At 36.4% G+C, this 72,089-nt stretch overlaps 3 protein-coding genes across 9 annotated transcripts; all 3 read right to left on the bottom strand.

Annotated features, from left to right (window-relative positions):
- Positions 1-18,153: 18,153 nt before the first annotated feature.
- LOC135075602 (UNC93-like protein) lies at positions 18,154-36,483 on the bottom strand. Its single transcript, XM_063970018.1, has 12 exons — positions 36,038-36,483; positions 27,086-27,314; positions 25,722-25,884; positions 25,001-25,124; positions 23,217-23,359; positions 22,208-22,326; positions 21,626-21,709; positions 21,179-21,254; positions 20,369-20,509; positions 19,746-19,872; positions 18,975-19,095; positions 18,154-18,374 (listed from the first exon to the last, which is right to left on the bottom strand). Exons 2-12 carry the CDS (start codon positions 27,304-27,306, stop codon positions 18,236-18,238), a joined length of 1,458 nt encoding a protein of 485 aa, XP_063826088.1. The 5' UTR covers positions 27,307-27,314; positions 36,038-36,483; the 3' UTR covers positions 18,154-18,235.
- A 1,725-nt stretch (positions 36,484-38,208) lies between these two features.
- On the bottom strand, positions 38,209-58,608 carry LOC135075279 (UNC93-like protein). 6 transcript variants are annotated; one of them, XM_063969664.1, is made up of 11 exons: positions 57,049-58,608; positions 55,411-55,546; positions 43,518-43,636; positions 42,931-43,093; positions 42,443-42,566; positions 41,951-42,097; positions 41,066-41,132; positions 40,691-40,850; positions 40,212-40,316; positions 39,581-39,743; positions 38,209-39,147 (listed from the first exon to the last, which is right to left on the bottom strand). In XM_063969664.1, exons 2-11 carry the CDS (start codon positions 55,522-55,524, stop codon positions 38,882-38,884), a joined length of 1,428 nt encoding a protein of 475 aa, XP_063825734.1. In that variant the 5' UTR covers positions 55,525-55,546; positions 57,049-58,608; the 3' UTR covers positions 38,209-38,881. The 6 variants fall into 6 exon arrangements, with proteins under 6 accessions (XP_063825734.1, XP_063825735.1, XP_063825733.1 ...); XM_063969665.1 differs by having other exon boundaries at positions 55,411-55,535; XM_063969663.1 differs by having other exon boundaries at positions 55,411-55,617; positions 57,231-58,608.
- A 3-nt stretch (positions 58,609-58,611) lies between these two features.
- LOC135075278 (UNC93-like protein) lies at positions 58,612-71,862 on the bottom strand. 2 transcript variants are annotated; one of them, XM_063969660.1, is made up of 11 exons: positions 71,746-71,862; positions 64,767-65,063; positions 64,257-64,375; positions 63,560-63,722; positions 62,897-63,020; positions 62,388-62,534; positions 61,248-61,314; positions 60,855-61,014; positions 60,314-60,418; positions 59,779-59,941; positions 58,612-59,292 (listed from the first exon to the last, which is right to left on the bottom strand). In XM_063969660.1, the coding sequence occupies exons 2-11, from the start codon at positions 64,884-64,886 to the stop codon at positions 59,015-59,017; spliced, it is 1,446 nt and encodes a 481-aa protein (XP_063825730.1). In that variant the 5' UTR covers positions 64,887-65,063; positions 71,746-71,862; the 3' UTR covers positions 58,612-59,014. The 2 variants fall into 2 exon arrangements, with proteins under 2 accessions (XP_063825730.1, XP_063825731.1); XM_063969661.1 differs by having other exon boundaries at positions 64,767-64,983.
- Between the last annotated feature and the right edge of the window lie 227 nt (positions 71,863-72,089).

The following is a 72,089-nucleotide window of genomic DNA, read 5'->3' as shown; positions in this document are numbered from 1 at the left end:
CTATTTTCAGTGTAATTTAACCGCACCATCGTCGCAAGCGCACCACACAAAGGCGAGTCAAATTAATGTACTCCACGCATATTTCATATCACGCGCTACCCCGTGCGCGTATAATTATAATTTATTAGGTCGCGAGTGCGCGCCGGGACAGCAGTAATGCAAATGCGCTCATGTATATTCAGCAACAAACAAACAAACAAACGCGCAGATAGCTTGTCGCGCCGCGGGCTGATACTGTCTCTGGAGTGACCAAACGGGTTGGCCAGAAAATACTGTGTAGGACGGTAAATTGATCGCCCATTACATACAATGTACGCTGGTTTTCACGCCTTGAGGTAGACCGAGGTGCTGTGGTGACCAAATGCACGCGAGGTGGTTTTTAAACTTTTAAAGGTTATCTTTTGAATTTGAAAAACGTGCGTCTCAAATTTTTGGAGAGAGATAGAGTAGGTATATTTTCTTTTGAAAAGATACTCCATATTGCCATTATTAGATCATCAAACTAAATTATTACCAACATAATTAAATCTATAAAATCCTTTTGGATTTTATAGATTTAATTATCGTTTACGTTTGATCTCCATTTTCAGCTACTTATTACTTATTCACTGGAGGTTAATTATCAAAGGTAGTGTTCACTAATCACTAATCCTAGGCCCTACGAAACCATCGTCACCCCAGACCCAGTATATCCGCGTGGTGGCCATATAAGGGCCATGAATTCTGCCACCGGTCCAGTTGTGGGACGAAAGTAGCCCTGTTCGGCTAATAACCACAGGTTATAATGCCCCCGGTGTCCGACTCCGACGCTTATTACACATAATTTATAAGGTTACTTCAATCTTCTACTACACGATTTTAGAACGCTATAATAGAATATGGATTTGTTTTGTTTATGGTCTGATCTACGAGAATAAGACACTTTATTTGATCATTTTCTTCAGCCATATCAAAGCTTCCATTTTGGAACAATATTTTTGTAACCTGAAACGACAGATAATTTTTTTTTCTTACTAGCTATTTTTTTTTTCATTTTTTTTTTTTTTTTTATTGTACCTATTAATTCTAGTTCCCTACATTTTGTTAATCTTTTAAATATTGATATTACTTACCTAGACACGTCTAGCATGCCGTAAATAATTCAATCTAGTTTCATAATTTGAATCCCTAATAAGGTGCTACCTAGCCCCACTTACGAGATAAGATCGACCTTTCCCGATCACAGCCAGGTGTCCCATTTAGGGCACAGCACAGATATTGGCGCGAGTTATTATGCTCTAAGTCACGCTACATTAAGACGTAATTGACAAAAATATCGCTGTTATTTTTTTTTAGTTGGTTGCGGCTCTATGTTACTGCTAATTGTTACTGGTCAGTTTTGAAACATAATTAATATGAAAAAAACATTGTGGTCAGAAAGATTCAGTGCGTATTGGAACAGGTTGACAACATTTAAACGTTAACAACTCTACTTTTAACTTAAAAACGGGTAATCGCAAGCCATTAGAAAAGAAAAATAGTGATAGGTACAATAGTTATCCTCACGGAAAATTCACGTTTTATTTTTCTTTTAATGATTTAGTTAGTAGACATGACCGTTCTCATTACACAGTTCTTATAGCTATAGTCTAGAACTCTAGACTAGATACATGGGTATTTAAAAACAGATCTCAGACAAAAGAACTGTCTGAAAGTGTACTAAAATCGTTATCTAAGTACGTCCTAGCCCTACTTGGGCGATAAGATCGACCTTTCCGGATCAGACCAGGTGTCCTGTTTAGGGCACGGAGATTATCGCGAGTTACTACGCTCCGGGTCACGTGCCGGCTACCTTAGTAATCCCTGCTTGGGTGTACTTGTGGATTACAATATGAATGTACAGGTAATCTAGTAGGCTAGTTTTGCTGAGAAGTAACACCTATTAGCATTGTACTGTGGTATCATCATAGACGGAATTTTCCTTTTAGATTTTCATCAACACAAGTTCAACATTTTTCAAATAATTTAAAAAATGCAACCATTAATATGTCTGTAAACAAAAGCTTATTCATTATACCGATTTGTTTTGGGTCCTTTCGTTTGGTTAAGATTTTTTTCAAATGAAAGCTACTTTTTGAAATCAAACGTCACTTAACTAGTGGTCGTCAACTTTTGAAATAAGAAAACAGCATGGCGTGTTTTCGAATTTCGAAAAGCAATTTTGAAGCAGCTTCTTTTACGCAAATTATTCTTATGTTCACTTACGATGCATTTCCGGTGGCGCAAATAAATATGCGCCTGAACATCTGTTCATATCATCCTAAGCTTAATAAATATGCCTACTTGGAAGGAATCCTTAATGTATACAGCCTGAGGTATTTGCCTAATCTCAGGTAATGATGGATAAGTCCTGGCTTTATTGGTATTAGACGTATTGATCGCTATTTTCAATCAAAAGAAACTTTCGTAAGCCGTGCATTGGCTTATCCTGATAATCTTTGTAATTACGATAACTTGCCTCCGCCAAGAAATGGCAGATGTCGTTAGTTAGGTATTTTTAAGTCGTTTAGAAAGTCTACAAAAGAGTTTTTGGATTTAAAAAAATATTTTTACAAGATTTTTATGTTACTACTACATACAAACAGATTTGTGTACTAACTATTTTTATTCCTTAGCTTCAAATTATAGAAATTCGTTGTATTTTTTTAGAAATGTGACTATTAAAAAGACCTCCAAGTGAGCATCAATTTGCTAGAACTTGAAGCGGAAAATCCCTTAGGTTTTCAAGCAATTATTTGAAAGCGTTTTGCATGTTAAGTGAGTACTAACTTGTTTCCTACCCACAATACAAGCTTCTTTTATCTCCGCCGATATTTTTCGCTTCGCGGAAGTTGCTCTACTTCGCCGCTAGATTAGCAAAGTGCGCTTATCTGGTTTATATAACTTGGCGAATGCATATGTATTCATGCTGCACCCTCACCGAGAGCATTTGAATACGTGGGTGGTGAAGAGACGAATACATTGTGAATTCAATTATAAAATAATATTAATGAACGAGATAATTTATTACTACAGTACGGTAGGTATTTTTATAATTCCTCAGACCTGGCCGTAAACAAAAGAAGATGAATAGGATATGGCATCTTTTTGATTGAAACTTTCTCATTGTTTTTTTTTAGAGCTAAGTCTCTAACATTGCGAAGTGAATAAATGAATATGTATTATGAATATGAATATCTCCAAAAAAAATTGACTAGTTTTATTTGTTGATTATGAAAATTGAAGTTTTATTCTTGGTTTTTCGCGCCCAGTGTGAACGCATCCTTAGCCTAAAGGACAATTTGACACTTTTTGTTGCTTTACTGTGGACTTTTAATATCTATAGATTTATACGCTTTTTTGCGCGCCCAGTGTGAACGCACCCTCAGCCTAATGCATATTTTGTAAACGGCGTTTAGTTAACACGCGGCTGCGGACTCGGGATTCGCATTAGCGGAGCAAGAACACGCGTGCTTAATGCCCGCTACCATAACAAGAGCTTTTAATGAAATTCACTGTATTTATTGCTTTTTGAAAATCGCTGCGTATTTTGAACTTACGCCTCTGTATTGGAGGGAAGTTCTTGAAAAATGAACAATTTATTTTTGAAATTTCAATTCTGTAGAATTTACTTTTAAGCCTTACGAGGATTGTTATGTAATTGTGATCGTTTCGTACCCAATACATTGATCAATATAAAATTGATAAATGAACCAATATCCTTATTAAACGAAAGGCAAAATGAAACATACTGAAATTATTGGTATATCTACGATACAATACATTAATGTTATTGTTTGTTTAGTAACTCGATTCTCATTTTCTCTTTTCTCTCTAACTAAAATGCTATTTAACAGTCAAATAGCTTACTTCGCTTTGACATGGATCCCGTGTAAAAACGTCTAATAAAGTAATAAAAAGTGATCGGAATAAGGAAAGTCGATTAAAAGCGTCCGATTACGGATAATAACAATCGGGTAATAGTTCTGGGTACGCGCGGCTCGGCGAAACAATCTGCTTGTATCATCGCCAGATACTATCGCGCTCGTGCCACTTGTAAACTGCTAGGGATGGGATGTGGAATATCGATATTTTTTAACCCAAATCAATATGGCGCTAAAATAATGGTATCAAATGTCTTGATAGTATTCAATTGTGTATTTAAGTATTTTGGTAAGTAGCACGTAAGTAAAAAATGTTCACGAAAGCTTCTTAATTTGAAAAAAATGCCATCCACAGTTCTCATAACTTGTGTAAAATAGAAAAAACCGACTTAAACTTTTCCAAAGATACAATGAAAATAAGAAAATATTGATAGTTCCATATTATATTCTAAGCATGTTAGCATACATAATAATAATGACGTTATTTCGCGCCCTTGCAAGAATAATTGATTTAATTTGCTCTAATTTTTATGTGGTTTTGTTTCTATCGACATCGATAGTACCCCATGCTTAGCAGGCGGCGAGTAGCGGTCGCGTGCCGCGCCCTCAACCTGAGAAAGTGCGCCCACGTCAGTTATAGGTTATAGACTTAGATATTTATTACGCTCTATGCTTATTAAGGCTTATACTTGTCTAAGTGTAAGCCCGTTTAATATTACGGTTAGTAGTTAGGAACAGTTGGTAGATTACAGTATTGCAGACGTATCTCATGTTTGTACTTTACGTTTATTACTTGATATTTTACAAATATTATATGAGTATTGCGAGAAACAATGACGAAGGAACATCGTCTTACTAAGAGATGACTTTAAGTTAATGACAAATTGTTTTTTGCAAATATTTTTATTTAATTTTAATGTCTGTGAATCATACTTATTAATCCTGAGGTGTGGTATTAGCACAAGTTGACACGAACTTTATTACCAGATTAATTCAGATTATACTAATAAATTTAAATTGTAATGGATAGCACCCACGTCTATTAATTCTAGTTTTGGCTGTTGAATTAATCACCATCGATAATATCGACATCGATGCTCGCCCGTGCCTGCCGCATCGTCAAACGCGGCGGCTGGACGATCGATTACCGAGGCTCATTCCTATTATACTAAAGTTCATAGCCACTATAGATACGGGTCTTTTTATCGACATATCTGCTTCGTGCTTTGGCCTTTATAAAGACGCGTGCCGCAGCTTAGTCAGTGTTCGCGGAGTCGCGTCTATCGCTCGTGTGGTTGTATTTTTTATCGATATCGATGCTCGCTCGTGGCTAGTGCGGTCGCGTGCCGTCTGCGCAGATATAACAGCGAGATCGCAATCGCAGGCTTGATTCAAGCGTACCATTGTTGGTTTTATGCTTTTCAAGAAAACACCAATCACGTCCGAGTAGAATTTTGTAGGATCATCTCAAATTATGTTGGACTTAAGATGGATAAGACATTTTAAAAACCTATACAAAACTAAATGTGTCATTTTTGTGCGACGTTAGAGTACTCCAAAGTATTTCTCTAAATTTCAATACCAATCAATATTGGTTTTGGTTTGATAAGAATATTTCTAAGGCAAATAGAAATTTAATAAAGTACGCAACCTATGGATAATGATAATTAGAATTAAAGGGTATTTCTCATCGCCACGGTTCTCATCGTCACCTTCGTGGCAAATTTTATTTCTAACTTATTTCAACTTTTTGTAAACAAAAATTGTAGCGCTTGATGTGAAGAGTGTATTCTCAGTAAATCAGTCCAATAGCGAGTCTCGTTTGGAAGCTTTAACGTTTTGAATTTTTTAATGCCACGAAAGTGATTCTGTACTTCACAGCAATAATTTTTTCAAACTTTACTACTTAACAACTTACTCTTAAGTGTTTATAAAACATATATTTTGTCTTATTTTCATAGATAAATAGCAATAACATAATATAAATATGTACCTACTTAAATACAAGATAAAATTTTACCGATTACGTCACCTACTAAGTTACAAGATTCTACGCAATTGGTTTTAAGGGTGATACTGAAATGCTAAAGAAGCAAAAAAAGGATATCAGTACCTCAATAAAAAAGAACTCTAACTGATTATCAGTCCCTCAACAAAAATATTTTTTTATTGAGGCCAGATGGCCTTGTATTTTTATTGTACAACTTTTAACTCAAACTTCAGATTAAAATCTTACAAACAGATATACAGTCACATATACAGACATACAAACAACAAAAATACGAGGCTCTTATTTTTTTATTGATGTACTGAACTCTACTTACCACGTATAATTTATTAGTTATTAAAATATTGTAAAAACGTAAACACCAGTCACTATATTTTAAAATAAACCAAAGCAAGAAATCACTTTCGTGGCCTAAAATCACCTTCGTGTATAAAACAAGGTTCAACAAACAAACGAAGGTGACGAAAATTTTAGTTTTTTACGAATTATCCTTAAATTTGAATTTAACGGTTCAAGTCGAATACTACACAAATAAGTCTAACATGTTAAGTTTTCAATGGCCTAAGTTTCAATTAAATTGTTTAAATTTTAGAGGTAGAAAATATTGTTCAAGCAAGCGACGGTATTTCTGTGGATAATCACAAAAAGTTACGTATTTTTTTCGCGGAGCGACGATCGACCTATCTCACCTCCGCAATGGCCGGAGGGCGACTGACGTTAACCGAATAGAACGCTGTGGTTGGTTGCTGGTGTTCGGTTTAACGGCAATCTTGTATTATTACTCAAAATTTTAGGTACCTAAAATCGTGTGACCAACGTATTTCGCTTTCTCAATTCGAAATAATTATAAGAAGATATTTTTTTGACTATTGTGTGGAAAGTATATTTAATAACGATGATTTTAGTATATGCTACACAGAAATTGAATAAAAATTGTGGATGCAGTAACCAAATGTTTCATTGCAACCGAAGGTGTGACACGATGAGAACGCGAAAAATGACCCCGTTTTTTATCGTTTCATGAGATGTTTTCGTATTATTTTTGCTTCTATTACGATAAAATTTATTTTGTATGTAGCTAAATAGATATTTTATCATCTGATTCCAAAGTTATTGTTCTAACTTATACCGTTTATGAACTATTATCGAGTGACCATCAAATTTGAGTGTAAATGAGAAGTACCCTAAACAGCTTTGAGAATACAAGAACGTTGGTTTTCCTGTATGGTCGCTATAGTTTCACAGAGACATTGGTAGATATTATTATTATTAAATATACTTGGATATTTATGCCTACGCCTCTGGCCTGGAACTAAGCAAAGCTTATACTATGGGTACTAGACAACGGAATAAACTAATAAGTACCTGAACAAGTCCATACTCGACCTTGCTTTAAAATCTAGCTCACTACACTTCCTTTTTACAATATTTTACGAGTGCATATACCTCTCGTGGTAGTAACGTAAGCACACACTATAAAGAAAATCCGTGGGTTAACGGCGCGACGCGTGCGTATATTTGCTTAACGGGAGTCCACTCGGAGGTCGCTGCCTCAGTGGCCACCATCAGAGAGGTAGGAGCAGCAGGCCCGCATACAATGGAGGGCATAACATACTATACATGTATGCCTATCGCCCGTATTTACAAACGATGCTTGCTTAAGTGAAGCAGCAAATCGAACGCACAGCGTTGAATAGAGCTCTGTGATTGGTTCGTGTGTCACCATGCGACCTCATAGTAATGTTTGTAAATACAGGCGTATATGTTGTAGGAATATAGCGTCTATTACAACTTTAATAAATTCCGCAGAGTTTAACTTCATTATTACATTATTCCAACCCGCCTGCCAAGCTTGCCTCCACTAAAGTGGAGGAGGCTCATAGTCCAGCAGTGGACTGTAAAGGGCTGTTGATGATGATTGATGATGACATTATTCATCATTACTTGAACATTATTCATCATTACTTGAACATAATTAATATAAACAATGGAAAACAATCACACTTCGAATAATTTGGTTATTCTTCCTGTCTTGACACTGGGAACACCCTAGAATTCTTTGAAAAAATCGCTGCACATTTCCATGTTCTATGATGGTGTTAATTAAATGACAAGATTAACACTTCTTGAATAAAGAACAGCATACCTAATTTATAATAATTACCAATCATCTCGTAACGAGAGAACTGTCAATATAACTTAGTGGGAAGAGAATCTACTCAGTCTACTTTAACTGTTGTATAATGTGAGAGCTTTTTGTGTTTAACTAATGTCCGATTTATTAGTAGGATAACTAACGTTATGCTTAAGACTGTAATGACAAATTATTTATTTAACTAATTACTTTACTTGAAATCGATCATATTTTATATGTATTTGCATAAGGCTGAGTTGCACCACCTAACTTTGACGATAGCCGGTGTTTTTTGTATGGAATTTGACAGATTTTTCACGTTTGTTAAAGTTAAAGTAAGATAGTGCAACCCAGCCTATGAGTATTCTTCAGTTCTGGCCATGAAAAATACCAATATTTTATTAACAAAACAATATTTTGGCACGTTTAAACTAACTATCTCTGATTCCGAGCAGCCTTTTTGACTTTCAAGGTGTAATTTTGTGTATAAAATATCTATTGATACTTTTTGTAAGGCCATAGAGTCAACTAAACAGTTAACGCATAGTTTAAAATTAACTACTGCAATTATTTGACCTTATTTAACCTCAACCTCTGCGCCTTGGGGCTCTGACTAGCTAATCAATTATAAACATTATACAGGGTGTACAGTAAGTGTCAGCAACCATCAATCTAAAAGCCTAGTACGATATCATCTACAAGAAAAATCGTGTCCTAATCGAATGTTTCTAGAAAATCGATTACGCAAAAAAAGACCTAAAATAGGTTAGATAGGAAGGTTACACTCAGGATGAAAATTATCATATTTCATTTTAATGAATATGACTGTCCAATGGTTCTACTTATATGAAATAACAATTACCTAAGTAGGAATGAATAAGTAGAAGTGCCTCTATATTTCTTACGTGTATTCTCTAACTTACATACCTACTCTTGTAACCTAAAATAAACTAAACCGATTACTGCCCACCAACGAGTTTAAAAACAATTTAACCTCTACGTTAGCACCAACACAATTACAATTTTAATACACCACATTGCTAATTAATCACTGTAATTAAAACACACCACAACATCCTGTATAGTAACAAAATAGAATTTCAATGTAATGTTCAGCAAGGCTAAAGGTGATAGGTAAACTCGGGGCTGGCCTGTAGATCGCTGCTTAGATACGAAAAATACTATTCAACATAATTGAATAATGGACACAATTAACTTTAACGAAACAATCAACGTTTATTGCTAAAATAAAATACTTTGTGTTGTAAGACTATTATACTAAAACTGTCAGGTCCTCAAAAGATGGCATCTAGAGATACCTGCAATTTGTCCCCTAAACATATCAACACGCACCATAAAATGCGAACATACAAGCAATACAACACGATAACAAAGAACTCCGCGTAATCGCACAATCTCCAGCAATCATTAACTAAGCGAAATACCTCACAAATCTACAAGGAGATCGCTGTTGCGCAAATCTCCACCCCACTAATTACAAAAGGGATATCGTAATCCCGGGATACCGTTGTCCATTACCGCGACCACATATTACGCCGATATCAAACTATAATGGAGCTGCGTTGCTCAAACATTGTTAACATTGTCTCAGTCGACCGCACCAGCGTAAGTTGACCCCTAAAATTACTTTCCGTGGAAAGCGCCGCTGAAAAGCTGGCGGGTCAACTTAAGTAGCCACGCGAACGCGCCAACATCGCCGACTGGGCGGTTTCCGTTCGGCTACCTTCGGCAGTAATCGACCACATTCGTTTAGCGTAACCCCGCCCATGCGGACGCTGTCTCTATCGTGCATAAAGACGAACGTTCTCTGTCTCGCTCGCCGCTCGCGCCGGGCCACTCCCCCTGGCCATCGCTAGGCTATTTTCCAATTATTATGTAGAAGCTTTTTGCGCCCGCGCCGATGCCAGATGATAAGTTTTCTAACAAAATGAGTGAGGTAATCTGTATTGTTATTGTTGGTACGTTTTACAACGGTCGCTTCAGTTGTCCGTTCTCTATTTCTTGAGATCGTCGTAGATATAGTTAATATATTTTGATACATCAAATTCACTGTTATAATTTACCTTACAATAAAAACGAAAATTAAAATAACTCATCGAAAGTACCACTCTAACGGCATCGTACCTAAGAAACTAATAACAACGTTACCGCCCAAGTTCTAATGGATTCCATTACAAAGTAAAAGTTAGAAAGTAGCTGCACCACGCCAAAACGACAATTGGTAAAAAAACTTAAACAGAGGCAGTCGAGCTCCGTCCCATGACCCCTTACCTCTTGAAAAAAGTAAAAAACCAGAGAGAAATGGCGATGGTCCCGAATATAATTACACCGCATACCGTCAGCTAAATATAAGCCGTGCGCCCGATGCTTTAAACTTAATAGCAATCTTTATAGAGTAATGCGGACGAATAGTGATGCTATCTCCACGATTATCGATGTCGATACTCTGATATTAGTCGGTAGTGAAATTGCGTTGCGTGACCCCTATTGTGAAGCTTTGTTCGTTTGATTATTTTGTTTTAATGACTAACGGTTCAGGTAGCGGTAGCACGTAACTACTAAAGATCAGTCAGTTTACATTATACAATTGATAGATTTACAAACGCAACATTGCCTAATTATTGTTTAGACTCGTTATCAATTGGTATCAAATTAAAGTGGAACGCACATCTGAAAATATTTACGCACAAGCACTATGGAAGTGTTTTCCAGAGATAAACAATTATAGTTAGCAGCTTTCCGCAAACTTTATTCATGCAAATCATATTTCAGTGTTTGCCAAGCACCGGCATTACGACATTAACGACGCTACGCCTATCCCGCGGTGCTGCCTATAAATTGAGCGTGAACCTTGCGTCGTGCCACCACACTTACCGGATTGCACCTGCTGATAAGCGAACTATAACTCTCTATTCCGCGTGCTTGCTGTCACTTTATCGAGTGCGCACATCACTAGCCAGGAGCAAAGGTTCGGAGAGGGCGCAGGCATCAATTTGCGCGCGGTAGCCGCCGCGGGCGCCGCCGCCCCTGTCATTAGGCCCCGGCCCCCTCCCGTGGGTCCAGCGCCCCGCACGGGGCATACTTTGAACCATAGGTTGCTAAACTTCTTGTAGAACAAAAAGTTAATAGTCCAGCTTGGAGAGCTTCTAATATGAAAATAGGTGGCATGTCAACTGAACGACTTTCTCCCCCTTATTACAAAAAAGTTAAACCTGAGACGAACCCTGGTTTAAAATGACATTTCCATACTAAATGTCAATTGGAATCTAAGTTTAGCATGCTAGAAGTTGATTAACTGAAGAAAGAGAAGAAAATTTCTAAGACGTCATTTCACAAATTACTTTGTACTTAATATGCATTAACATTACACTTATAAGGGTGGATTCACGGTAATAAGTGGATTCGACCAAACAAGAGTAAATATTAATCTCAGAATAAACTTGTCATTTTGACATATTACTGAAACTGGAGTTAAGTATTCTCGGATAAAAGTTTGGTCGAATCGGGCCTAAGTCTTCTTCTTCTACAACAAACCTACACAGTGTCAGCCCAAAACTCAGTGCAGTTGCTTGGGCACTCAGGGCATGACATCAGGGCCTAAGTCATCTTGCTTTAAATCTGGAATACTTTATTTAGGTACATAATAACACAGTCGTTTATAGGCTGGTGAACGAGTGAAGTGGCCAGTATGCCACCCTTTTTACCCCTTCAGGTCGCAACCCGCACTTTGAGAAGCGGTGTATTAACCTTTTTTGCTCTACAACCTGTTCAGGATACGGCTGCTGTGGCCGGCCGCAATTTAAGAGCGGTTCATGGCCACGGGCGATACGCAGTATCTGTGTGCTGGCCACGATTTATGGAGGGCGCGGACGTTTATAAATATTCTATGCGCGGATACTTTCGCTGAAGGTTAGGGATGGGGCGACGCGGCCGGCATTTTTACAAGCTTTTGTTTCTTGCCTTGTTTGTATGGCGGCTAACTAGCTGTCTGGTGCATATTGGCGCACGCATTTCCATTGTTATCTACGCATCGGTGTTTTACACTGTCTGTTGGTCCTGTTAGGTAAACTTTCTGTCAAGAATAATGAATGAATTTCTAATTAGAAGTAAATGAGAAGATACTTAGGTTACCATAGTTTTCTACATATGGATCGATTTTCCTGTATTCATGAACTTGAAACTTCTAAATCAATTCAAAACTAGATCTCATTCTCCAAACCAAATATCTGACTAAAGCATTTTAAGAATTAAGAGAACATATAAGAGCGTTACATCTCTTTTGTAGCTCTACTTCGTACAAGGTCTATTTATTCTCAAAGATCAAAAGTAATTTAGATATTCATTGATACAATCCCTGGCTGCGTGTGCTCATCGCTAACTACCCGCCCCCGTAAGTGCGGCTGACCGATCGCCAGCGCCGGCCGATTACCGCTGCCCTTTACTTTCAAAATAAAATAACGCTAAAATAACAACACTTATACCTCTTCCATCGAACGCCCCGAGGCCAAAGATGGCTGATAGGTCTTAGTTCTGTATAGGTGTCAAGTTATTTTTTACGTTTTTATTGGATGGGAAACTCAGCAATAATGCCTGTTAAGAAACACAGGACATTTTGGAAAAACAATTTATTATCTTAGCCATTTAGAGAATGTGCCTTTGCCTTTGGGATGAGGCTGTTACTTTTAATGACTCTACATTTCAGCCAGTGAGAAACAGTTTATGAAATAACAAAACCAACCGACACTTAAGCCGAAACATCAAACTCGGTTGACTCAGCCACAAAAAGTTCAAGCCCGAGGAACTGGTCTGATCCTTCTTTGAACCCGTAATTCGAGCCCCAATTAAACAATTTTCTCAAATATCATTCCGTTTCATTTGGCCGGTCGCCTGACCCGCGGGCACGCGCATTAGAGTCCCGAATCGATCCCGTTCGTAACCTCCATTATACTAAACATGCCCTCCAACCACAAACCACATCCGAAGGTTAACCGCGTCGACCCTTCGCTCTAAATCTAATTCAGCCCTGTCTCACAACGTGAAATGCGCTAATTTCGTTATTTATTACTCCCCCATTTGCATAAAGAATCGGCCTCAGAACAGTAATCTTAAAAAGACGAGCCCTGCAAATTGACCTGTCCTTCAACGCGAGCGCGGGCGCCGCCGACCTGTCGCCGCTCCGTAATTCCGTTCCCATGATCTAGCCAGTAGCTATCTCACTTTAATTATTCATAGAGTTTTTTATACGCTATCGCTTTTTACTGGCTAGCGGCCGGCCGCTTCGAAGCCTTATAAAATTAAAAAATAAAATAATCGAGCGCCGGCGCAATTTAAAAAAGGAATACGTCGCATGACACGGATCGAACTCCGGGCAAATGTCGCGGTGTAAAAAGTGGTCGGACGCGGAGGGGGGCGCGGGGAGGCAGGACGTCACGTAGGCGGCGCGCTTTTTGTCAACGTTCCCGCGGAGATGACAGGTCGCTGGACGCTGCGCCCGCGCCGCGACCCGCCGCGAATCGTCTTGATGCTTTCTATTTTATTCCCAACTTTCTGTGCTACTTGTTGTTTGACTATTTCTAAGTTTTAACGCAGAACTATACAGTGAAGCTCATGATTCTTGAAAAACTTTTCAGCTAATGAATGATGAGCACTTGGTTACAATGGTAGATTGTAATATTCCAGTACCTGAATACTGGAATATTACAATCTACCATTTACTTATCGCACATATGTTTCTGCAAATTAAGATATTATTTACTTACTGTAACTATTCGTATATTTTAACAGTTAAAGAATCTCACTTAATTGCTTTTACTGAATCGAACTCATAAAATTAATTCAGTCGGTTGCCTTTGCTACTTTAAATGCTTAATTTTATCACATGGACACATTAATAAAATTAGCTATGCCGTATTATTTGTGTCCAAATTGATATTTTATCTTAAATATTCAAAGTACCTAAACGGTTTGACCGCGGTACACGGGATGACATCGCGACAGGTGCGCGCGCGCCGGACACTTAGCTGTTTATTAAACTCTTTAAAGACGGAGGCTGTAATTATTTGGACCTCGGTTTTTCAGGTTCATTGTCATTGCGTACGATAAAATCTCTCTGACATGTCGAAAGTTTTTCTTCACTTTTCATGGAATCTCGATGGTTCCAAATTCATGTATACCTATTTTTTATAAATATCTATTTTTTAAATAAATAACTTGAAAAAATCGAATTGCCTAAGGTGGGACTCGAAACCACGATGGTTCGTTTGAGTTAAATTTAGTTTGAGAAACGACTCTATTCGCTAAGAAATTTTAATATCTATTTTATCTAACATAGTTTTTCCTTCTTTCCAGAATTTCCGAGAGCAAAGAATCGACGGTGCCGGCCTGCCACTCCTGACTGAAGACCACCTAACCGGTATGCTTCAGATGAAGTTAGGGCCGGCCCTCAAGCTGCGGGCCGTGCTCGCCCGCCGCCTGGACCCCTGCGCCCAGTGCCAAGCCCTGGCCCCGGCGGCCCCGGCCACACCGGCCCCCGGCCCCCGGATAAACGGCACAGCACTAAAATCTGAACCGAGGAGCAACACTACCAGTCCTAGTTAAGACATTCTCGTATTCTTTAGACTTACTTTTACGTCTCTACTTCACTGTAGCGCTTTGTTGGCAGAGAAAATCTGATGTTATCTACTTACTACTTAAAAATCTGTGGAACTCATATTTTCTTTGAAATCAAAGCTATGCACGGTATCGCATCACAAAATCTAATCACAATATTTCGGAATAAGGTAAACGTACCGATTGCGGTCACGAAACCAATTACGAGCCATGCGTTTTCACAAATATCAAAAATCTTATTTAATTACCACGATAACCTTTATGGGAATTTCAGATGATGCGTAGTTTGTGATCAAACGTAGATAAGGTTAACGTTTATCTCCGAGATAACCGGGAATTCGTCGTAATAAAGACTGGTTGTTTGCCTTTCGAATAAGCAGCTTCCCATGTTAGACATAATAATTCTAGTTAAATTTTAACTACGTTTAGTCAGAGTTCATGAGTGTAAAGTCTTCCTGTTTTATAGATTTTTGCATTTAGTTACGTTTTAAGACGCTTTAGGATTAATAGTTAAGTTTTGCAGAATATTTTCTGTATATAAATACATTGAATGTTGTGTATTGCCGTCCAAATGTGTTAAAGTTATAAGGAACGTTTTTGTATGTTGGTGTACGTTAAAATCTGACATCAATAGTTTGATGAGTAATAATAATAATAAATAATAGCTTATGTAAGTTTTGTAATAATGTTACAATGTTTTAATCAAATAAGATAAAATTACACATATTGACTACATCTTCAGCTGAAATCTAAACGGTAGCTTATAAAAGACAGTCGAGCTTTACTAAAGCTTCGATCGGCCAAACTGTAACATACAAAAATAATCCTGCTATTGTATAAAAGCATATCTTTCGGTGCTAAAGGACCCTGACTTAAAGTTAAAATGTTAAAAATGTAGAATTTATATTTGTACATAAAGCCGTATAGTAGTTTTACGTACTATGTTGAGGCTACTACGTCTACATCTTATACAGGGTCACAAAGTTATAAACTGTATAGTTAAACATATAAAGATATAGTTGTATGTACGTTGCTAATTCTTAGCATTTATTTATACCACACCTGAAGAAAGCTCAGTAAACCGACTACAGTAATCGTATAGCTAACGAGTGTATAATTTAGTTTTACTTGTATAGTATCATTTGATGCATCCACGATTTGCAATTAGTATATTTGTAAATAAGTTTGAAAATAAATTCAAAATCATTCCTCTTCAGTTATAGATATAAATAGATTCACACACAAGGTTCTGTAAAAAAATGTTTTACCTGTGGTAATCTCCTTAATTGCCAAAATAGCGTAAAGGAAATCAAGCATACTTAGTAGTTAATGGTATATTATAGATTCAGACATACGAAAGGAAAATGTAAGGTGCTATTGTTGGTGTGTACATAGAGTTTTAGTCTCAGTGCCTGGATCCTGGTCTTCCTTATATTATATAAGAAAATATTTTTATAATAACGTTTTCAAAAGTATTACGGTTCTACGCTTTAAATCTGAAGTTAAATAATACATATTAATACTTACATAGATTATAATGAAGAGACGAATTTTTGTAGGTGTCTTAAATTAGCATAGAGTCCAGACCCCTGCTTTTATTTTTAACTAATGTTATTATATGGACCAGTGACTTACGAACTTGTACATTTGTATGTATAGAATATTTTTGATTGTCAAGTGTATTGTGTAAATTGACAATAATAATGTGTGTGTGGGATTTACAGTCCAGGTTTAAATAGCTAACAGATTAATAAAACAGTAATACAAAACTAAATACTAAACAACTGCTATTGGGAAAGGCTTAACACTGCAGTTGTTGAATCATGGTAAGACAAACGATTTAGGATCTATTCAAGATCTTATTGTAAAATATTTTTAATAGCAGCAAACTACTACTTTGTCTTACCATGATTTTTCCACTGATGTCGTTCATTATGCAAGGTAAAAATCAACAAATTCACTGAAGATATTGAAATTTTGGTCAGTTAATTAACTAAGATAATGCCAATGATTGGTGCTTTTACCTTGATTAGAATGCGATACCTTTAACAAAGCAGTCTAGCGCATTTTACACTGTATCAGTTAACCCAAAGCAAATATAACATAATAAAAAGTTTGGTAACCGACACTAAAGTGAACATTTAACCTGCGACTCATACATACAAACAAGACTATGTTTTTGTTATATGTTAGTGTTAATGATTGTGTATAACGAAGGTTTAGTCACTTTGTTAATCCTTGCGAACATGTACTTAGATAATGTAGCTTGTTTAGCGTTAATCGCGGATTAAGTTTAATCCAAGTTTAAGTATTTATGTGGAGAGAATAAAAACAATGATTTTATTGAAACTATTTTTGTTGTTTTATTTGTACAAACCATCTTAAAATAGATTGCAATTAAAAAGACATAATATTAACCTAATATAGGTAATTCTTAAGATAGAAAATTATGTTTATTGTTAAAACTGATACATGAGTACTGACTACAATGAATGATACTGAAACAATGATTTTATTGAAACTAATTTAATTGAGTGTTAAAAACAAAAATTCTTGATTTCATATGTAGGTACTTAATCGTCATCTTCATATCCATATATTTTGTAGATCACTTTATCTTTGCAGCACTAGCCATGCGCGATCTTCACTATTAACTTATTATTCATAGCAATAATCGATGAAATCATAAAATTACTTTGCAACAATACTTTATTACGCTCCGTTATTTGATTACTGGCGTTGTTAGCATCCTCGTGAATTACAGCGGCGTATATCCCAATGATTACGCGGTAATTAATAATTTGCCGTAATAACCGAGGAATATTTTACGCCGCGGGTTATAACGTATAGGATTTACAAACGGTCATAAATATATTGATGGCCATAATAAAGTTGGCTCACTCAATTAGTTTTCTCCCTTTATACATCTATAAATTAAAAATATACGCAACTAATGCATATTTATTTGGATAATTTCAATAATGGTACGTTTGGATACTGTCATATATCACGCTGGTTATGTTTTAATTACAACGTGTTCCTGGATTATTTTATACAAAATATGTATTTTATGAAGCAATTTATTGCTATTTATAGCAGTGATTTTACACATTTTAATATGCACATAAAGTATAAATGTTTCCGCGGTCCAGCTTTAAAAGTTCGATTAGAATTTGATTATTACTACATTCCTAGAGAACACAATCCATAGTTGACGTCAAATCAAGATTACAATTTTATGTGTGGCACTTAAATGTAATTGTAACAATTGCAATTATTATTCAACTATAACAATATAATATTATGGTGTGACGTCCATGGTAGGGCAAGTTTAGTGGTTAGTCCCATGACCCTTTCGTTCCATTGGGACAAAGTAGCACTTTACTAACTTTATTGCACATTCTATCAAACTAAAAACACATCTAGTAAACTACTTTTTTATTTAGCTACTGAAATTTTTAAGTTTACTCTTTAACTCAAAAAATTGCCAACTCAATCGCCCTCAAAATCTTGAGTAGTGAAGAGGCAAATCCTTGGAACTAACTTGGAGAATATTCTTCTTCAATCGCGTTCGTTCTTCTCTGCTACGAGTTCGAAGTTCCTCTCAAGGTGGTGCTTGCGCTTGGCCTTGAATTCCATCAGCTCGATCGTGGTATAACCGGAGAAACCCACCAGGAGGAGTCCGAGGAGTATCAGTAATCTAGACAAAATAATGTATCACAAAGATTATACTTTACTTATTACAAGGGTTGAATTTACTCAAATATAAGCGTATTGGAGTACAAAAAATCCTTTCCATTTTATCATGAAAACTCTCCCAGTCAAACAACTGGTGTTTAAATTAAAATTAATTAACATAATTATAACTATAAATAATAAAAGTAGAATAGCCATAGTCGGCTAAGAAACGCCCTGATGCGTGGGAACGTCAAGAGCTTTTTGACGCTGCTTTCAACTTTAAATAGGTATGTGCCTTTTTGTTAAAATTTAATATTTTGCTAGATGTTTGTTTTTCATTTATAATAAGTAAAGGTCGCCGTAAAATACCTAAATAAGGTAGTGTGAAAAAGCTCTTATACCGGCTCCAGACATTGGTTGGTCCCAACGCTAGTTGTCAATGCAACCGGCCTCATACGTTAACCCCAACATTGGCCATACGTCCAATGTGTGTCAACGTTGGTGCCAATACTATTTCCTAGATCCATAATTTGGGCCTTGGACGAGTGTCATTGGGACCAATATTGGATCCAACGGTAGCCGGCTTAAGTAAACCTTACGTGCATACAGTTGAGACACTCACCTAGTCCTCACACAAAGATACGGAGCTGTAGCATAAGACAGAACGCTACCAGTCGCTTCCCACAGCCTGAAGTTGGAGTACGCAGCCTCTTCGTCGCCCGGGAACAGAATGCCGGATAACGCTGCAATGGACAGCATTCGTAAAAAAGATTGAAAAAGCCACAGTTCCGTCAACGTGATCACTTAGTTCAGTCACGGATTGGCAATCTCTGTGTACTGAGCACTGACAAGTTTGAATTGAATCACTACACGTTGACGGAACTGTGGCTTCACAGACTACCATAAGGGTGAATCGATCATTATTCTGTTTTATCTATAAAACTGGGTACCCAATTGACACCGTATTTTAACGACACTAAACTTTAGTTAGAGCTTTTAAAAAGCTTTTTTTTATCCAAAACGAGGAAGCTCTTGGCCTGTATCTCACCTGATGGTAAGTAAGTGACGATCAAGCCGAAGGTGGAAGCGAGTTTCACCCGGAATCCTCAACCACAGAGGAACTGACTATCTTACCTCTAGCTGTCGGAACACAACAATGCTGTTAACATTGTTGTTATGGCGACAGACTTAGGTAAGATGGTGGTAGCTAGACAGGCGGGCTTAGAACAAGCCCAACCAAACCGAACAGAAAAATCTGCCCCCACTGGGAATCGAACCCGGGACCTCTGCGTCTGAAGCAGGTGGTCTTACCACAGAGGCGGTTTTAAATAACCCCTCCTATTCATAAAAAATAAAGGGTACAGTTAAGATCCAGTATGAGTAAAGTCCTCACCATTAACTTGCACGAGCCATACAGCATCAGCGGTGCCCCATACAGCTGCTAGCGCAAAGAATACCAGCCATTGGTCAGGGCTTGGACGCCACAGCAGTAAAGCGGTGATGAGGCATAGGTTCAGGATCTATGGACACAGTTTTATGTCATTTTGAGTAAGTAACAATCAAATGTCTGCAAGTATCTGAAAATGCTACCACAAACCTGTTATGTTCTTATCAATCTGGGAGTGGGTTTGTTCTTTTAAGTGATTTAAAAGTGTGAAATCCCACTTGGCAATCGAACTTATAAAATAATAATCAGTACAAGAGAATCTCACTCACATACACTTAACGTTTATTTGATACGAAATAGCCATTAGGAAAGCCATTTCACAAAAGATGTTTGCAAACAGATCACTATGGTGTTCATATAGGAACAAATATGTGATTGTAATTACTGAGGCCCTAAGTGTCTGAACAACTATGATCTCACTAGGTTGTCTGAAAAATATTACTACCTAGCGATAAGACCACCTAAATTATGCCGTTTCAATCTTATATTGTTTTAATTGATCAGTGTTGCGTGGTGTGAACTAAAAAGTATCTAATCTTTCTACCTGACCCTTTATTCTCTGCACTTACCAAAGCCGTGATCATGACCGGGTACCGGCCGGTCAGCTTGACGACGGCGCCGGCGACGGGCGCGGCCAGCGCGTTGAACACGCCGAAGCAGATCATCACGTAGCCGATGTTGTTGATGCCGTACGCGCAGCCTACGAACGCCTGCGAGAATTATTATACTGATAATATTATCAAACCTATTACCCCGATATATTTTTATGCTGGATCTAACCCTGTTCCTAACTTAACTCGTTGTGCTGTTTTAGCTACTGAAAAACTTTACTCTTTCAAAGCAGATCACCAAGTAACCGAATGCTATTGATGATAATTAATAACGTACGCCCAGCCCACAAACGCCTATAGCAAAACTGTGAGCTTTTTCACAGCGCTACAAAATTCAAATTTGTCGAGAGCGTAGGAATAGTGAAAATAGTGTACTAGACACTAATATCAGCAGGTGGATATACTAAACCGAGATTATTGCCATAAAATATGTCCGATAAACGAAATAACTGATTTTTAGTGTTTTTACACGGACATAAAAAGACAGAAAATAGTGTTATCATAAGAAATTAGTACTGACGTGTTTGTGTCTTTTGTATGGGACATAGTAGCTACGAAGACATGCAACAACGTAAGATTGGGGAATATCATTTATAACGTTACAAATCGGGTCTCATATGAAGTTGTCTTACGAATTATAGCAATAATCTAATTGCTATAAATTTTATCTAAAAGAAATATGCTTTTAATACAATTTTAAGATGTTAAAGTAGATACCAATTTAGTACATAAAATCACAAAAATAAAAATCGAATGAAAATAAATTACCTGAGTAAAATCGGCAGCCATGAACGCCTGTTCAGCTCCAATATACCCTATAACGGGCAGCAAGAGCAGCTGATACCTGTAGTAAATGTCGTCAATCATTTTAATGTTTATTCCTGCGATTTTTTGTCAGATTTTAATCATATTTTATGATTCAGACAAACGCGAACGCTTGGAACTTCACGTGATATGGATATTATTTTTATTTAGAATTGTACTCGGTTGCAGAAAGTGTTTAGTGTGGAATTTATAATATTTTTTATCGAATATCCTCAATTCTCGTACCTACCAGTACGTAAGGTCAAACTTGTCCCAAGGGAAAGGTAGACTTTCATGAAAGCCGCAATGTAACTATGTACTAAGATACCACAAGACTATTATTTTTTCTACAAACGAGAATAGTAAAAAATATATTTTCACATACAAATCCTATATTAAGTAGTTATGTACCTATGTCGCAGTTGCCGTAGCGTCACCGCCAGTAACCGCAGTCCGGATTTTCCGTTGCACGTGGCTTGGCGGCCTGCGGTGTACCTGGAAGCAGTTTCGATTTTAATGGCTTCATTAAGCTTGTAAATATAATAAATAAATAAGTATCCTTAAACATTTGGGACTGGTCCTAAACTAAAACTACAAAGCTTGTACCTACTATGGTTTAACTATGGAACAAAAGATAAAATATAGAAGTAAACATACTTAATTTTTTTTAAACCTGGAAATAGTTTCCATTTAATGGCTTCATTGTGCATGTAATATGTATTATGAATCCGTCCCATGGGGTTACCTACGTGAGTGCGTTCATAGATTTTTATCCGACTTAAAAATGAGTAGGTTTCAATTCAGTTGCTTTTCGCGAGATCAATCCTGGCACAACAAGAAAATTTGTATACGATCAGGATAATATTTGCATCATACATTCGTAACAAAAAAGCTATTAAGTAGGGTCCATTCATTGACATAGGTACCGTATAAGCTTTACTTAGTGTTAGATTTCTGCTTTATATTCAAAGATATGCATTTATTTACTAATACCTGGTGAGCGAATCAACCCCAAGAGCGACCATAATGACCGCAGTGGCCATGCACAGGAGATAGATCCCCGCTATGACCTGGATCTTGAGCGGAGAAGGAGGTGCCAAGTTTGTGTTTCCCTGTAATTAAGAAATAATAGGGATATTTCCTGGGTAAAAAAGCAAGAGTTTTAATTAGTCCGTCAGTTAGCTTATCAAAAAATACTCGACACCTATTTTGCACTTTTCAAAACTAATAAAAATGTAAAGAGAGCGTGCCAAAGTTCTAAAGAAAAGGCCCGTGACGTCAGTGAGTGCGTAAAAGTGCTGCACTTTGTGACGTCGCGCGGAACTTCAACGCACTATAACTTTGTAATTATTTGTATGATTGACAATTAAAAATACACGTGTCCAATATATTTTTATATTGAAAATTTTTTTTTTTAGGAAACCAGCCTATTATGTAATTAGAAACATACTTACAATCACAAGAGCAATGCGTAGGTTTAAGTACCTCAAAAGCCTTGAGATTGTTATTCAATTGCATTCGAATTCAATGCACTAAAACATACAATAATATGGATTCACATTCGCTAACAGAAATTGGTATTAACAAATAAGGTCGATGTCTTGTCTTGAAGGTCGAAATATTTTTTTTCCTTTTTTACGTAGGTCAAACTAATAATTTGAATAAACCAGTCTTTGGTTGCAAAATAAAAAAAATATTGTGTCTATTTCAATCTTAGAATGTTAATCCAACATACCTATGCGTCGTAATACTCAGATTCGGATACAAAACACTTTATAGAAGAATAAAGCCCGTATTCACAAACATTCTCACAGTGCGCGCGCACAGGGTGACACACGAACCAATCACAGAACTCTATTCAACACTGTGCGTTTGATTTGCTGCTTCACTTAAGCAAGCATCGTTTGTGAATTCGTAAAGTGACAAATAATATGTACCTAATGTATTCGTGAAGGGCCAAAATACGTGATAGCTACAACACAAGAAGAAGAATAAAACATACATGTCCAGCACTCCCACTGCAGAAGTTAACCCCACAGGTGGCCCCAAAGTCCACTAATGGCGCTGTGACGTTCGATACCAGGTCTTCAGGTATCAGGGTCTCGTTGAACATTGACGCTGTTTCTCCCAGAGATGATGAGAGAACTGTGTAAGAAAAAACAGAAGAAAATCATGAATGGTTATTTTGTTATTGATGATGAGGCATCTTATGTCATATGCAGGAGATATACTAAAAAGGTAGAACGTCTCAAAATGTGTAAGAAAAACAGAAGATGATGATGATGTTATATATTAATTTGAAGATAAGCAAGCACTTCAAGTCAAGTCATATCCTACAGGAAATACTTGTAGCAAACAATGTTGGTTAAGAGATTAACCATGTCATGGGTCCTTAGTAGAGACTTAATTTTGCTTTACTTAGGTATTAAAAGCAACTGATAATCGTCAATATGCGCTATTTTTGGCACACATATCAATCAATTAAACACGTGTATAAACCAAACCCATTCACGTGTAATAATTAAATATGGCGTTAAGTAAATAAATATCGAATATTTCAATTGCTATGTGACCGACATCTATAATTAAGACAGATCAAAGCAACATACCAAGGTCCATTTACTGGATAAATAGCATTAAAATCGTAAACGGTACTTCTGTGGAGTGGAGTTATTAATACTATTGCTTCCGTTTCCTTGTATAACAGAACCACTATCAATGATTTAATTTGTGTGATTGTCGTATCTAATTAACGCTAAAACAAACATTTAGTCTTCCGTCAACCTGGACCCACAGCATACCCACGGTTCAAATCGCCAGATTAACTTTTAACTTTTTTCTCTTCCGGCAACTGGACCAACCAATATGTCAATAAGAGTTCCTTGTCAGGACTACGGAATGCTAAAAACAATATTTTAACGCATATTTATGAAATAGTAATAGGTAGGCACATGTATATAGGTAATCTAAAACTTTAAAGTTAGAAATGTTTACTAGTACTTTGAGATTTATTCTGTTGGACCTTCAGATTGAGGCTACTCAAAACTCGATTCAAACTTAAGCGTAGATTCAATGCTTTTATCATACTAAAAAATATTTAAAAACAACCAATCACTGGGTAATAATCCACCTGCTTGACACACAATTAGAATTACCTTGCCCAAGTAAACCGACCTCAGTCTTCATACAGCAAAACAAGTACAATAATCAAATTTAAAAAGATGTTAACACGTCGGCTCATGCCATGATCTCATTAAAGTTATTCGATAATAACTTATAATTGCGATCATCGATATTACGTGACAAGATGCCAAGCGACCTTCGAATTCCCAAGTTAAGTCAAGTATTTTTAATATTGTATATTCTAATCGCATTCTTATCTTCATTCAGATCCGTTTGTTAACTGCATATTTTTCAATTAAGTATTTAAACAGCATGGTAACACAAATGCATGTAGATGGCATGGGTAAATCTTTCAATGAATGCTTGAGATTACATTATTCCATAGAACGTTTATACCTACTGACACTCGTATTCACAAGCGATGCTTACATAAGTGAAGCACCAAATCGAACGCACAGTGTTGAATAGAGCTCTGTGACAGGGTGACACTGTGCGTCCACGCGCACTGTGAGACCTCATAGTAATGTTTGTGAATTCTGGCGTTAGTTATAAGCTATTTGTTATTGAGATCATTTTGATGAGCTCGATTTTTTAAGCAGTATAAATAAGTACTAGTCGGTTCCTACTTACAGAAAACCATGACTTTAGTACTGAGAAACTTACTGGCAGATGAGATCAGGTTTCCCCAAATTTGGGCCATTTGGTAGAACATGAAGAAGAGCCCGAAGAACCGCACCACCAGCACCTCAACCGACACCCCAGATAGTTTGGAATACGGCTCTGCCACCTGTAATTTGAAAGAGAGCCATTTGTAACCCAATTAATTTTCATAAAATTAGCTGCGACCTGTAACTAAAGAACTACTAATTGAAAACTAATTTATCTATTCAGTTAAAACGTTAGCTGTGTGGTTCCGGCAGTAGAATGGGAACACTTCTACTCTGCCCATCGATGTCGTAACTACGCGACTAAGGGAAAAAATGCTACCACCAGGCCTCCCTAACCCGCATGGCCAGTGTATATGCCAAATGGAACATTTTCATCAAGTTAGAGAGAGTCGTCCTCGCACAGTGAAGACTAAATGACCTGCAGGCCTAGGATGCGCTAATGTGTGACAATCGATAAAATGGCGTGATAAACGCTTATTATCGCCGTGATAAGCGTTTTTCGCATTTACGCGAGAAGTCCATACATTTGTCGTCAAAATCATCGTTAAGATTTTATCACGGCGCATTTTCTAGCCCAGCTGATGATGATGATTAGTCAAATCGTAAAAAAGTGCAAACTACTGAAAGGTAAAGTTATCTTTAAATGTGATTAACACGAAAGCATAAGTAAGTAACTATCGAAGATACTCATATTTATCTTTGATCTACTAACTCACCACAGAAAGATAGGTGCACTTGGCGCACCATAGCGGGCCGCCGCCGAAGCCGACCATCATGCCGCCTGGTATCAGGGTATACAGCTTGGGGTAGAACTGAGCCGCTATGAACGGCATGTACGCGATGAATGAGAGGGCCACAGCCCACTTGCAGCCTAGCCATCTGTACAAAAAAGTTGCTTGTTCAGAAATATTGAGAGCTTTTGCCATCGCATTTCTTTGAAAGTGAAACAAACATATAAAATTCTAACAAACTTATGCGTTTACAGTGTATTAGTAGCTTAGTCATTTCAGTAAATACTTAAGGTATCCACTATACCGACCTTTTAATATTTTATCCAAAACAAACAAAGTGAGTATTAACTGTAATTGTTTTTTTTTTATCTAATGTTATTTCAAATTGAAAAGCTCACGTCAAAGCTCGTAATAACATATGACTTTCTTCATGCGTTAATTATTGTCGCAAGCCAGCACTTGGTTACTTTAGAACAACAATATTATATTACTAAAATTCCCATAGTTACTCATTTTATCCGTATCAAAATTAAGCGTTAGAATTTTCCTTCTTCCAACATTATGACTTCTGTAAACCTAGCGCTCATTCTTTTACCTATGTCAAACTAAATAAATAATCCACCAACTTGACACCTATGCATTTACTTTTTCACATTTTAATGCAGTTCAAATTCTTATCTTTCGACCTTAGTAGCGATCTATCGGAGCCGATAGGAGTCGTGACCTGCCGGTAGTGTGGTTGAGGTCACCAGCAAACGTTGCCATGAGAATTGAATGCGTTTAGTTCAACAAAACAATAATAAATATCAATGACATAGGCACAGCTGTGAAATTGTGTGCTGTTTATTTTAGTTAGTAGGTAATTTTAACATAAAATTTCATCATAATTAATTTGCATATGCCTCTCAATTAACTTTTTTGTAACACATTAGCAAAAAATATTATGGACTATCAAGGCCAAAACAACAACCTTTAAGTAAAATTGATTGCCTTCGCTTCGATTAACACTAAACAAGATGCTTATCAAACCAAATACGTCATAGATATTTCCTCGGTAGACCCCAAAAAAGTCAACCCAGCTGGCAAAAGTAGTGTATTATAATAATAATTATTTTGCATAATAAGTATGTTTCTCAGTCAGGACCCTCGCTGTTGTAGTTGCAACGTATTTTTAAATTGCACATCTTCTTGTATAACATGAAACTTAGTTACAAATAACTGCCAAGTTGTAGAAAGATAAGAAAGGACAGAAAACTGCAGCATGGCAGCTCGGCAGAACGTAGTGATACAATGCACATATGTACTAGTAATATGTCTGTTTGTCAAAGTTCTTTATGAAAAACACTTACTTGATCACCACAGCCGGCAGGAGTATATTGGATATGATGAGTGAGAAGTAGATCGCAGCCAGGGTGAAGGTGCCCGCTCCAGCATCACTGTTGACCGAGCTCTGCAGGTTGGCAGCTCCATGGAACGCCGTGAACTGGACCATGAAGGCGAATCCAAGCACCAGGATGTTCCTGTTGATTCGCATCTTCTCGCTGCTGCCAAATACTAAGGAGTCCGCCATTTTGACAACTGCAAAGGAAAAGTGAGAACAATCAAACTAAATAACGATCTAGTTTATTTGATAAAGCAGTATGATAGGCTGATGTGGTTGTAATTGTAGTTATATCTCAAGCTTATTGTCTACCAAGAAAAGAAAATGAAAATCAATAGATACATGACAAATTCTTGTGATCATCTTTTTGTGTGACCCTTCAAGTTAAGAAGCAGAGAATGGCTTGGCATAATGTTCGCCTTTATACGACATTAAGTAATAAATAAATAAGTAGCTGGAGCTGTTTTGTGAATAGGTAGCATGACTACTACTAACTATCGACCTACAACTGCAACCAATAATGGTGACCTTAATCACCCTTGTAAATGGGGTAAAAAATCTAAAAATGACTTGACAAATTAATTTATTTGTCATCAGAATCAGAGTATGCTAATTTTAGAAGCGGAAACAAAGTGTCACCCTTCTCCTATTGGCATTCAAGGATACTTCGTGATTGTGACAGAAACCAGTTTAATCTCGTTATTGTAGGTAATTAAAATTCATTGAGCATTGTGTTTTTTATTTAATTTAAATAAAGATCTCAATAGTAACTTTAGATTTAGGCTATTTGCTATTTCAAATCTTATTGTGTGGTTTTGGTACACAATTATTATGAAAGTTATCGCTCTACCTCTAAAATTCGGGCTTTTTGGATATTAAAGGACCTTACATGAATTGCAAATAGTTAAAACTTATCTACCTCTTTAGGTGATTGATTAATAAAGTAAATAAAAATCATTAAAATATTTTGTAGTTGACATTGCCTCGACTCGCTATATCGCTATATCGCCTGTTCTCTCTGGCAACAGCAAGTTATTTATTAATTAGTTTAATTATATTGGCATTGCAATTTCTGTTAAATAAACATGGCAAGGATAATATTTTATTATCACTTTTAATCTCACGTTTTTCTAAACAATAGTTATTGGGTCACGTGTAAAAATTCGCTGCGATTGGTATCATTATAGCTGATTCGTATATCTTTCATCTTCGAATCGGTAACCCAAAAATCCTGGGGGCCACCAGACCTGACCATTTAGACCATTTTGGGGTGCCATAGCTCCGAGTATAGGGGGGGGGGGGGGGTGATCGCCCCGAGTGCTAAGCCATGCTACGTCACCACTGAATTCGAATACATTCCTTGATATTTTTTTTCAGAAACACATGGACGTGCGAGTCAGCAAAAACAATACTATATTATTCTCTAAACAAGTTAAGAATTACACCTACATCTAAGGGCCTGTTTTTTTTGGTCTGTAATCATTCATAATTAACTAATAATCAATTTTAATGACAGTGGTCAAATATCAGCAAAGTATTTTTTATAAATTTATTAATTATAAACAACCTTTAGTTTATATTAAAACACAGTAATGGCGTGACCGTAGACTTTTAGAGCTTTTTTACTATAATAAGTTTATATTTTGCCGAAAAATTCGACTATTGGTTGTGTTAACTATGGACTAAAAATCAATATAACTGTCATATTACTTGACTGCAGCAGTTTAATTAAGCCATTAGAGCGATTAACAAATGTGCTAACAAACCAAATGTAGAGAAATACAGTAGGACTTCGTACATGCTGCCCTTCTGTGCAAAACTTCAGTTGCTGAACTGAGTTAATACATCTAGAGTCAATTTAAATATAATAATGTATAGTATGTAATGTTACTCATAATTATTTATACAAGTTATTTGAAAATACACAATCTCTTTATCTTTAAGGATGAAGTACCATTATCTATGCCGAGGTAAACTTTGCCTGCTGCTGCGTATAATTAGACTCAAATAAAAAATCTTTAAAATACTCTGCCTTACAAAAAGGTAGTAAGCCTTCTGGATGATCTTGTATTTTGTAATTAGTGTGGGAAATGAAAAACCTCAATGAACTGTGAAGAAACTATTGTGTAGTGAAGGTGAAACCAAATTAGAACTAAAACTATGCGTGCTGATTCGTCTTGTACTTTTTGTGACTAATTTTTGCTTACAAGTTTGCGTGCTTTGTAAATTGGTGACACAAGTTGTTATATACTATATTACATAATCAAGACACAAGGGCTTCTAGAACTCGCTTAACAAATAATCAAAATGTTTCTTAGTTCAATTTCTAATTTATAAAATTCTAAAAAGATGCAGTTTCTACCCATATAAAGGAGTCCTGGAACTTTGGGAACTTATTAGTATTTGCGCTTTGGGGTTTCATCATCTCAACAAAACAAACACTTGTCCAAGTGGTGAAGATAGTAGTACGGCTTTTTAAAATAATTTTACGTTAAGCATTCACAACCCAGCAAAAACCAATGTCCATCTAAATAAAAAATTAAGGTCTCAAGCGCCGATGATGACACACGATGCGCCGGAACACGGAGGCCGTCGAAACTGGCATTATTGTGTTTTAGAATCACTGTCACATAAATTAAGAGGTCAATGTCACTGCATAATTATGGTTGCCAGATTTACAAATCGGAATTTCGGACTGCTCAGCCAGTTTTCCGGACATTTGGATTTTATGAGCCGATCTAAATCCAAGAAGAGATCTGAGAGAATATTGGACCGATATTGCACGGATTCGAATCGGATGCAATGCGGAATCGCCCTAACCATGTCTTTTATCAACGCATAGGAAAAAAAATATTTTTTACTTCACTCTTCGCGAGTATACTAGCTCGATACTAGTCTTAAAACATACAGCATCCCAACATTATATGTATGTCGGCTCGTCAGGGATTCGAACCTCAGATATTGTGGGCGAAATAGGGTATCGTGCAATGAGAATGAGACTTGTGTTCGAACACTTTTAATAATCGTCAAACAGAGTTCAAAATCAGCACTTAGTTCTTAGTACTACAATCTAGACTTCGTCGAGCGATAAAATAGGCACTAGGTGAAACGTGGGACAGTTCCGTGACGATGTCTTCTCTTGTCGGCGTCCGGAGCGAAAGTGAGTTCGATCCGTCCCGCCGTGACCGTTACGACTCTGTCGAAGCGCGCCAAAGCGGTGTTGCGCCGATTCGCCGCTAGGTGGCGCACTTGCGTTTCACTTTAGTGTCCGTACTCATGACCGTCTGCGACACGGCCATCCTGCGTGTCACACGTCCTCGTGTGATCATCTGAAAAAACCAAAAGAACAGCACAGTATCCGCTCGGCCAATCCTATTTCAAGCAACTTATGTGCTTTCAGAAATGAGGAAACTAAACTTTCAGTACTACTAGATACTCTTTCTACAACTAGTTACTCTTTCTACAACTAGTTACTCTTTCTACAACTAGTTACTCTTTCTACAACTAGTTACTCTTTCTACAACTAGTTACTCTTTCTACAACTAGTTACTCTTTCTACAACTAGTTACTATACTCTATCCACTCTTCCAAATAAAAGCCATCCAAGTAGATGTCTAGTGTTTCTAACTAGTAACCATAGCTATCTATTAGAAACTACCTAGCTTTTAGGAATCCAATCACTACTATTCACAATTCCTAATAATTGCTACATTGAAGTCACTAAGACCATGTGGTAAATCATCATTACCAAAAATTACTTCAAAAATTGAATGAGTCCCAGGTATCACAATCGCGGTCCACATTTTGCTACCCTACCTCGGGAGCCTAAGACAATCAACCAATGACTTTATGATCTTAGCTACACACTGCCAGATCCTACTGCACCACCCAGAACTATCGCACTACCGAATTCCCACGGACTACTCAGAGCAGATACCAGTTTCTAATAGGCTACGGCTACGGCATCCTGGTACAATCTCCGACCAAACAATTGAGAAACCTGTGCTTGTAATTAATTAGATGGAACTTAGTCATCCAACTCGTTTCCCTCACAATCTCAATAGGTACTGGGCCTTCAGGGGTCTTCCTAACACGATCATGTGAATACTCAATACACGTTTGTTAATTAGGGATCTTAAAACATAACGGTCACCATCATAGATTTCCACAATTTGAAACGAAGGTAGATGGGTTGACTCATTATAAAGTGGGTCTGACATGGCGGGAAAACTCGAAATATTCGTTTCCATTTGCAGTATAGACGTCTATTCCCACAATCAATTAGAATTTAATACGAAATAATCAACGATCAGTTAGATTTTAACGGATGACTATTCGGAAACGCGGCAGGTGCGATACAGCGAGGCACGTACGCTACTATCTACCTAGCGATCGCTTGATACATTATCAAAACACAATAGAGATTAAGGTCCATCAAAACTCAATAAACTACATCATCATAATAACTAAGGTCAGCAAAGCAGTAAACAATGCTCTTCATCTCCATCCGATTGTTTCTTACACCATATCACAAACATGGGCTACCTCCATCCGGCACCCGAATACAACACATCATGGGCTACTTTCATACAGTACCCAAATACAACACAATCATGGGCTACCTCCCTCCGGTACCCGAATACAAACAATCCGGTGGACTCACAGCGATCGTTTACACCTCCCCGCCAAACGCATGCCATTCACAGTCATGGCCGCACTGCTACGGGAAATCAGGCCCGATTTACGCTTACGACTACGAATGCACGGGAGATGCAAGCAATCTGAGCGACTTGCATACTACGATACTGAGAAAAGTAACTTTAAAATAATTGAGTTTTGATCGACTAATCCTAGAACTGGTTTAAGGTCCATGTCCATATGAATGTAGGGGATTCATTATCATCCATGAAAAAGCAATGTACCTCCATCAAGTACACTCATCTACCAAATACTTTATCTAGCATTTTTGTACTACATTAGACACGTCTACCTCAGGCGTTCTAATTTCATTGCAATCCAATGTTCATAATTACACTACCAATCGCTACCACAATCACTGCTATTAAAACATGAAAGTAAACTAACTCAATTCTAATTATTTTCTAAAATCGAAACTTAACATTTAAGAACATAGAAGTAGCCAGGGCTATGTAACATGATCATTAACTTCAACACTTCAATAATGTTAGTCACAAATAAATTCGTAGGACACTCGAGTATCTCCATATGCCACAGTAATCACCATTACTGAAACTGTACCATTAAGTACCATCACAACACTGTGTGCATCACCCACGGACTACACACTACGGTCTACCAAGACCACGTTCTCTGCCACCGTGTGCATCACTCACCGACTACACACCACAATTTACGGCTCAAGAGCAAACTCCAGTTCCCATTACAGAAAAAATAATCATCATCACCACAACTGTGATCAGCATGTACCTCGACTTCAACTTTAGACTGGTACATAACCCTATGGCATTCTTCTCAATTGATCATGAATAGTAGGTACGCAAGTGCAAATTGGCAAGGCTGCTACTTTCCTAAGATGAAACCTTATTTTAAGCTCACCGCCTGTATTCCACTAAAAGAGTACCTACAAGGTAAACCGACAAGGAATTCAGGAAGTCTATCTAAGCAATTCTAATAGTTTCAGTCTATTTACATCCGTCACGTACGTCCGTATCGATAATATTCACATCAGTGGTGAACCTACCACCTAGGAACCAAATAATTTACAATAACATCTTCATTCAACGTAAACTCAGCTGAGGTCACGCGTGATTGAGCACGTGACGTAATTTATTGCATGTTCTTAACGGCCCCCCTTTTTTTTTTATACCATTTGTACCACTGAGCCAAACCAAAAATTATTTTGAATTAAGATTAAATTATCACTTGATTGGACGTAATACTAATTTGCAAACAACTACCTTTTACCAGATGGTAAAACATGAAAATTCATCAACTGAAAACTACCTTTGTCCTATAAAACGTACTTTAACGAAAATACTAGAGAAAAGCCAAAAAGTACAAGTGCCGTTCAGTCAAATATAAAGAAAGTATCATGAATAGTAGGTATGTAAGTGCCACAACTTTGAAAGCCATCCCTGTGACTCCCAAATGAGTGAATGTTATCCCTGTAACAATCACTTTCACTAGTAATCATCCCTGTGACTACTATTGCAATTATCCCTGTAACTGCACAATACACCCCAAGTCATCCCTGTGACTATAGGTTTCAAAATAAAGTAATCATCCCTGTGACTACTATTGCAATTATCCCTATAACTGCACACTACACCCCAAGTCATCCCTGTGACTATAGGTTTCAAAATAATGTAATCATCCCTGTGACTACATTACTAATCGCAATCATCCCTGTGATCACGATATCGTCATAAGTCGAAAGTCTATGGTCCGTCATCAAGTCAAAATTATGTAATCATCCCTGTGATTACATCACACATCGCAATCATCCCTGTGATTACGAACATAGTGGTAGTCATCCCTGTGACTATCACTCAGTGGCCTCTACATCACTAATATCATTACTCAAATCATCGTTATTACTAATCAATCGGCACTCGACTGATGGGCATTCCTCCAATTCGATCGTTAATCATTACACAACATAAAATGTATTCTGTGCTGACTACTTGTGTTTGACCTATACCGGTCATTACAGTAACATTATTGAAACGTCTGCCACTCAATCTTGGCGACAATATTTAACCAATACCAACAAGTATTCAGCAAAAGAATCAAATGAAAAACAATATCGCTCACCCTTGTGATCCAAAGTACTCGCGGGCAACCTCGTTCCGCGCCGCGCCGGTCCAGTGTCCTCCACTTGACCGCCGCCGCCGTCCATTGCTGTGAGCTTGACCATCACTTCGCGCCAGTCCAATGCTGTGAGCTTGACCGCCGTTCTGCACCGGTTCAACGCTGTGAGCTTGACCGCCGTCTTGCGCCGGTCCAACGCTGTGAGCTTGACCGTCGCCCCGCGTCATCTATCCTGATTCTTCATTCTTCTGGCCAGTTATATTCCGGGCATACCCTCAGCTCGACTTTGACACCACTGTTCCGCCCTCAGCGCGGTACTAGCCCACCGGGTGAGACGACATTGGTCGAGGCCCAGTGAACGACCAGCGAGCGAGCGGTTCCTGGATGCCAAAGGAGCTTGCCGGTAGTAGGTATAGGTAGGTATGTTCTTATTTTGTTGGTCCAAAATAGTACGTCGCAAATGTTGGCCTCTTCATTAGCGTGTTGGTTCCAGTATCGTTGAAAGTGATCTCAATTGCACGATTCGATCCCAATTCTGATGTCGGCTCGTCAGGGATTCGAACCTCAGATATTGTGGGCGAAATAGGGTATCGTGCAATGAGAATGAGACTTGTGTTCGAACACTTTTAATAATCGTCAAACAGAGTTCAAAATCAGTACTTAGTTCTTAGTACTACAATCTAGACTTCGTCGAGCGATAAAATAGGCACTAGGTGAAACGTGGGACAGTTCCGTGACGATGTCTTCTCTTGTCGGCGTCCGGAGCGAAAGTGAGTTCGATCCGTCCCGCCGTGACCGTTACGACTCTGTCGAAGCGCGCCAAAGCGGTGTTGCGCCGATTCGCCGCTAGGTGGCGCACTTGCGTTTCACTTTAGTGTCCGTACTCATGACCGTCTGCGACATGTATATACGGTGGTGTTGTCAACAAAGCTTTTTCGGCAACCGCACACCTAGGCGTTCGTTTGGTGCCTTTGGTGGTGTCGGTAACAATGAACGTTTATTTTTGAATGAAAATAGAAATTTCATGGAAAAGTTTGTATTATAGTAAATAATATTTTTATTATATTTGTTAATGGATCTGTTTACTTTAAAAGGACATAGCATATTGGTTATGCTGACTGATATTTAAATCACATAAGATAAGTATCCTAATGCAAATAATTACTTGGTCATTGATACGGACGACAACACGTCAAACTAAACACAGTAGCGTCTTATCTTGTTGTATAATACAGGCTATTTTGCAAAAAAAAATGTATAGTCTGATGCCGTCGTATATTCTTGTTGTGGTAAACCTACAGGCATGCTGATATGTTGACCATTGCCAAATTTTGTTAAAGAAAATTAGTTTTAAAATCTTGCACTGCCCTTATAAACCAAGTATCGGTCAACAGATAGATAGATAGAGGCTAGGTTTGAAACACAGAACAGAACTGTGGTTTGCATAGATACCAAAACATTAAGTGTATCTATAAAGTTATGAATAAAACATTGTGTTAAATTCATAACAACGCCTGTGCAAGGTCGATCATATCGATCTTATCCGCGTAAGATGTTCTTAAAATCGCATTTTTGTTCAATACTAATAGCAAAATCTGGGCACAATGCTCGATGGCCTCAGTAGAGCCTCTCAACAAATGGGTCTCAAAATTAAATGGACAAGCCTACCTCTTAGTCTCTACCTTACATAGGTATGTAAAATATGATGATTTCAATCCTAGATGTCTATGCAACATATCAAATAAACTTGGTAGTAAACAATTTTAATACGTTATACTCGTTGTCAAGAGTGAGTTATAAAATTATGTGGGAGTTATATTGTTTTCCTCGTATTAAAGTTCAAGACTCTATTGTTAAAAAGACCCTGGCTTTATACTAGAACTGCTAGTATGCATGTAAAATCATAATTCAAATGAGTGCAAAAAACATTATTAATCGTATGAAAAAATATTTAAGCTTCGACGTTTGGGAGAATATGTGATAATCAGAACAAAAATTAATAAATGGTAAGTTACAAAACTTATAAGTACCTACCTAACCAATCATTCCGCAGCCTGGTTCAACTTATACATAACACCAATCAACAAAATAGAATAGTATTTAATTACAGATTGTATTGGATACTCACCTGTATTTCCACTTTCTCTAGGTTTAGAGATGTTTTCAACTTATTTAAATAAGTAGCACTTATTATTATTCTGTGGTAGCACTATTTATTCACCAATCATAAACTTAAAAACTTTATTCTTTTAGCACTTCAAAACATTTCGCGGTATTTTTAAACTTTTTAATTTTATTACTTTTCCAGCCAGTTCAAAAACTTTGTATCAAAACTTTTTTGTTTTTTTTTGTCGAACGCTTTGGCCAGTGCGTGCGTGCCAGTTCGCCTAGATTAATTACCGCGTATTTAAAAAAGTTTGTAATACCACTTGGAATCAATTAAAAAGTTACTATATCACATTTTTTTTTGTATTTTTACGGTGATATACGCGTGGTATCACTATCACCCACTGGCCGAACTATGCTTTGCGAAGGTCTAGTTCTGTGGGTGTATGAAGTGGCGCCCGCGCACGTGTCCACTGTGAACTAACAGAGGCGATTGTACATTATATTTGTCCAATCCGGTTCCTAAACCTGAATGGAATTATTACAACCGCTATTGAATACAATCAGTACTGGATTTTAGATGAATTTGTTTTGTCTTTTTAATATTCATTGTTATTCCACATTTTTACATATAATCAAGTAGGAGCATGGTAGAAACCCCAATGTAACAGTTACATAATATGATTTCATTAAATAGAGTTCGATCATTTGGCACACAAAATATTATTTTAAACATATTTAATGGCTTTCCAAGTATGCCAAAAAGGTCCCCAACTCGGCTTGAGAGTGTACCACGATACTAATTTCCAGCGGGTGATATTAATTATAGTCCGATTTTTAATTCGACGGAATTCTGACAGCTGTCATTTTTTGACAATTCAGATGTAATAAGCCTTTTTTGCTTTTAATTATTAATAAATAATATGAAATGAAATTTCATCAAGTACAACTTACAAGAATGAACTATTGTATGTTTTGTGAATTTAATGTACACTAATTATTATGTACATTTGAAAGATTAAATAGAAAAAAACGTGTTTTTAACACAGTAAAACAACATATTATCATAAACGAAAATATGTATTGATCATCAATCATCATTATCGTCATCATAATCAACTTGGCTAAGATTTTATTAACAAAAGGATTTTCATAAAAAAGGTTTGTGACCCATGGATTATTGGCCAGGGAGTCCAGTAATAGAAAAATAATTACCCAATTTTTTTTGTAACTTCAAAAGTATGATAATAAAAATTCAAATAACCATTTTGAAATGATCGGTACATTTTTAAGCCTTAGTTTTTCAAGTGAAACCTTAAATTCAAGAAAGGATTATTTTTTAATTTATGAAAATGCTCTCCATTCTTAGTGGGAATGTTTCAATGTTGACAACACTTCTGAAATGTCAAAATTCCGTCGAATTAAAAATCAGAGTTTAGGTACCTACTTTTAAAACCTACAGTCTACATCTCAGAGTTTAGACACTCGTACCTATTTTAACGACAAAATAATTACCGAATCAATAAGAAAAAACACTTGGCAATGGAAACATTCCGTTGTGTTATGTAAAAATAAATGTTATAAACAAATAACCAATAAGATTAAGCCGAGTTAACCGCAGGACAATCTTTGAATCAGTCTTTATAACAATGTCGTTAAGGTGCTCAGTGTTAGATGATTTGTCAATAACTTAGCACATAGGTACATAACATAGTCATCTAACTGGAATTCATAAATCAACTCATTTACATGATTTTCCATACTTCGATTATAAGTTTATAACTTACGCCCGTATTCAAAAACATTACTATGAGCGTGGACGCACAGGGTCACACACGAACCAATCACAGAGCTCTATTCAACGCTGTTCGTTCGATTTGCTGCTTCACTTAAGCAAGCATCGTTTGTGAATACGGGTGTAACTTATTCGAATTATATTATACCGCTCTAAGTATTATGGATGCTAAATAAAAAACTTTTCCTTTTGTTCTCGAAATCTTGACCATGTTTTTAACTGTGATATTGTTTTATCTTGTGATAACATAGCACATAGACCAAGTAAAGGAATATAGCTAAATGCATGGTATAGAGGCAGGCCACAGCCACGGTTAACGTATACGCCATACCACGGTTAACAGTTTCGGAAGAGTACGTATATGTAGAATGAAATTTTGGAAATGAAATAATATAAAATAATGAAAATAAATCTTTATTTCTATTTAAATAGTTGTGATCGTCTTCGTAGCATTCCAACATTATTTAATTAGGCTTAAGTTCCTTTAACAATTTAATTTTAACTTAAAATATGTGTGTATTAATAACCGCTTAGGTTTTTCCATCAACATTTCTTGCACTGGGGACTTCCCTTTTTATATTTATTTGCCTTAGCACAAGGCCCTAAAACAAAAAAAATAACTTGAAAGCCCGTTAATACTTATGTCCATTACTGGCAATTAGTTCATTTACTTTTATTAATTATTTAATATTAATTATAATTACATATTTTGACATAAAAATATTTATATGAATAATTTCATAGAGCTGTCAAAGCTTTTTCTACTAAAACGTACATAGATATTTACAAAATATGACATCATTTAAGTAAGGCTTTGTAATGAGTTAGGTCTGCAATACGAACTTTATTCTATGCAAATAACAAAGGGATCCTACCCTAAAATTAAGAATCAAAGTTAATAAAGAGAATAATTAATATAACATAGCTTAGTTATTATAGTTAGTGCCTGAGGTATGGGAGGGGCACGGGAGGGGTGGCATTGATTGACATATTATTATGTCAATGCCAATTAATTATGACCTGACAGAGCCTGCCATAAATTACAAGAACTAAGTCAAAATAAACATTAAATCACTCTGCGATCTTAAACACAGCATTATCCAGTCCCTTATCTTCTTTGCTTTGAACTTCTAACTTCTTTCGTCTTCTCTCCTTGTACTCTACGCTGAAGTACATAGTGGCTCCCACTAGCATCATCGCCAGTAATAAGTAGGTCTTCTGGCTGGTCCTCATGTAGGGGGAAATGATGTACCCTATGATGTGACCGACCGACTCCCAGAGCCTGAAACTGGCGAAGGATGCCTCTTCTCTGCCAGGAAATAGGATGCCGTAGTACGCTGAAAAGTATAAAAAATAACTTCAACGAGAATCAAACATTTAAACCCATTCATTTTAAAGCAAGAACGAAAAAAAGAATAAATCTTAAATTACATTGTCATTTAGTAGAGTCGTTTCCACTGTACCCTGAATTTAGATTTTTGTACTTTCGCGAGATTATGTTTTCAAGGCTTGATTTTTCAATCGTCAGATAACTTTTATCTGAAGAATATACTTGTCATTTTAACATGTTTCCCATACTGAAACTGTCAATGTGCCAAACTTATTATTCAGTTAAAAGTTATCCGACTATTGAAAAATCTGCCTTTAATTAGGTAAAGAGTCAACGTCAATTCAGATGTAGAAGTAATAAAAAAGTCGATATCTTTAATTTAATAATTCTAATATTTTCGATAAAACTTTACATAAGCAGTATTTAAGTCAAACTCTTACCATTCAACTGCACAAGCCACACCGAGTCACAGAAGCCCCATAATACGGCAATGATGAAGAGAATATAGCTCTGGCCCTCCTGAGGCTTCCAAGCTAGGAAGGTGACGAAGATCGCAGTGTGGACCAGTGTAGCACAGCATATCAGTGGGACACGTCCTGTGATCTAGAGACAAGAACATTTTATCATGAAGTTCTAACATTGAGGGATAGATAGATAGAACATACTTTATTGTCCATCACACAAGAGAAGAAAAGAAAGAAATACACAAAAGATATGACACTTTTTGGCGGTCTTATCGCTATAAAACGATCTCTTCCAGATAACCTAGAGGACAGTTATGTTGTTTAGAAAAAGTAAAAAGATTACTTATAATACACCTTCAGATTCTCTATAGCGGAGCGGCGCGTTATTATCCGACTGCGACAGAAGGAGGGTTATGTTTTTTTTACTAAGTTTCTCACTTATCGCGCGCGCACATCTCTTTTACACTTTTATAATTAGAAAAGAGAGACGATGTAGTACTCTTATCGAGAGACATACTGTCACAGTGACAAAAGTTACCCGTGTGCGCGCGCCTTTACTCTTAGTGCTTAGTGGTAGATTCACCAATTCACCTGAAACTTGACATACCTTTGCAATGTATCCAGTGACAGCACAGCTAATGGCATTCGCCAGTCCCAGTGTCATAGTCACGAAGCCCACGATCCCGGTACCAACAGCACACGAGACGAACGCCTGAGATTAAATAAACATTGGTTTTACCGCTATGAGCTTTGATCAGGTGGGAAATATCAAAGGCTGTAGTAATATGAGTACATGGAAAATTAGGATTATGTGACAATCAACAGATTGAATTCGTAACGAAAATGAAATTATATGAAACTGAACTTGATAATACATATTATTAGACTTGGTAAACGTATTTTATCAGTTTTTCTAAGGTTGGGTCGGTTAACTGAAAAAACACAATTTACCTATCTATTTAGAAGGCAGGAAGGAATATTTTATCTTCTGATAGAAAAAGTTAACAAGCATAGGCTGGGCTGATGAGAGATTTTAAGTTTCCCTACTTTTGTATTGAAGTTGTTACATCCTAACTTCATACTGACCGCAGTAAAATCCGCAGTGAAAAACGCCAGCTGGAAGCCAACAAATGTGTTGAGGAGGACCAACAGTAACTGGTTGGGTTCCACCAGCAGCTTAGCCGTTACCACCAGCAGCGACATCCCGGACAAACTCTTACTCGCTGATGACCGACCTGTGTCATACCTAGAAAAAAAGAATAGATACTACAATAGCTCCAATAGAAAGTGTCAATTATACTAACAAGTTGTTGTTGTTTTTTTTTCAGTCACATCGGTGCTCAGTCTCGGCGGGGTATAATGCAACATAAATACGTTAAGTAAATAGAAATCTACTTTTTCTAGATTGTTACGCTTAGTAGTGGATGTAAGTAGATATCGTACCTAATACAACTTTAATACCTTTTCATAGAATCTACTCCTACAGCGACAGTGATCGCAGCACCAGCCATGCACGCCAAGTAAATACCTGAAAATATGCATCAAAGGATAGAAGATATTACAAACAAAGGTTAACTTAGATTAAGTTAAATACGTTGTAAATATTGATTGTCTTCCAGTGTATGTCTTGTTGGTTGTCCTATTAAATAAATAAAATAAAAATAAAGGTCACAAATTGCAATAACTAGTATGTATTTGGATTTGGTACATAAAAATTCTGCATTAAATTAGTTTGACACCTTGAAATTACGAGTATAAGCAGAGTGGTGTACCATGTCCGATGCTAAATTATACACACCTTTTAAATATTTAGTTCTGCATGGGCAACAATAACTAACATACCTACCTATTATTAGACTTATTTCGCGGATATAGTTGACAAGTGTTATTTGCAAAAAAAAAATAGCATGCAAGAGCGTAATGATCACCTCTATCTAGTAATCAAAGTAGAGACGATAGCACATCAAGCTAAACACTTTGATATCTTATGGTTTTATGGGTTAGGGGTGTATAATCTATGTATGTGTACAATAAAATGAGTATGATTATTTCGTCTCTGCTGCTGCTGCTACAAGTTGTTCTAAGATCTTTGAAATAGTCTTAATTTTATTCTAGTTAGGTAATTTTTGGAAGTTTTCAGAAGACTTTACTGAGCAGTAATTATGCAGCAATGTCATAGATCTTTCAGAAGCAGAGTTGCCAAATGGTTGGGATTTTGCAGGATTCTTCCGAATTTTTGGATAGGTCCTCCCGACTCCCGACAAAGTAAAAAATCCCGAGCAATTGTTTTTCTCTCGGTAATAGGATCACAATCTGGCAACCTAAGTCAGGGCTTAAAGTACTGACCGATCATCATCTGTATCCTTTCCGGTGGTTGCTGACGGAAGGCGTGGCCCGCATCAGCTGCTGGAAGAAAGTTGGCGCCGCACACCTCCGGGATCATGCTGGCGTTCACCGCTGTCACTGCTGCTTCATTGTCGCCAGCTGTCAGCACTGGAGAAAGAGGGGTTAAGTATAAAATCATTATTAGCTTCAAGGAAATCTGAATGATCGGGTCTTTCATAAACTTCAGTAGCAGAAGCTCGCTACTTCATACAAAACTTTATCCCAAAGAAATTAACTTTTTTCAGTTTTGATCCTGAGGTGAAAATGTAGGCTTGTGAAACTCGCAGTTGGGTTGTTTTATCTATCTTGAAATCTAATAAGTTGGAGCGACAGTACTCGTATAGTGCTGTATTAAAATATAAAGCAAAGAGAGTAAACAAACAAAAGAAGAATGGTGCATTTAAAAAACGTACTAAAAAAATATATACTAATTTACAATGTGTTTTCTCTTACCCAGAGATGAAATAAGGTTTCCCCATACTTGGCTCATTTGGTATATCATAAAGAAAAGTCCGAGGTAACGCGTCAACAACGCTTCTGCAGATATATTTGAGATTTTGCTGTGTGCTTCAGCAATCTGAAACGTGGTTAATTGTATTATTATTGATTGTTAAATGACGTCCGCTGCTGGACAAAGGCCTCCCCAAGGTTTTCCACAATTAACGGTCCTGTGCTGCCCGCATCCAGCCTCTTCCCGCGACCTTTACCAGATCGTCGGTCCACCTAGTAGGAGGCCTGCCCACGCTACGTCTTCCAGCCCATAAATGCATCAAATTACTTAAAACAGAAGCATTTATCCCAACCTCTTATCTGAATACATAGAGCCTCGTTTATGGACGGACGGCCTATAAATGGTAAACTGGATTATAACAAGATTTCTTCTTTGAAGGTAAGAAAGGACAAACGTGCTCATTTATAAATTACCATTTAGATGGTCTTACCATGGACAAATAAGTGCACTTAGAACACCAGAGCGGTCCTCCCCCTAACCCCAAAAGGAGGGCGGCAGGAATCAGGGTCCAGAAACTGGGGTACATCTGGGCAGCAATGTAGGGCATGTACGTAACGAACGATAATGAAATCGCCCATTTTGGACCAAGCCATCTGTAAAAACAAACGACACATTAAATACTTATAGATCAAGGCTTCCCCTGCACAGTTAAGGCATTGCGAAGGTTAAGTGTTACTTCTAAAAAAGTCCCCACAAACTTCCTTAGACAAGCTCGTGGGTACTTTTTGCTCAGAGGAAAAAAGTACAAAAATCCTAAGTGTACACTTAGGTCACACTGAGGAAATCGTAAAAAAGCTACCTAAATCTTATAGACGCCCGTATTCACAAACATTACTATGAGGTCTCATAGTGCGCGTGGACGCACAGGGTGACACCCGAACCAATTACAGAGCTCTATTCAACGCTGTGCGTTGGATTTGCTGCTTTACTTAAGCAAGCATCGTTTGTGAATACGGGCGTCATTCTCGGTATTGGTCTGAGACTGCAAAACTTAAGATCTAAATCATTTTAACTCACTTTATAACCATAACTGGTAAGAATATAGTAGAGAAGATGAGGCCAGCATATACGGCAGTCAGAGACGCCGTACCAAGACCAGCTTGGGAGTTGATGGAACTTTGTAAGTTGGCTGCACCCTGCGCAAAAGAGTAATTAAAAACAGACAGTTGATCAAAAATTAACATGGTACCCCCACCTAACGATAGTTGCTAACAGAGCTAGAAAATTGACTTGGTTATTTAAACACCTGCGTAATATTGCTGATAAAAAACTTATAACTTACATCTACACAGCCCTTGTCCAATCAATCCTACTGTACTGTATAACAATCTGGGGAGGTACTTATAAGTCTCGATTTATAAGCATCGAGCGAGCTCAAAGAAGTATACTAAAAGTCATGCTAAAAAAGAGAAAAATGTATAGCACATCTAAATTATATAGGGATGCAAATGTTCTAACAGTCAGACAATTATTTATACTACAATCTGTTCTCAAAGTTCACAAGAGCTATAATATAGACCCAGATATTCTCAAAAAGCGAAATCCATACTCTGTTATAAAACAACCTCCAGCTAGAACACTATTTGCTAGACAGCAATTCTTGGTACAATCCATATTTATATATAATAAAGTAAACAGACTAAAACATATTTATACAATGTCTTCTAATGAGTGTAAACAGACTTTAATAAATTGGTTAAAGGAACTTGATTATGATCAGACTGAACAGCTACTTTCGCGGTAAAGCGGTCGCTACCTCCTCGCCGCAGAAGTAGCCGTTCAGTTTGTAGGTACTTATACAGATAAATCACAATTAGGGAACAAGCAAACACAAGAAACAACTAACGCATGCACACATTCACACAAACCCACACACACAATATCTCATACTCACACAACTTTTTGGTACGAATTAATTTGTAAGTAAAAAATCATGTAATTTTATTTATTTTCTTATTATATAAAACTGATCGAAAGAGCGGGCGTCTCCTAATACAGGTTTTCTAAACTTAAAAGGAGACACCCAACCCCTGTAAATGTGTCTTATAAGAGAATAAAGAAAGGACATTGTCAGAAACCGCCTAAAAACCGCCCAAAAACATTAACCCATCATAATTATTTTCTATTTTTTTTAATACATTAAGCACCCTTTCATTCTAATGGACACTTAAGCATTGAAAAATTAAAAAAATAAGTCTTTTAACGTTTATTCTATAATACTATTACAACTTCCGGACGTTTTGGTGCGTGGCATGGTCTAAAACCTATCAAGTTCCATAATTTTTGCCGATAAAATCTGTACGAGGCATTACCGTACTTTATTGCTGGGAGTCCATGTATAGTGATGTTCCTGCGGCCATCATAGACAATAAAATATCGATTTTGATAATAAAATAAATCGATTAAACTGTTTTGAAGACTAGATTTGCGTTAAAAGCTAAAAATACATTGACACTATTACAAGAAGCTATCTAAAGTGTCCAACTGGTCGAAGGTCGTAAATAAAATAAAAATAATGAGGACCATAAACTGATATTCATGGTATCATAACTGTAAAAGTGTCAGAATCCGATGTTGAATCCAATGCCAGTTGAAGTGTGAGAAATATATATTAACCTAGTATAGTTGCCAGTATCTCATAATCTATGCCAATGAGGGTTTTCGCGATTGAAAAATCCGCCAGATGGCAATACGTAGACGTGAGGTCCAAATGCTGCATGATTGGTTATTTTTGACATGACATTGACAGATATCCACCAATCATGCAGCATTTGGACCTCGCGTCTACGTATTGCCATCTCGCGGATTTTTCAATCGCGAAAACCCTCATTCATAGCACATGTATAATAATAGACCAAATGAACTTTTATAGATTGTGAAAGAGAAGATAAAGATTTTATTATTTTATTAAAATCTTGCCACGAGGTAGTTTTTCAGTAGAAACCAGGATTGGATAATCGCTACAGGCAAGTATCAGAACATTTTATAAATATTCTTAATCGATTATATCCTTGTGAATCGTTTTAATAAATTGTCATTTTACTTTTTCAATTAAAACTTTTTCAATCCCTAGTCTTGTCAAACTGTCATAATGTCAACAAATTATAAATGTCACGTCAGTTGACTCAATTTCAGTCTTCTGTGCGTTTATTGTATTTTTATTTCAATGAAATAGTGCTAAAGGGTTAGTACCTACTAAATGTGAAAGCCTTTTTTCAGAAAGAAAACCAATGTGGTGCCCTTATTATTCATACTGTTTGAAAGTTACAAGTCAGTGATACAGAGTTGCCGACATTATAACTCCGTAGTGATACCATACCAAAGAAGAAGTTTTCCTAAACACTTGTGTTATTTTATATGTGATCAAATAAAAAGGATTAATTCTACTGCTCAAATGGAATAACTTATCCCAAAAGACCGAATATAAAAAAAAACCTCTCCATAGAAATTATCACCATCACGAGGATGTGAATTTTTTTGAGAATTTGATATTGGTCCTGTAAGAAAAGTAGTTGTATTTCAGTAGTAGAATCAACCCTTCTTGTTTCATCAGCAAGAGTAACTATAAAAACGCCCTGTAGGTAGGTATTATTAAGCTGAAGAGTTTGTTTAGTGTCAAAGACTGTCTAAAGTGATAATGAACATAAAAACTTAAATAAATATTTATGTTAATATTTTTTCTATTTATTTATTTTCCCAAAGCTTCACAGTGACAGCTGAAACAGCAATACTGTTGTAAAACTAAACTTGGAACAAACTGTTACAAATATTTTACAAATTAAAATAAAACCGCATGTTGCTTTACTTTCTCGTATAGGTAATAAATGTAATTAATGGCTAGATTATTAATGTTACTTTGTTACCCTCAATAGTGAGGAGATCTTATAAAATGGTAACCCTGATTTTCATTGTCATTCAAATGCTCTTTCTTCGCATAGGCTTCTGTGATTTGGCCAAGGGCCACACACATTGCGATAACATTATGCGACATTGATTTGACAGCAGCGGAGTGAAGTCTTGCGACTATGCAAAATGATACCCTGTAATCGTAGCGCATATAGACATAGACGGGGCGGGGCACATAGCTCGTAGAGCTGATCAAAATCAAAATCAAAATCAAAAAAATATTTATTCAGTTTAGACCACAAGTGGCACTTATGAACGTCAATAGAAAATAATAAAAAAAGAAAAGGTAGCCCTTATGGGGCACTTTACATGTCTCCTTATCTTTTGGGCCCTACCAGCGCTTCGAGACAAACATATGGCAAGTGCTGAGAAGAAACGCCGGAACAAACTCAGTCACCACTTATTGCCAGGAATTATCTAACGGTAAGAATAGTCAAATTTAAGTACATCAAATATGTGCAGACTGAACTGACCACGCATCCTTGTCATCAATATAGTCTCGAACCTTGTAGTACCCTTTGGACATAAGGGTATTTTTTATATGTATCTTAAATTTGTTTATTGGCAATTCGACAAGGTTGTGTGGTATTTTGTTAAATATGGTAATACATTTCCCCAAGAATGAATTACCTATCTTATGCAACCTGAATGATGGAACAGCAAGTTTATTCTTATGTCTCGTGTTAAATGAGTGGACGTCACTTTTCTTAGTAAATAAATGTATATGTTTACGGACATACATAATGTTATCAAATATGTATTGCGAAGCCACAGTCAATATATTGATTTCTTTAAAAACTTCTCTAAGCGAGTCACGTGGTTTAAGACCGTATATTGCCCGAACAGCTCTTTTCTGTAAAATGAAAATTGATTCTATGTCTGCTGCTGAGCCCCACAGTAAAAGACCATAAGACATAATACTATGAAAATAACTAAAATATACAAGCCTTGCTGTTTCAACATCAGTCAAGTTTCTGATCTTTCTCACCGCAAAGGCAGCTGAACTAAGTCTTCCCGCCAAGGCAGCAATATGGGGGCCCCATTGTAATTTACAGTCTAGGGTAATACCTAGAAAGACAGTAGAGTTTATCAGTTCAATGCGTTCATTATTTACTGTAATATTAGTATTAACTTGTTTGACATTAGGCATAGTGAATTTTAAACATTTAGTTTTTTTTGCGTTTAATAGCAAATTATTAGTTGTAAACCAGTCTAATACTTTGGAAAGAGCATTATTCACGTCGTCAAATATTTCCTGACGCCTGTCAGTTTTAAAAAGTAAAGAAGTGTCATCAGCAAATAATACTATCTCACAAAGGTCCTTTGAATAAAAAGGTAGATCATTTATATAAATCAGAAAGAGCAATGGTCCCAGTATTGAGCCTTGGGGCACTCCCATTTTTAGGGGGGCGCCCGAAGAGTTAGTTCCGTGAATATTTACTTTTTGTAATCTGTCTGAGAGGTAAGAGTGTAATAGGCTTAAGGCCTTGCCTGATACGCCATAATGTTCTAGCTTAAATAACAGAGTTTGATGATCAACACAGTCAAACGCCTTCGATAAGTCACAAAATACACCAATAGCATCCTTTTTCTCCTGCCAAGCATCGAAAATGTGTTTGATAAGAGCAACCCCTGCATCGGTCGTACTTTTCCCTTTTGTGAACCCATATTGTTTTTCATGAAACAGTTTATTTAAGTTAAAATGAGACAGTAGTTGATTGAAAATAATTTTTTCAAATATTTTACTGAGCGCAGGTAGTATCGATATAGGTCTAAAGTTGGATGGGTCACTTTTGTCTCCTGCTTTAAATAATGGTATGATTTTACTATGTTTCATCAGGGTAGGGAACTGACCTTCGTTAATACATTCATTAAAGATATGAGCTAAATGGGGAGCTATAAGAGGAATGATGGGTTTTATTATGTCTGTTGATATGCCCCATATATCCTCTGTCTTTTTTATATTTAGTTCTTTGAAAGTTTTTATAATAACTATGGGGTCTATTTGTCTAAATTTTAATGGGCTATTGCAAACATCAACACAACCCTCGAGAAGAGACATTGCCTGATATGAACATGAATTAAGATTGCTTGTTGTTATGATTGGTACATTTGAGAAGTAACCTTCGAATGCGTTTGCTACCTTATCATTGCATTTAATATACTTATTATCAATTTTTAATGCGAATGTGTCATCCCGAGATATAATTCTACAAGTTTCTTTATTAATACAATTCCAAGTAGCTTTAATTTTGTTGCCAGAGTTTTTAATTTTGTCACGTATGTAAATAGATTTTGCCATGGTACAAACTTGTTTAAAAACTTTTGAGTATTTTTTTACATATTCTATAAAGTCCGGGTCGCTACTATAGGCTTTTCTACCATATAATTCAAACATTTTTTTCCTACTAATATAAATACCTACTGTAGCCCAGTCACTGAATTTAGTTTTATTGTTTTTAATAATAATTGTTTTCTTAGGAAAAGTTTTATTGAACTCATTTTTAATTAATTCAAATAATTGCTCATATAAAATATTTATACTACAGTTAAAATAATGCAAAAGTGGGACCTTATTAGATATTTGAGATTTAAATTTGTCTTTCTGGGATGCAGTGACTGGTCTATATTCTATTTCCTTGCTCGATGGCACAAAATGGTGTTGAAATGACACTATTTGACCGCAATGATCAGAATTAACAAAATTTATTATTGATTTCTCTAGCACTAAGCAGTTACAGAATATATTGTCTAAGCAAGTAGCTGATGTTGGAGTCACCCTAGTTGGTTCAGAGAAAAGATTTAACAAGTTAAAAGATTTGAATAAATTTAAAAACCGTATTGAAAGAGAGGAATCTTCTATTATATTAATATTAAAGTCTCCACATACAACTACTTTCTTTGAACTATTACACACTCTTCTAAGTACCTCTTCCATTGTGGTTTCAAATAATTCATAGTTACTAGATGGGGGTCTATATAAGGTGTTATTTTTTATACTGATCATACTTTACCAACGCATCTAATAAAATCATACAAATACAACCCAAGTGTTTTTAAAAAAAAATTCAGGCTAGTTTTTGTTTTTACTTTTCCTAACAAAAAAAAGATATTATTTTTACAACCATCCTGTCTTCACTCACTGCCTCTCTCTCTTTCTTTACTCATTTCATTCATACGAGTACGAACAATGGCCGCGCGTTCATTCAACGTTCACACACATAAAGGTTAGATTACACTAAACCTACGTTACCAAAAATTATCACTCGTGAGTATGTACGATGTTACGTCATGTTAATAGGTACTACGCGCTGGGAGAAACAAAATCTAGCCACATAAGTAGGTAAATAATGTGTTTTCATTAGTGTAATAGCGGGGGACTTTTCCAACGAACCGAGGCGAATCATCCGCGTTAAACTAGAAATTTAAAAAAGGATAGAAATTGGAATTCAATATCTACGGTTTCGTAATGCCTACGCAATTTATTTAGAGACGTAATAAAAAATTGATAGGTACATACCTATTACTACTTCGCTTCGCTTCAGTGGAAATGCACCCTAATATTGAATATGAATAGGTGTTGTAAATAAAACTCACTGATCAATTTTCCTGGTTTTAATTCCTAAATTATGATTTTCCATCACACTTTAGATTCATTGATTTTACTTATTCACACATTTACCTATTTTGAATGTTGTTAATTAAAGTTCCTAGGTTATTATTACACTAATCACAATACATTTTGAACGTCAAGCCTTTGTTGAATGTTCACGTAAACACTGTCTTGCACTGTCTAATCTAGCCACGATCGAATTGAGGTAATGCTTTCGGGCTGCACACTTGCTTGCTGTTCACTAGACACCACGTCGGATGTTGTATTCACAATTCGCGCACTAACTTTTTTACGGAAAAAGTCCCTTTCGCGTAAACAAGCACTCATCTGTCCAAATCACACTGTAGGTATGTACCTAGGTACCTAGACTTCCGCAATAACCATCGATAGAACTCGGTCGCGGTCGTGGCCCTCTGGCAACAACTCCTTGATAAGGCATTCCGTATTTTTCCGTACTGTGCCGGTGATTGAAATTGAAATCCAGAACTTCGTCCTCGAAGCGCACGGGATCTCGTCAAGTCAGGATACGGCTGCGCTCCCTGAAGCGCTGCGCGGCTCCAAACAAGCAAGGTGTGAAGGTTTTCGACTCGTCAATGTTTCTCGTCGGCCAGTTAGTGTGCTCGAAACATAATTTCACCTGCGTTTTGTTATTGATCAAGCGCGGCATTGTAATAACTCGCACATACACTGCAATACGTTTGGGCGCATTGGACGGACTGGGACGATTAATTTATGTTGTTGCGCTCCCGCATGCCGATCGGCGGCTCGGCGCGGGCTGTGGGCGCGGAGCGACTGGCAGCGATATCAATATGGCCGACTCACGCGGCGCGGCACGTGGCAGCGGTCGTTGCCCTCGGCCGGCTACTACGATTAGTGCGTAAACGAATACTCACCGCGCTCAAAGGATGATTTATTTTTTATTTTTTTCGAAACATTCTTTGTCGTTTTACTCGAAAACTAGCCTGAATTTTTTTTTAAAAACACTTGGGTTGTATTTGTATGATTTTATTAGATGCGTTGGTAAAGTATGATCAGTATAAAAAATAACACCTTATATACACATACAATAACATAGTCGTCCAGTTCTGCACATGACAGCTCAATAGTTCGCTCGACAGAGAGAGATACAATATCTTTACGTTCTTTACATTTTAATTTATCATTGATTAATATTAGTGACCCTCCACGAATAGCTAACTCTCTAGTGAATGAACTAATAAGCTTATAATTATTTATGCTCAGCATTAGTTCATATTGCCTGAGCCAATGTTCCGTTAAACATAAGACATGAATATTCAATTCTTGGATAAATAACTCAATTTCCAAGTCTTTGCCGGAGAAGCCTTGTACATTTTGATGCACTAAATTAAAACCGTTAAATTTCTTTGTACCCGAATTTTGTATGCCAGAGTTATCCTCTATTGTCTTACGATGTAATTTAAATTATGATTTGGAACAGATTCCAAGGGTCGAACATCCATGTTCTGCTCAATAAAAGCAGTTTGGCTAGCCAAATTAATGGCTAAATATTTAATAAAATATGATAGCGAATTCGCTATTCGTCTTTTACAATATTTATTTAGATAATTATATTTATCTATTGTCAATAAACATTTATTTTTTAAATAATTGTTAATGTCAATTACATGGAATTTGCATTGATTATATGTCAGTGTATTCAATGTCAAATTCAATTTATATCTTAAATTATTTTCCTCCTGTGGCAAGCTTCTACTGTAGGGGAATGTGAACAAAATTATTTTATCTACATTAAGTAAACATAAGCTATCAAAAATATTTAGTAGGTCTTTTTTGCCTACATTGCCCCTATTTCCTATTAAAATTACTAATGTGGTATTTATTGAGAACGAATAATTTGTTATTTTTCTCATAATTTGTAAATAGGAAGCACCCGGTAAACAATGGTTGATTACACTTTGTCCCAAGTAACTATTAATAAGTTGGCCCATATTTTTGCCTAACTCATCACTGAACATTACTATGTTGGTTTTTTCAATATTTTTAGTTGGGGAGCCGCTGGTAAATGTGTGTGATAACCTAGGACAGTAGTCTTTGTTTAGGGTGTTTAGAGTAGGTGGTGACTCACAACCAGACTGAAAACTATCTGTACAAGATTCATCCAATAGGATAGAATTTTGACAGTTGCAATTAGATATAAATTTTTTCAAAGCCTGGAAATGTTCATCACACTCTTTTTTTGTACATTGATACCGTTCAGACATTGTGTTCAAAGATTTCTTAAGATTACATAATTTATATTCTAGGTTTTCGACATCATGTTCATATTTCAGTACACTATTCTCTAACATTGTGGAACATATGTCAAGCTCATTCTTTAGACGCTGTCTCTCATTTATATAGTTTACTTTGTTGTATAAGCATTTTTGTTTTTTAATCAACTTATTTGTTTTTTTAATATAATTACTAATTTTTACATACTTTTTAAATTTATTTTTACTGCATCTGACAATCTTACCACATACAGGAGTATTGTTTAAAGTATTATCACAAGTTAGGTCTATGGTGATTAATTGTTTGTCAGATGCAGTTTGGGTCAGGCTGGGCGCACTACCGACTAACTCGTCAAACATGATTTGGGTTTTGGTGGCTGTGCAGGCTTCTCTTTCAGCTTCCATTAATTCGATATGGCTGTGAGCATCATAAAGGTCTTGTTTCATGATGGTCATACGTCTGAGGTTGTGTACGTACTCTTCATTGCACTCACCAAACCCGTCAATGATTAATTGTAGCCTATTCCGTTCCTCTACAATTGTCTCATAGTTGGTGTGCAGCTCAGCCATCTCTTTCTTTAAATGCTTGTTTTTATCCCACACATCCATCAGCTCCCTCTCATTGTCCTCTCTTTCCCTATTTAATTGCTCAATCAAGTCTTTGGCTGCCTTCAAATCTCTCAAAGCCAGTTGGAGTTGGGACTCCTCCCGGTGAGCAAAGGCTTTACGTGTAAGCATTGTTTCTTTTGGTAAATAATAAAGTATTAAAATGTAAATGCCAAAGGATCAATTGATCAATAATTGGAGGTTGACAAAAATGTAGGTAAATATAACCTCTTACGCGGGTGACAGTATAAGGTCACAATAATAGTATTTCGTTTCTAAAATATGCACTACTGTTGTAAATATAAAACAAATAGGTACCTGTTTCGAAAGATAGAACAATGTTAACAAAATCCAACGTAATATTTTCGTAATTGCACTGTCAAATCGGTTCTAAGTATTTGCACAATTTGCACCATAAACACAATGCAATACACAGATTTAAACGTTATTTCACTTATAAATACATAAAACAGTAACAGTGATGAGTTTAGAGACCTATTATGATATTAAATTAAATAAAAATCAGTAAATAAATTGGGACAAGTTCAAATCAGCTGTTAGCGGTAGTGTTGCCACAGGAAAAAAAAAAAAAAAAACTTTCCTGCCGCTGGGGCAGGAAAGTTCTTGAGTGGCGACCACGAGCCGAAAGACGTAGCGTGGGCAGGCCTCCCACTAGGTGGACCGACGATCTGGTGAAGGTCGCGGGAGGTGCCTGTATGCGAGCGGTGCAGGATCGGTCTTCGTGGAAATCCTTGGGGGAGGCCTTTGTCCAGCAGTGGACGTCTTTTCGGCTGAAACGAACGAACGAACGATACGTATTACCAGACATTACTATTTATTGCATACTCGCCGGATTACACGTAGGAGCACGCGCGTTACAGCTTCGGCCTTGCATTATTATAAGATCTTGTTCCGCCCTTTTACGAACTTCCTCCGTGAGGATATCCCCGCCGAATTCTATGATGAACCTATCAAAAGTCATATTCTGCAATGTCAACCCACCACAAGGTGGACCGACGACCTGATAAAGGTAGCGGGAAGGCGCTGGATGCAGGCCGCTACCAACCGTGCGATGTGGAAGTCATTGGGGGAGGCCTATGTTCAGTAGTGGACGTCCTGTGGCTGAAATGATGATGATGATGATGAAATGAATGAAAATGACAAATCTTCGAACGTGTATAATACCGTGCCAAAGTAATCATATAATTTTGGCACCTTAATAACTATTGCCGTTTTTGTTGTAAAGATCATGCAGCGCTACTTGCGGATATTATTGGAAAGAAAACTATGTGGGCTCTAGATCTGAAGCCGCTTTAACGAACACAAAGTGCTCATACAATGCGGCGTATTTTCTTCCAGTCTTTAGTCAGGACTTTAGTCGAATTAAAACCCCGGTTGAACGTGATAATATAGCCGCACTAGAATACGATGCTTTTTTGCATAATCGCAAGACTTCGTTCCGGTGTCAACCGAATGTTATCATGATGTATGTGGCCCAGGGGTTACCGTAGCCGCTAAGGTTTGAAACTTCTTGCTTAAAATATTGTAGTCTTTGGCATAGACTACGACGGTAGTCATGGAGATAGGAGTTTGTTATCTCGTGTCAGATGTAAATGGTGAAAAGAAAACTCATGATTCGTGTTATTTTTATGCAATATGTAGGTATTTTATAAAAGTGGAACCCCGAGTGATCTCCAAAACCCATTTTATTATTATATACGATTCGGCTCCGATATTTATAATACAATAGGAGTTTATTTCATGTGTCAGATGACAAGGGTGGAAACAACCTACGATTCATGTTGTTTATTTACGTGCAAATTATGTGGGCATATTATAAAAGTGGAATGCCGAGTTGTATTTCTAAAACTTGTTCTATTATTTTATACTATTTGGCTGCGACTCGGCGTGACGACAATACAAAACATTTTTCGCGAATCGGTGTTCATACATTCACACAATACATTAGACGCCATGTTGTCATAAACGACATATTATAAAATCGCTGTGATTTAATATTCTTAATCATTAATTTTATGGCAAGTGTCCATCAGGAATCATTGTTCTTACACACAGAATCGTATTATTTCGCTTTCGGGTAGTAATATGTCAAAATTGTTGGTTCTTAGGCGAACAATGTATGGAGAACGAACATTGTCCTTTATTTTGAATTTTGAATTTTTGAAAAACATTAAAGAAAATTAAAGTATAAATATAAATAAAATATAAATAGATAATAGGTATAGCGTTTCATTTGCTAAACTGCAGTGAAGTACCTGAAGTCCATACATACTACGAGTATATTTATTTTCTTTTTCCAGTACTAATATTTTTATAGTTATGCATAATGCTTATAGTATCTAAAATGAACTTTAAATGTATAAATAAAAATAAAATCTTCTCGTCTGACCTTCAAAAAGAAGAGTTTAAAAACAACCTATGTTTTTCAAGTTCAAAAAAAGGTTAAAAAAGATTTATAAATTATTTGTTCACCGAGACATTCGAATTGTTGAAAAAAAATTGCCATACTTACACTGTATGCTGTGAATTCGGCCATAAAAGCGAAACTGATGAGCAGCACATTCTTGAGGATCCTCCATTTCTCCTGTGGCCCGAACTCCCTTGGTTTGTTGTCTTTGTTCGTCATTATCACCTACTCTACAACTTGTCTTATTAAAATAAATTAAATCTTTATAAGCAAGAAAGATTTAAAAAAGCGGAATGACAGTCTTGTATCAAGCTAAATACATGCTATAGTGGATTGTTACATAGAAGTGTTGGTAGCAGTTCTCGCACTAGGAATGGACCTGTATTATCTTCACAATATATTTTAATCAAACTTGTCTTGTTATAATCTTTGTTTATATCTCACAGTAGATTTAATTCATAAACTAAACTAATACTAGCACAGACAGTCACTGCCCTTGTTATCTGTTTCGTTAAGCTTCTAATTGTATGCCATTAAAATTTTAGTTTTGGGTTAATTAAGGTTAAACTTTAATTGTTGACTAACTCATTTAAAATAGGTACTAACCGGTTTCTTATTATCTTGTGTGTATTCTGAAGAAACTTAAGACAAAAAATAAAAGGAAAACCAGTAAAGATGCGCGACAAAATGATTACAGAATGAATAGCCTATTTGTTCCGTTTTTATACCACCAAGTGTTTTCAAAGACACAAACCAAAAAATCATTTATTCATGATTTAAATTACGTACAAGTTCTCATTAGCGAGGAAGGTGACGTGAAAATGGTCTTATAAGAACCCAAACCCATGCTGAAAGGTCCCTGATAAAAATGGCGCAAATTGAAAGATGTTCTGGAAGATATGTCTGCCGATTATGTTTGGACCTAAAAACCCAATGTAGGCAATAAGATAAAGTAATGTATTTATTTATTTACTTAAAAACTTTATTGCACACACAAAAAAGCAGTACAAAATGGCGAACTTAATGCCATGTGGCATTCTCTCCCAGCTAACCAGCTAATTTCTTCGTGGGCCGACGACACATCACAAAGGTACTTAGCAGGAAGGCGCTGGACACAGGCCGCTACCAACCGGGCAACATGGAAAGCATTGGGGGAGGCCTATGTTCAGCAGTGGACGTCCTATGGCTGAGATGATGATGATGATGATGATGAACTTTTACGTGACGAAAATTGGTAAAAAAATATGTATGCGATGCAATTTAAAAGGCAAGGAGTGGAAAAGAGATACTAAGTGATGAGTGAGGATACGGAACCCTAGCACAAGTCCGAATCGCACTAGGCTGGTTTTTCTTTTGAATACATTTTCGTGTTTTGAGAAGTTGTATGGCTCGTGTATCGAAACATCATTACAGAAAAGTTAAAAACCTACTAATAGGTATTGTAATTAAGAACTACTTTGAGGTAACATAATTAAGTAAACTTGTAGTGTTTTAAAATTTCTCACTATTTAAATAATATCATTGAATTACCAAATTGAATCTCCTATAACGAGCAAAACCAATATAATTAAATAAAGTATAAATGACTTTTAAAGAAATATCCAAATCAAAAGTTCATGAATGTTCGCAAAGATATTCGGGATCGGGATCCACAGTCAAATTGCAAATAAATAAAATTAAACAAAAACTACTCTGTTAAAGAAGGCTAACAAAGCTCAAGTACAACGATTATCTTGAAATTACCTGGTATTTTATGTAGGTACCTACTTCGACATTATTTGTTTACGTAGTTAAAGGAAAAGTATTCACTTGTGTACACTATTCTTCACTTAGATTATGCGATATCTTTTATTTCCAAGTTTTTATATCCAATCAAATTATGTTTCTATTGCAATTGCAACAGGATCGAAATATCAACAACTTACTGTCCAAAATAAGGCTTGAAATAGCCTAAACGCGCCTATTTTCCGCACATGCACGTTTTCAGACGTCAGCGATGCGCACACGCCGCGTCCGAACGTATGTTAACAACTGAACGACTTCGTCTCACGTTTTCCTTACAACGTGCAATATCTGTAACACACCTTGACGATTACCCAGACCTTGAATTTATGACCATTTTTGGAACCAATTTTTCAAGACGAATGTGATGAATGAGTTTTTTTTTTACGAATGTTTGGTCTTGACTTATGTCACAAAGAATTTAGGTAATTTCATCAGTAGTCTAGTCCAAAGTTGAAAAACGAAATTTCAGAAATTCAAAGAATACAATATGTATAAGAAATGTTTATTTTTAACACAAGTAATAATTAGTGGTAATTAAGTCAGAATAATTTAGATATCTCTATCTTCCCTCTCAATGGGCTCCGAAAATGTCTCTTTTATTTCTTTTTCCTAACAAAAATCATGTGAATGACTTTACCGTATTCTTCTTTCAAAGACATTCTTATTCTAATTCTTATTCTTACCTCCAATATGTGTCGTATATGGGTAAGGTACTCTAGCATTTTTTTAACATAATGCAAATTAAAAGCAGTATCTATTCTTATTACTATAAACTTTTTTTTTATAAGAATTTATCTTCATATCACTAATACGTAGGTAGGTAGGTACATATTTACAATAACTATGTAGTTATTAGTCCTTGCTTGATTTAGGTAAATAACATAAAATTGCGTACCTTCCAATACGCCGTATTGTCAAAATAAGGGACTCAATCAAAGTACAGTATACAAATAAACGATAATATCATACAAAATGTAGCGTCTTTTGTCACATAGAGCTGTTATATTGCGTATCAACAACGAAAATGGCACAGCACAACAAATATTTAGAATTAGGGAATCAAACATTCTTTGCAAGTTTTATATTTGTCTCATGGTCAGCGTTTGACATTTGAATAAAACATCCGATACTTTTACATAGACATAATGCATTAGCGAACTAGTTATCTATAATTAACTAATTATTATAATGATATCCTAAATTATGTTAACATCAACAAAATCACAGAATAGTACTTAATCTGACTGCCATATTTTTTACGTATTTTTTATTTACATCAATAAACTACTGTAGATTTAGCGCTTACTCAGTCTGTGCCCGAGTTAAGCCGCACGGGAGAGGTGACATTGACATTAATGACGTGACGTGACAGAGCATACAAATCTGTGGGTCTAGACAAAGTGCAATAATAATCGCAAACCAGTCGAAAAGTGGTCGAAAAGCCCCTTTTTTGTATGGAATTTGACGGATTCGATTTTCGATTCGATCAAAAAGTGAGTTTTGTCTAGGGGGGCAGAAGAACATTTGAAGTATCGATGACATTTGACGTGCCAAAGACACCCTCCCGTGCCTCATACCTCGGGCACAGACTGAGTTAGGCGCTAGACTTATAGAACTAAATATCAATGATCTTACATAGAAGGTTCCATTTCTTCTTTGAAGAACGGACCCATAAGTAATCAATACTATTTTAAAACTAACGCCCGTATTCACAAACATTACTATAAGGTCTCACAGTGCGTGTGGACGTACAGGGTGACACATGAACCAGTTACAGAGCTCTATTCACCGCTGAGCGTTCGATTTGCTGCTTCACTTAAGCAAGCATCGTTTGTGAATACGGGCGTAAATGTAATTGCTATCAAGGTACTCTGGAGATAGATTAGACATTGCCATAAATTCATAAATTCAGAAAATACATCTATCATTCTACGCTTCTATACGCAGCATTATCCAATCCTTTATCACAGCATAGTTCTCGACTCTTCATATCCAGTTCGTTCTTTCCTCGTCTCTCCCTGTACTCCACTGTGAAGTACATAGTGACCCCCACGATCATCATGGTGAACATGAGGTAGGTCTTCTCGCTGGTCCTCAGGTAGGGAGAGATGACGTAAGCAATGATGTAGCCTACTGATTCCCAGAGCCTGAAGTTCGCGAAAGCTGCCTCTTCTCTGCCAGGGAATAGAATGCCGTAGTATGCTGGAAAAATTAAAAACGTAAAAAACAAATTAGGTATAATACTTGCTCGGAAGTTACTATATTTCCATGTTAAAATAGAGTTACGAGATTATGAATGTTGGACCAACGAAAATTGCAGGTAAGTCAAAAAGTACCTTTCAATTTTTGATTGAAACTATTGTAACCAGTCGGTGTGAACTTTTATGAATAAATCTAGAAATTGGAGGGATCCTAGGGACTCCCGATGAAGAATATCTACGACATCGCGACAGTCCAAAATCTACCTGAACGTCACACGCAAACTATTTTAGTAGATAGGTAGATAAATAATACCAAAACACGGTTAAGTGTAGGAGAAATCCAACCGGACACTTTAGTTCCACCTGAAAAAGGGCAGGTTGTTGTGGAAGATCAAAAATGGCTATCCTATGTCCCTAATGAACATAACCAGAGAACATCACCTTTATCATCAAGTATGTACCTCAAAAGTTATTTAATAACTCTTACCATTCAGCTGCACGAGCCACACAGAGTCGCAGATACCCCAGAGTATAGCAATGATGTAGAGGATATGGCTCTGGCCCTCGTGAGGCCTCCACACTAGCATGGTGGTGAAGAGCATCGTATGAAGAACCGCTGCACAGCACATCAGTGGCACACGACCTGTGATCTAAAAAGTTGGTAGGTTAAATCAACCATTAGCACCAAAGAAAGAAAGAAGCGTTTACTACAATGGACATCATTCGCACAAAGAAAAAGTGTACTGATAAGCAGTGCCACCTTGTCCCAATAGCGATGCCCATTGCAATAAATGCAGACAATAAGTACACTGGTATGTATAGCGTAGAAACCTCTGACAACATCTTTCTTTTATTTATGATCTATCTACTTAAATGCATAAACTACGAGTAGATGCAGATTTGGGAACATAGATACATTTAGATGTATGAGTTGGAATGGGCCTTCAAGCAGCTTTCTAAATAAATAAATAAATTATGACTCCCATCATCCTAAGATTATTCTGGATATTGTATTTAGGTACCTTCGCAATATATCCAGTGACGACACAGCCAATGGCATCAGCTACTCCCATGGTCATCATCACGAAACCAACCGTGCCAGTTCCGACAGCACACGATATAAACGCCTGGAAAAAACATAACAGTGACTTAACAGCGTGAGAAATATTGTTATTAAAATTAAGTTAAGACTTAAACGCAAAACGCACTACTAAGAGCATATTTTAGTAACATGGACTAGAAGGCGTAGTGGACTGACGACCTGATAAGGGTCACGGGAAGAGCCTGAGTGCGGGCAATACTTAACCGATTGTTGTGGAATTCCTGACGTTTGACCAGCAGTGGACGTCTTTTGGTTGCAATATATAAAAATTAAAATCAAAAATATGGTGTTTAAAAGAAAGATCGCCTATTTCAAATTGCAAATAGTGTCGCTGAAACTCAGCCACTAACGTGTGTCAAAGGCGACTCAAAAAAAGCAAGCTATCTTATGGACACGTGAACCAAAATAATTTGAATTTGACTCTGTATAAAGTGCCTTTCAAAACTTTAGCTTTCACTGACCGCACTGAAGTCAGCGCCAAAGAACGCTTGCTGGTATCCCACGAAGGTGTTGAGGAGCACCAACATAAGCTGGTTAGGCTCGACCAGCAGCTTCAGGGTGACTGCCAGTAACGCCATTCCCGAGAGACCAGATCCAGTCGCCGATCGACCGGTATTGTACCTGAAAGAAACCATTATTATCAAATAAATAGATAGGAAGGTTCTTCTCTATGTTAAAGTGTCATGAAATTTTAGGCTTAGGCTTTAGGAAAAAAATTAGTAGGTCATGGAATAAATAACACAGGATTTGCAAGTCTTCGCGTCAACTCTACGCATGTCAGATAGGGGCAGCTCATTCATTTCTGACACCAACTAGATACTAAAACCCAAACGATAGAAGAAGAAAACTTTTACCTTTTCATAGAATCAACTCCAATGGCGATGATAATGGCAGCACCGGCCATGCACGCCAAGTAAATACCTGAAATTATGAAAGTTTACGATATAAAAGTATCTTCTTAAACTGCTAAATTGTTACTGTTGATATTTGAGTGTAAATTCAAGCCAATATGTTTCCTAATTATTTAATAAAATGTGTACTAAATTCACATTACAGTGTTAAGAGCAATGATAGATCTTTGGGAAATCGAACCAACTATCGCGTCTCATAATAACTGTAACTATATTTGTACGAGTATAAGAAAAAGTTATTCTACTTAAACTAATTAAGAAATTACATTCTTATATCCGCCTCCTCAAGGATATTTTGCGGAACACCCGCAAAAGGAAATTTTTCATTATCTCATTTATAAACACACCTTTAAAGCATCACATAAATAATGTCTAGACAGGTAAAGAGTAATCAAGCATTCACTTGACATCTACATGGTCGATGTATCTGTACTGGGAAGAAAAAATGTTACTAACATAAGTTATTATCTTAATTTAGACTTCGAAACTAATACGACTTTATCGTCAATCACTTTTCAATTAAATAACCATCAATAGCCAAACATACATTAAATTAACAAAACACGCGCTTTTCTGGTGATATTTTGATCATTTTGGCATTAAACTATGCCCGTTTTCACCATCAATCCCTAATTTTTTAAGTGACCCCAATAATAACAAAGAATTTTGTCATAGTGGTCACTTAAAATTAGAGATTGATGGTGAAAACGGGCATTAGAGTCGTTCCTCTTTGGTAAGCAGAACACCGAAGAGGCGATTCAGAAGCACCCTTTTGCTGAATATTCTACATACGAGTATAAATAAGTTCTTTGAAATCAGATTCATAATCATCGCGGAAAATTCCCAGAGTTTTCCAAAACTGTAGCGACCTTGTAGCTGGCTGTTTTAATTTCAGCTAAGCGGCTTTTTTCATTCAATGTGACGCACGTACCTATATTAAAGGATTTGTTTTAGTAGAGTTTTTCCAATCAAGCGCGTCTTTTTGGTAGGCCTTAAGAGTTCTAGACCATACTGTGTTCTTTGCCGGCTGCTACAACCCACATAATCAAAAACTAAAATAGCTTTAATCTACAAAGTACTGACCGATCATCAACTGCATTCTCTCTGGCGGTTGATGACGCAAGGCCTCTCCAGCATCAGCTGCCGGGAGGAAGTTGGCGCCGCATAGCTCCGGAATCATGCTCGCATTCACCGCAGTCACTGCTGCTTCGTTGTCGCCAGCTGTCAGTACTGGAGACATAGGATAAGTCGTACTCGTACAATAAGAACAATACTTGGCATGTATATTACTAAACTAAGGTATATTTTGAAAAAAAAAACAAAAGATGACTACGTACGTACGTATTGCTATAGGATGCAGAGACCAGCTCTATCTGTATTTATGGAGTATCTAGGTGGAAAGACAGGCATAAAAGATTATTGCACAAAATATAATGGCTGGTACGTTTCCTAAATAGCACCTTTGATCATCATCATTTCAGCCGTCTGTCCGCTCCTGAAAACTTAACCCCCCCAAGGAGCGAAAAAATAAATGCCTGTGTACTGTACCTTAATAATACAAAATAGTCGATGTCTTAAAAAATATTTCTTACCTAAAGAAGAAATGAGGTTACCCCACACTTGATTCATTTGGAATATCATAAAGAATAATCCAAAAAACCGGGTCAACAACACATCGGCGGATATATTTGAAATTTTGCTTTGGGCTTCGGAAACCTGAAAATTACATAAATGTAAGAAAATTATCGATAGTATTATTTTCATAGGCTCTTAAATAACTAGGCGTGATCTTCGAAACTTAGTATATTTTAAACTAGAAAAGTATTAAATACATAGTAATTTTAATGTAAAGCAATTACAACATAATTACTAAATACTTTTTATTTTATAACTTGTCACACACGCGATGTCTACATTGTATCTTACATATCGATAATTATGATTGCTTATAATATTGGCAATATGGTATTGGCTTAGATACGTGTCACTTATGCACACATTTACTGCTAAGGTTACTAAGGTAACCCTTATAGGTCACACGATTCCATCGGCCAGTACATACCTATACTGCTAAAATGATTGTACCTTAGGTTAACTAGTTTGGTACCACTAGTCATGTTCAAGCCAACTGTTTTGCCACAATAGCGCCCCTGTACGTTAGACACTTTTAAGCCCAACCATCTGGATGATTTAGGGCCAAATCCTTTATGTAGCTAAACTTAACTATGTTTTACTCCCCACTTTCTGGTACTCACCACTGACAAATAGGTGCACTTGGCGCACCAAAGCGGTCCTCCTCCGAAGCCCACCATCAGACCTGCTGGGATAAGGGTCCAAAACCGAGGGTACAGCTGGGCAGCAATATACGGCATGTACGCGATGAACGATAGAGAGATCGCCCATTTTGTGCCCACCCATCTAAAATGGCAAACGTTTTATTACAGTAACCCCTAGGCTACACATCGCGATAACCTCAAGATTCACGCTAATGCTATGTGTGTGAGGTATTCGGGTGGTTTTCGGTGCCTTTTAACCGACTTCAACAAAAGGAGGAGGTTCTCATTACGGTTGCTATTTTTTTTATTTGCATGGTCAGAACTGTCGGAAGGACTCGCTTCGCTGTTGCCCGAAAGTTATCGCGACATGTATAACCCAGGAGTAAAAGCCAGTAAGGCATCAAGGACATCATGGACCTCTTTTATCTTCATCTTTTTAGGCATATTACCTACATGTAGGTATCATATACTCGTATTTTACAGACCTATACCACAATAAGAATTACAGAATGAATACAAATACGCGTTATCAGCGTCGTCGGTGATGCATAACTAAACATGCAACGTCAATTAGGAGTTACTTTACGGTTATTTAAGCAGAGAGGTCAAAGGCTTTAGAGGTACATAGATTTGGGCAATAGTGATCTAAACTAATGCTGATATTAATTATACTTACTTTATGACTAGAACTGGCAAAAATATGTTAGAAAAGATGAGGCCAGCGTAAACAGCAGCGAGAGACGCAGTACCAAGACCGGCTTCCGCGTTGATCGAGCTTTGGAGGTTTGCCGCACCCTGTATAAAAAGTGAAACAGTCAGTTAATGTTCAAGATGCCTGATAGATACTATAATGGAAGTGGGATGAACATGCAGACGTCATGAGCGCCTGTTGAAAGTGGTCACTACAATGTCTCATTTTCTAGATTTCCTTTATGAACACGAGCGATCTGCTTCACTGGAATCTTTTATCGTGCGATCAATTACGCCAAATTAATGCCAAAAGTAGGTATTAATTTTCTGAGACGCTTCTGGGGCATTACCTACAATTACAAGACACGTCTTGTTGAACTGGCGACTGTCCTGACTTCAGTCCGTGTAAGTCGTTCAGCCAGTGGTAACTTCAACGACTTAATAACTCTAAATGGCAAATGGATGGGGTATCCTGAGGTCATTTCAATAAACTTACGCTATATGCTGTGAACTGGACCATGAAAGCGATGCTGATGACCACCACATTCTTGAGGATTCTCCACCTCTCATTCGGCTGGAAGTCGCCTTCCACTGGCTTTTCCACTTTCACTGTCATTTTCACTGTTTATCTAGTATCACTTCACAAAAGATGCTCGAGAAAGAGTTAATTTGGGACTGGTGTAAGCATCAAATTATTTTTCTGTTTTGGCTTCCTAAAGTAAATCAGCATTCATTGTAAGTAGTTCATTTAATTCCTCGAAATGCTACTCAAGCTTTACATAAATAGAGTAAACTGCAACAAATTAATATTTACTTCACAGTAATAATAAATGACTCTACCATAGGTCATAAATACAGGTTCGTCTTACACGTTTGACTCCATTCAAATGACTGAGTAGCTTAGACGCAGGATATTATTTATATCGCGTCTCTACTGAAAAACTAATAAGTAACTTAATTTTTCGCGTATCATGAACAAGTAGATTCTTAGGAACTCGAAGTTACTATCTACAAACAAATCTAATTGTTTCCATGAATCATAATCGAAAAAGTGTATGGAAAACCCATTCAAAGCTGTGTAATCAAAGAATAACTTCTCATCCTGATTAACTCATTAGATTGATAGAGATAACATTTACACGGCGCTTTACGGACCCAAAACAAAAACCCACTTCCTTGTAGAAATACCGATGTTTTTATTAAATTAGACGGTAAACTTTAATTAACTGTAATAATACAGACATAATAGAATGCTAATTGTTTCAGGAAAATGTGAAAACTCATAAAAGCGCCTTAACTTTTGTTTAACTTATTTTATAAGTAGTAACTTCAAATGTTGATGTTCTTTTAAAAATATATTTAAAACTAATTTTAATGTAATCCAACAAGATGGAGTCAAGTGAAGAATATAAGTGAAATTATACTTTAGATTTACATATTTTAGCTAGAAAATAACTGTCACAAAGTTTAGAAAGAATTTTATTAAATACACTTGATTTCTTATTCTTGCAAACCTATTGTTAAATATCGAATGAAGTATTCAAATAAAATATATCAAATCAAATCAAAAATACAAAGAGTATCGCACAAGGAACTCAAAATACAAAATGTATGGTTGTTTCTGTTGATTATAAATATTACAAGCGCACAAAACACCATCATGATAACATCAAAAACATGGAACAATTAAATGTTACTTCAGTAGATCATGAAATTAGATTTTTTTGCGCTGGCCCATTCATGAGAAGGTTATAGTAGGCACCTTTTATGTGAAACGTCAAATCATTTTTATCTTCCTACATCGCCGAAATCAATTTGACCTTTGAATAGTAACAATTGTGATGATTATTACAAAGTTTTCGATTACGATCAGACTTAAAGTTTATGATGAGTTAATTTTCCAACGGCCTGTTTTGATTTGATGTCTTCAATACTAAAATATTGGCTTTAGTTAGGCATGATATGCTTAACTATACTCGTATATAAAATGCATACCTAATTTTAAAGTTCAGTTTAGAAACGCCTCTACATGTCATGTATACCTTTTTTTTTTTGCGCAGGAAAATACTTTGCGTATACCCGCCGCCTCGGGGGAAGCGACGGGTTATGTGGGACTCCCTTGTCGGGTGGCAGCAATAGCGGCTGTCACCCGACAAGTATACCCACTAAAAACCTGCGGTGCACCCTCTGCGTTTTACTGGCACGACGTGGGGTCCTACAGATTCAGACCACGCCGTGCCGACGCATGGCCCAGCCTTTGCCGGGCCTCCCGCGCATGTCATGTATACCTTAGTACTCATGAGCAAGAGACTTTCCCTCCTCATAAAGTCGTAAAAGTTATTTATCTTCTGCAAATAGGCTTTTGAAAAGCTCTTTTACACGTCCCAGTATTAATTTAACCCTACTACTGGTTTATTGACCAAAAATGGGCCAGTGCAGAGGTTGAATTGAAGTAGGTTCGATTGCTAGAAGACACAATCAACGAACATAATAAAATTAAAAAAGGTAGGTAGTTCGACTCTACCCATGCTAATTCTATGAACTTTTCTTCATAGGTACAATTTATGCAACTCTAGTTCTACATTAAAGGGCATTGCGTAATCAAGCAAACATTTATTGAACGATTCTTAGAGAAATGCAGTATGCTAATAAATAAATGCCGTGCTATCATACGAGACGTATGTATGAACACCTTGAGTAAGGCCGACCCAACAGCTAAGTGTGGCTTAAGGTAGCCTTATCCATAGCAAATAGGTTTACAGAGATTACTAGACTAATGCCTATTGCTTTGCTTGAATTAAGCACTTATTAGTTCGGAGGCCAACTGTGGGACGTTTTATTTGTTCATTCAATGCAAATACTGTTATTAAAAACCATTTATACGAAAAAATCTTTTGTTGATTTCTCTGTCTGATGATTTGACCTAAGTGCTCACTGGAAACAACCTCCCACCCAAGCGACTCCTGAATAAAAATTATTTCCTTATTACTCAAGTAATAATAATTATGATGAATTTTAAATAAAGTAATCCTACCTCAATTTGTAAATCCTTTTAAACCAAAATTACCAAAATCGGTAACAGAAAGACAGAATTAGTTTCGCATTATAACGTAAAAGAATTTTTTATGAATAAGTGACTTTAACAGTTTACCAGAAATGCAAGTCGCAAGTTTTGCATACCTATAGGTAGGTAGCTGACAACAGTGACGATACTTTTGTAAAACTTCTAAAACATTTTCGTAACAATAAAGACTGGTGCATAAAAACGGAAAGAACAAAAAACTTATTTCAAATAACTAACGTCAAAAGTCTGGCAAACTGTTTACAAAAACACCGGTTAGTTACAGTTATGGTTAAAGTTAAGATGACGCCTTAAAGTACTATTTAAAAGCATCGCATGCAGTAGAATTAACTTGATTTAATTGAAATATAACTTAGACCTATCACAACAAATACGTTTGCAATTGAAATAACAGATCATAAATATGATGTAAGCTAATAAATAAGATTATAATTGTGCTATGCATTATTCAAGACAAGAGCTTATGCATGATGTGGTACGTTGAACTACTTTTACAATGATATGTAAGGACTTTTACACTTTTAGGTCAAGGGAATCTTTTAATGAGGGAAAGATCACTAAGTACGAAGAATTAAAGCAAAAAAAAAATTAAGTAGATATTTATACCTAATTAATTTAAGACTGAACAAAAAGTTCTTTCTCTGCAGAATATTCTGCATAATTAAAATTTTCTTAGCGATTAGAGTCGCTTCTCAAATAAAATTTTCCGCCTTAGGCAGTTCGACTTTGTCAAGGTGTTTATTTAAAAAATCTGGATAGTAACGTTACCGTATAATTACAACAAATGAATCGGACGATTTGTCCTTTTTGTTTTAGAAAAGTGGTTCAAAGAATTTACATTTTGCGGTATGGATGTAGGTAAAGTTTTAAATGACATACTTAATTTCATAGCCGTTGGCTAACATTGTCTTTTAAGATAAAGGATGAGATTTCAATGGAGGCTTTTGAGTAGTACTAGTACCTACTGTACCAAAACCACAGAATACCTACATAATAGTAGCAACAAAACTGCTAAGCCTAGACCACAATGTGTACCACATTGCAGTAAAATAGTAGGTACGTATTTAAAAAACATTTTTTACGTAAATAAAATTCTATGACGCAAGTTTGTTCACTGCCGAAGATTTTCTTTCATAAAAGTCTTGCATACAATAACCAAAAGACATTTTTTACTCTAATTTATTAGCTACAAAAAATACACATTCATAATGACTTTAGAATTAGAGACTAGAGCTAATACACGAGGTTGTTTTACAGCTGTACAAACGTAGATACTCTTAATCGTAATCTGTTTATGAGATAGGTACACAATAGGTACACAAGATTTTTTAAATTCTAATTTTCTTAATGTTTTATTTATTTAAACTCTACTCAAACAATTAAAATTGTCGTTCGTGTGTTTTTAGACACTTTTCGTTGCTAGTGTAAAAATCTACATCTATTTCCAATAATACCAATTCTATCTATCGAGTCAGCTAGATTAAAAAGTTCTTATTCAATACTCTATCATCTCTTTTTTTTTTTAAATAAACAAACATCTATCATCTCCTTCATACCAAAATCGATGCTCTCTATCACCGAATGAACTTTGGTCTTTAAAATTCAGTTCATTATACTTGCATAAAAAATTAAGACCATTAATCACGATGTTTTGCTAATCAGTTTAAGTATTTAAGCAAAAAATTTATAGTAGCCGGATTTGTATTTGTATAAATGCATCAAACTATTAAAATAAATAAAGCTAGAGTTACATTCGTGTGACTTGTTGCATCTAAAATATTGTAATGATTGAACTCAATTAGAAACACATTTAAAATTCAAATAAGTATTTATGATAATCATGAAAAAAAATCTGTAAACTTTACACACCGATACTACATATTAATAAAACTTAACGACAAAACTGAAATAAATTGAGGTTAGCAATTTTTTTTTGTGGCACAGGAGGTAAACGAGCAGAATTAAGTAATTTTCAGGTATTACTTAATAGGTCGCATCCTTTTAGGACTTGTAATGTGACATTTTAAAGTGTATTTTATTTTATTTTGTTCGGAAAACATAAAGTGAAACAATAACAGACTAATAAGATGTTTAAACATATGTAACCAATAGATATGTATCTAGCTTTAAATAATATAAATCTTAAACGCATTAGGAGCTTGCTCTTGACAAGCCGGAAGCAGGTGAACCTTGGTTGAAAATTGAAGCGTTACAAGATTAATTAGTAAAAAAGCGATGATGGTTTATTTTACCCGATTATAAAAAAGGAAACATCTTAGACTGGTTTGCACCATCTTACTTTAACTTTAACAAACGCCAAAAAGTCTGTCAAATCCATACAAAAACCACCGGTTATCGTTATACATATTTAGGTACGGTCAAAGTTAGGTGATTCAACTCGGCCTCAATCAAAAGCCTCAATTTTTTTAAATACCTACTATGAAGCTGTCGGAAAATATGTTGTAGCGTTATGTATTTTCTATGCAATATTCGTAATTTGTTGTAATAATTTATTTATTATAGCGCTAGCGAAGTCGGATCTAGGACTGTTGTCACTTTGAAGTTATTGCCAATGGAAATATTTAATTAAACACCTATAGCGACCATAAAATTTCAAGTCATTACTATTACTATTTAATTAGTTAAGTAGGAAACACTATTTGTAAAGCAGTAAAAACATTTAACGAATAAGTATCTAGTGAATTTTCGTTTTCTATTTGACCCCACTGTTATAAAAATATCGATTACGTTGAATAAAATTATCTAGTTTGCGTCAGGCAGGCTTTTATTAAATAACAAAATGTTATAATTTATCAAAGGCGAACCGGAATCTTGCCATTACAAATGGCATTATTAAGTCACCCGTGAAAGACTGCGTTATTTATTTAATACATAATACAATAAAACAGGTTGCTCAAAGTTCAAGTTTTCGGCAAAATTAATAGGTTAATAGACCCCGCTGAATACCAGTTGGTATCTTCTAAAATAGTCTAGAATTTTTTAGAAAACAAAACAAGTGCGAAAACCGCTACTTCGCGGAATCGAGTGTTCGATTTTCGGCCTGTAGCCCTGTAAACGATGTTCCCGAAATTGATTCGCTAATCACATTAGGTACTTAAGACATCTACTTTTTTATGTCAATTTATTATAGAATAACACGAAGTGAATATAAAAAGGTTAAATACTGTTAATGTAACATTGTATGCTGTCGAGCAAAGATAAAAACTCTACTTCTAGATAGAGAAGATTCATAAAACAGTAGATGGGTACAATTTTCACGCATACCTACAAATAAAGAAAATTAAATATGGAGATTACGATAAGGGTAAATCGTGGGTATTGTATTAACGTTGGCTGATAGAGCCTATTTCACAAGACTACATTTAACAAATTAAAAAAAATCGAAAATAAAAATATACCTACGTAAAGGAAGCGTTATGTGCCTAATATAAATATTGTAATTGTAGGTAATTTAAATGATAAAGTCTTGATAAAAAGGCTGTTTCATGTCGGCATTCAATGGTTATTGAAATATACAGATCGAAAAAACTAATAAAATATTGCTGACAACATTATGAGGGTGTTAAATATTTGCTTTCAATTCGATAGATAGAATAGATACAATACTTCGAAGGCATATTACGAGGTAACTAATTAGCTAAATACTTGTAGCGGTTTGGAAAATGAGTCAGAGAAATACAATCGACAGCGAAAATAACCGAAGAGTTGTCTAACAATGGATTATGTTTTGATTAGCTTAGCCAGCTTAGTTGTTTGAACAAGAATCAGTCCGTATAATCAATGGTACCTATGATTTTTACACGAATAGGTCTCACTCTTCATAGTTTACTTTTTTTGTAACACAGTTTATTTTACTGTGTTACAGTGTTTCTTAACACACGCACTCGGCACATGCACACGGTGCAATAAAGTCTAAGAATACAGAAACTCGTAAGTATTTAAGCTGATAACACTGCTTAAAACACATAAACCATTAAAAATTATGGTTTCTGTATTTGAGTCAAGGCATTGCTATTTTTTGTTAATTTTAACGTGGCTTAGTACTTTACACATTACCTAGTACCACTAGTACCTATTAGTCTTAGATCTAATTCAGTTTTTTTATTTATTTTCTAATTTGAGGAGTCCCAAGATGCCAAACCAAAACGTTGTAGGTGCCAGAGGGCAGAGGGTGAGATTTTCAGACGACAAAATCTTTGGTTTATAATTTTCCATTGAAAATGTTTTTAGTTCCTAAAAATGTCACTTTGTCGCTTCTAACGATTTGTTTTGGCATCCCTCTTTTAATTTTGTTTTATTTAATTTTATCGACCTATATTTTCCGAAACCTATGACTCTTAATTTCACTTTTTAATTTAATTAAGTAACTTACAACAAAAGCCGAATTTGTTAAAATAACGGTAATTGATTATACCCGCGCGCGGACCGTTTCGCGCATGCGTCTATACCATGCGCGCACGCAGCGTCTGAACTCGTCTGATCGACTGAGCGTTCGTCTCACGTTTTCTTAGCGCGGATTATCTTAAGCAGTGATCATTGAGGCGACTCGAAACATCCTGTGATCAAACGTCGCTCTGGAACAGTCATCTGCAAAAATATATGTCAGTTTTTCCATACAATGAAGATATTTTTGTTAATAGCATAAGCTCTGACTCTGACTCCGGTTGTTAACCCTTAACCGGACTAGCAAGTTAAAATTTTCAGATTTTGGATCTT

Source organism: Ostrinia nubilalis, chromosome 10, assembly GCF_963855985.1.
Source record: "Ostrinia nubilalis chromosome 10, ilOstNubi1.1, whole genome shotgun sequence".
Lineage (NCBI taxonomy): Eukaryota > Metazoa > Arthropoda > Insecta > Lepidoptera > Crambidae > Ostrinia > Ostrinia nubilalis.
Note: the sequence above shows the minus strand (reverse complement) of the source record. Positions and strands in the feature narration are given on the sequence as shown.

Bases quoted from the DNA above. Each gene is read 5' to 3' on its own strand.
- LOC135075602 (XM_063970018.1), bottom strand. From the start codon at position 27,306: ATGGCGGACTCCTTAGTATTTGGCAGCAGCGAGAAGATGCGAATCAAC. The intron at 21,710-22,207 runs GTATTAGTAAAT...AACTGCTTCCAG, and splicing joins GGGGTTGATTCGCTCACCAG to GTACACCGCAGGCCGCCAAG. The intron at 19,096-19,745 runs GTGAGGACTTTA...TGTCCATTGCAG, and splicing joins ATGGCTCGTGCAAGTTAATG to CGTTATCCGGCATTCTGTTC.
- LOC135075279 (XM_063969664.1), bottom strand. From the start codon at position 55,524: ATGACGAACAAAGACAACAAACCAAGGGAGTTCGGGCCACAGGAGAAA. The intron at 43,094-43,517 runs GTGAGTTAAAAT...TTGTTTTTACAG, and splicing joins TTACCAGTTATGGTTATAAA to ATGGCTTGGTCCAAAATGGG. The intron at 40,851-41,065 runs GTATTAAAGTTG...CTTTTTTTCTAG, and splicing joins GGAGTAGATTCTATGAAAAG to GTATGACACAGGTCGGTCAT.
- LOC135075278 (XM_063969660.1), bottom strand. From the start codon at position 64,886: ATGACAGTGAAAGTGGAAAAGCCAGTGGAAGGCGACTTCCAGCCGAAT. The intron at 63,021-63,559 runs GTGAGTACCAGA...TGTAATTTTCAG, and splicing joins AGTGCACCTATTTGTCAGTG to GTTTCCGAAGCCCAAAGCAA. The intron at 61,315-62,387 runs GTCAGTACTTTG...TCATAATTTCAG, and splicing joins GAGAATGCAGTTGATGATCG to GTATTTACTTGGCGTGCATG.